The sequence below is a fragment of the Hemicordylus capensis genome, chromosome 3 (genome assembly GCF_027244095.1).
Source record: "Hemicordylus capensis ecotype Gifberg chromosome 3, rHemCap1.1.pri, whole genome shotgun sequence".
Lineage (NCBI taxonomy): Eukaryota > Metazoa > Chordata > Lepidosauria > Squamata > Cordylidae > Hemicordylus > Hemicordylus capensis.
Genome location: NC_069659.1, coordinates 200,643,590 through 200,712,445, shown reverse-complemented (window position 1 = coordinate 200,712,445; position 68,856 = coordinate 200,643,590). Strand labels below are relative to the sequence as shown.

The 68,856-nt window shown below is 50.7% G+C and overlaps 4 protein-coding genes across 4 annotated transcripts; 3 read left to right on the top strand and 1 right to left on the bottom strand.

The window, feature by feature from the left end:
- Positions 1-20,883: 20,883 nt before the first annotated feature.
- LOC128350122 (synaptotagmin-like protein 2) lies at positions 20,884-22,828 on the bottom strand. The gene is made up of 2 exons (XM_053307828.1): positions 22,357-22,828; positions 20,884-21,759 (listed from the first exon to the last, which is right to left on the bottom strand). The coding sequence occupies exons 1-2, from the start codon at positions 22,461-22,463 to the stop codon at positions 21,483-21,485; spliced, it is 384 nt and encodes a 127-aa protein (XP_053163803.1). The 5' UTR covers positions 22,464-22,828; the 3' UTR covers positions 20,884-21,482.
- A 7,989-nt stretch (positions 22,829-30,817) lies between these two features.
- LOC128350120 (synaptotagmin-like protein 2) lies at positions 30,818-35,872 on the top strand. The gene is made up of 3 exons (XM_053307827.1): positions 30,818-31,235; positions 31,833-32,038; positions 35,425-35,872. The coding sequence occupies exons 1-3, from the start codon at positions 31,129-31,131 to the stop codon at positions 35,568-35,570; spliced, it is 459 nt and encodes a 152-aa protein (XP_053163802.1). The 5' UTR covers positions 30,818-31,128; the 3' UTR covers positions 35,571-35,872.
- A 14,706-nt stretch (positions 35,873-50,578) lies between these two features.
- On the top strand, positions 50,579-58,849 carry LOC128350545 (uncharacterized). The gene is made up of 14 exons (XM_053308954.1): positions 50,579-50,874; positions 51,165-51,228; positions 52,838-52,926; positions 53,243-53,306; positions 53,946-54,031; positions 54,358-54,430; positions 54,794-54,879; positions 55,634-55,709; positions 56,340-56,431; positions 56,968-57,040; positions 57,341-57,510; positions 57,884-58,006; positions 58,126-58,246; positions 58,772-58,849. The coding sequence occupies exons 1-14, from the start codon at positions 50,726-50,728 to the stop codon at positions 58,847-58,849; spliced, it is 1,344 nt and encodes a 447-aa protein (XP_053164929.1). The 5' UTR covers positions 50,579-50,725.
- A 5-nt stretch (positions 58,850-58,854) lies between these two features.
- On the top strand, positions 58,855-62,826 carry LOC128350116 (uncharacterized). Its single transcript, XM_053307823.1, has 7 exons — positions 58,855-59,057; positions 59,250-59,399; positions 59,792-59,911; positions 60,013-60,121; positions 60,443-60,505; positions 60,753-60,944; positions 61,239-62,826. The coding sequence occupies exons 1-6, from the start codon at positions 58,971-58,973 to the stop codon at positions 60,935-60,937; spliced, it is 714 nt and encodes a 237-aa protein (XP_053163798.1). The 5' UTR covers positions 58,855-58,970; the 3' UTR covers positions 60,938-60,944; positions 61,239-62,826.
- Positions 62,827-68,856: the final 6,030 nt, after the last annotated feature.

Here is a 68,856-nt window from a genome sequence, read left to right as displayed (position 1 = left end):
AGTGCATAGGAGCTCTAGAATTAAATGCTAATTTCTTGTTGTCATTTCTTGCCATTTTTTTCTGCATTCCTTTCATGGGGAATGGAAACAAATGAGAATGGGACCCCCTGGTATTTATAGTTTGGGAGATGCAATCTCCCCTCACTCCTCAACCATCCCATCCACAAAAGTGACAGGAATGGTGTCCTTACCTCACAAGACCATGCGGTGGCAATGGTCTGCAGGAACCACCCATCGTCCTCAACCGTGAAGACACTGCAGGAAGAAATAAAATGGCATGAGTACCTCGGAAAAGCCTTGCTGGGTCAGACCAAAGATGCATCTAGCCCAGCACTCTGCCTCCAATAGGGGACAGCCGAATGCCTCCAGGAAGCTGTCCCCTGTGACCTTCAAGCTAGTGGACATCACCACCACATCTTCTAGGACTGAATTCTTCTACAAAATGTATGAAGACATCATTTCTGTAGGTCCTGCACCTCTTGCCAGTCAGCTGCACTGGATCCATCCCAGATCCAGGCCGGCTGTGGGACAGAAAATCTTCCCTACACAACATTTCAAGAAGAAACTCTACCTCCTCTGGGAACTGCTGGCAACCGCTTCATCCAGGATCCCGTTCCCACTCTTGACATGCTGGATCCTGGAGCCGTCCGAGAATGACTTCTGTGAAGGAGAGAGGAGAGAGGAATGGGTGCTCTGACGCCCACTTGATCTTTCCAGGGCGTCTGGGAGCCAAACGTCACACCTCCTTCAAAGGGACCTTAACAGATGCGCTTAAAGCAGGAAGTGGCTCCTTTGCACCTCAAAACGGTGCTGGGGACGCTCCCCCACAGAACTGGGCCCCTGCAGTTGCGTTGCTGACTAAAAGAGACACTTCCTGTTCTCATATTGCTTTTCTTGATGATGCATCTAAGCTACTATTTAGAGTCTTGCAATATATATCTATAGCTATCTCATTGAAACTTGATTTTTTAAAATTTTTGTCTTCATATTTTCTTTTCATTCAGCTGATTTATATGTGTGTGTGTGTGTGTTTATTTTAGTCTATTTTTACACTCATTGGTTTTGGTTTCTCTTTCCCCACCACAAAGAGAGTGCATCCTTCCTGAAGTACCGGGTCTGAATGGAAGCTCCAGCGCGTGGGACCTTCCTTAAAAAACAAGGCCCTGCCCTGCCAGAATGTCATGGGTGGCAGAATGGAGGGCAATGCCTTTGGGGAAGAGATGGCTGCCCCTTCGGTCTCCGATAGAGATCGACCGACCTTGAGTGGGAGCCCAGGTACACCACAAGAAGCCAGTCCTAAAACCAATGTCAGCGAATGGGACCTACAAACTGGACACACTTTCATGGCCATTTATTTCATGGGTGCCATTGTGTCAGAGCGAATGGAAACACATAGGAATGGTATCCGTTTCCATTCATTCAAAAAATAAATGCTCAGAGAGGAACCAAACCCCAAAAGCTACTGAAGCCCAGAGATCAGCCTCTCCCCCCCACCCCCCATTCCTGGGGAGTTGGGTGAGATCCTAGGTATTAGACCATTTGGAGTCACAGGATCCCGGATGAGAGTCAGGCCTCTTGCTGTAAGGGACACTATGGTTTCACATTCAGGGGAGGTGCTTTTAGATCAGAGAAGCCTAGCTAGGTTTGCCTCTTTGCTGGGAAGAGCTACTGGCCGTCTGATGCAGCCTCGTCTTTTGAGGGCCCTTCTGATGCTCAACTACATGCTAAGCCAAGCCGGAAAGGGGGTGATGTGGAGCCGAGCAGGGGCAGAGGGGAAGGAGTGCCCAATCTGCCCCAAGGAAGACTTCCCCACTCTAGTTCCCCTCCAGACTGCTCCCTTTCTGGACATGTTTTGTGCTTGGTAGTCCAGAAGAAAATCAAAGTCTGGAACCCTGCGGGGAGGGAGTGATTTGGGGCAGGAGAGCGGAATGAAGAAGCGAGGGGTGGAAGGCAGGTAGAGACACCCCTCTTCCCTCTCAGCACTTCCCATCCCCCAATTTCCCATGCTACTTCCTCCATAGGGAGGGGCGTCCACCTTGGCACGAGTGACTTGTAGTTGAGCCCCGATGGTCACTCATCCCACCCACCCAATTCACGGCTACTACCACTGCAAATTTCGAAGCCTATGGCTTTGCAAGACAAGTTCTCAAAACGTTCCTCCCACCTGCTCAGACTGGGTCTCCCGCACTCCCTCTAGACTCGCTTCAAATGGGGTCTCTCCCACCCCCTCCCAGCCCTGCCATGTACGGACTGGATTTCCATCCCTTACCAGTGACCATTTGCTGGTTTCGGTCACGGAGCGCTGTTCGTTAATCTCCTGTGGCTGGAAGTCACTGAGAGGAGAAAAAAGACAAAAGACACAAGGGAGTGAGTGTGTCGAAGGAACCCCGAGTACCCCGTTTCCAACAACGGACAGCCGGATGCCTCGTGGCACTGCGTGGAGGCAAGAACCCTCCCCCTCCCTGCAAAATTCATGGACTTTGTTTAGTTTAATCTAATTGATATATCGCCAGGGGCGTAACTACTATTAGGCAAGGGGAGGCGGTTGCCTGGGGGCCCCAGAGACTCCTCGCATGACTCCCCATTGCCCCCTGCCCAGCCCCAGGTCCCCTAGGCCACTTGCCCTGCTTGCCCGCCTCTCTCCTGCTTGTCCTCCTGGCCGGCAATCGAGGCACCAGACCAGCTGCCTGCCAAGAGCTGCTTTTCTCCCGGGCGCCTCTCAGCTGACCGGCGGGTGGGCGAGGCTTGCAGGGAGGCCTCCGTGTAGGCCCCAGTGAAGCCTGAACTGGAGTAGACATGGAGGGAGGCCCCAAGCAAGCAAGGAGGCAGGCAGGCAGGCAGGCAGGGTGGCCCCCAGAGCTCTCTGCAGCAGACCCTCCGCCCAGCCCAGCATTTGCCAGGTAGAACCTGAACTCCTTTTTGTGGTCACCGCCACCCCCCCCGCCCATATATAGGGATCTGCTTGCCATAGGGCTTTGATATGGGGGGGGGGGAGACTGAGAAGTCTCTGAATATTTAATTTAAAACAGCTTGGAAATTTTGCTGGCTTTAAAAAGAAGCCCTATAAGTGGCTTGTTTCAGGGCACAAAATTACAAAAACTTCTGGAACAAACAATATTATATTTATTTATTCATTCATTCATTCAAAGAGCTAAAGTGTGCGCCCATGTCTCTGCACCCATGTCTTTCTTGGGCATTCTGGGCATGCGCAGAGTGCATGCTCAGAGCGCCCGAGAAAGATACGGCCGCAGGGACACGGGTGGCCATGTTGTCTCCCAGGTCAAAAGAAGAAAAAGCGGGGAAGGAGAACAAGTGGGAGCCGGGGTGGGCAGAGGCGGCAGCGGCGAGGGAGAGCAAGCGGGAACTGGGATAACAGAGAACAAGCAGGAACCGGGGAGGGCAGAGGCGGCAGTGGCGAGGGAGAGCAAGCGGGAACTGGGATAACAGAGAACAAGTGGGAACCGGGGAGAACTCTTTGCGGCGGCGGAACTCTCCACCTAGCCGCCCACAGCGACGGCGGCACTGTAGGCCCGGCCACCCAGCCGCCTGCGGCACCGGCGGCACTCTCGAAAAGAGAAAGAAAACCGCAAGGAGGGAGAGGGAGATAGAAGAAAGGAAGGAAAAGAAAGAGAGAAAGAGGGAGAGAAAAGGAAGGAATGAGAGAGAGAGAGAGAGAGAGAGAGGAAGGAAGGAAAGGAGGGCGAGAGAGAGGGAGAAGGAAAAAAGGAAACCAAAAATAAGAAAAAAGGTTCTAGTGCCCATTATTTTAACGGGCTAAAAAATACTAGTTCATTCATAAATGCACTGATGCTCAAGCTGTTTTACAACCCAGAAAGTCTGAGTGAGAACTGTGAAGCATGTGTGGTGCTTTTATTTTATTTTATTTTATTTTATTTTATTTTATTTTATTTTATTTTATTTTTCTTGTGTGTGAACTGCTCCCCAAGAACTCGCAGGGACTTCTGGGTCAATCTGGCCAACCTGGGAATGCAGCACCTCCATTCCAGAGGAGATGTGTGTTAAAGGGCTTTAAAAGCCTCCTGTGAAAAACCTCCTGCAATGAAACATTACCGAATTTGTTCAAAATTCTGAGAAAACAGACATAGGCTCACCCTGCATGGTTGAAAGTCTCCTTTGCTAATCTGCAGCGAGGGGCCCATTTTAATAATTAGTGTTTCTAGTGTGTTCTGGGCATTAAATGTAGCACAAATATATAGTTCTCAATGTATATCACTATATATTGTGAAGTGTTTGTGTGTGTGTATTCAGTGAAATGTATTTCCAGGCAGCATACTTATTTTGAAATATCAGACTTAAATCCTTGGGGGCCTGGGGTGTGCGGAGGCCCTGGACTTTGAGGGGGGCCCCATTTTAAAATCTGGTCTCTGGGCCCACTCCAACCTTGCTGCGCCCCTGTATGTCGCCTAGTGTGAAAACCTCTAAAACGTCTCAGCTCCCCTGGTTGGGGCTTGGAGAGTGGCTGCTGGTCAGAGTAGACCACCATGAAGCGAGTAGAGCAATGGTCTGACTCAGCACCACCTGTTCCGAGGGGCTGCCACGACCTCCTCCTCTGCCCCCCAGAGGGGCTTCCACTGCTCCCCACCCCAACTGCTCCCTTTCCCCTGCTGCCACTCAAGGAGGCACCAGGGGATCCAGCCCTGAAGAAGCAGCCAGCCACACCCTGGCTCCAGTCTCCCGCTCTGGGTGGCTGCAGGGCTCACCTGGAATCCAGGCACTGAGAAATGGTGGGCCAGGCACACCAGCCCATGGGGCCTCTCAGCCCCCCAGTCCTGGCAGAGCAGGCTAGGGGACCCTTCCCCATTGGAAACCCTAGAGAGCTCCATGTGCATGAGAGCCCTGCCTCGCCTCCTGTGCCTGAACCCCTGGAGCCTCCCCCAAAGCCCAGCTAGTTCAGACTGATGGGCTTTGGAGACCCCTTGGCCTGCCCTTGCTGTCATTCCTTTCTGTCTGGTGCTTCTTGTGAACAGGGACCTCTTGGGGGGGGGGGCAGCTTATGAAACCCTGGCCGGGGCCATGTTTCTTGAAAGGGTCCCAAGTGGTCTTCAAATCCATGGTGCCATCCATAGAGACTGGGCCCGGATAACCCAGGAGGAGCAGGAGAACGTACCTGAGTGGAGCCATAGGAGTAGCTCCATCAAGGCTGCCCACGCCGCGGAGTAAGGGGCCTCCTTCTCCCTTGTCCTGTCCAGGAGAGAGGAGAGCAGGAGTGAGGATGGGCTGGGCCAGTCTGTTCAGACACACCGGGGTCAGCCCAAAGGGACCAGGAGGGACTCACTTCCGAGATTTCTCACCATGACCCAAACCGCTTTGAGAACTTTGGTGGTCGCCCCCCCCCCCCATTGACCCTGTTTGAGGCAGGGTGGTGAGCCCTCCCGCTGATCCCCTTGCCAGAGGAGGCCACGTTCAGCACTCCCTGGTGGCCCCAAATGGACAACCTTTGGCGTGAGCAGCAGGAGAGACCGCAACGCCCTCCTGTCACCAGTCCGGTCCAGAGGCTCCCAGGGCAGCAGCGGAACCTCCATCCCCATCAGGATCGTCGGAACCCCAGCGCCATGGCAACCAGGTCAAGATACCCAGCCCTGGGATACAGCTCAGCAACGGCCACTTTTTGAATCTAAGCAAGGACTTCTGCGGCTACGCATATTTCCAGACCACTCTCCAACCAAAAGACTCCAAGCGGATGACAGGCACAGAGAAAGGAACCGAGAACACCTGAATGAGATGATGTCCTGTCCCCAAAGGGCTCTCAGTCCAAAAAGAAACCTCAAGCTGATGGCAGCAACACCACGGGAGGGATGCTGTGCTGGGGCTGGAGAGGGCCAGTTGCTCCCCCCCTGCTCAATAGGAGAGTCTCACCACTTGGGAAGGTGCCCCCTCTCTAACTCATCCTGCTCCTGTGACTTCTGAAGGGGGAAGCTGCCTGTCGGGAGCTCGGAGAGGCCAGGAGTCCTTCCCCTGCTCTGTACAGGTGGCTCCATTCTGTGCTTCCTCGCGGGAAGATAGAGGTCCTGGAGGAGGGAGGGGGCTGAGGGAGCTCTGAGCCATCCATGGGGGGCTTGTGCTCCATGAAGACCCAGTGAAGGTGCCCTGGGCCAGTTCATTCATGCCCACATGGGTCAGCCCAAAGGGGCCAAGAGGGACTTCCTAAATGTCTCCACCTTGACCCAGATCTGACCCCTGGGGGTCACCTGCCACCACATGAACCTATTTGGGGCCGGGCGGTGGACACACACTCTGGACTCCTTGCCCGAGGCCATCTTCTGCGCTCCCTTGCGGTCAAAATGGGACGGAAATTTGCCGTGAGCAGCAGGAGAGGCCAGAAAGTCCTCCTGCCAACGGTCGAGTCCAGACAGTTTGAAGGCAGCAGCGGAACCTCCAGCCCCATGGCGACCGGTAAACACTCCCGGCCGAGGACCCCCCCCCCCCCAGCAACTGCCATATTTGGATCTAAACAAGGATGGCGGAACTCCCAGGCCCAGTGGTGGGCACGAGGCACCAACATCTGCAGGGTTGCCAACTCTCTACCTGGTCCTGCTCCTGTGACATCAGCAGACGCCTGACATTCAGTGCTTAAGCTAGTGAATCCGTTTCCCATCCCTTTCGGCTAGGAATGGCTTCACCTGCTCAAACTGGTCAAGCTTTTGCTCCGAGCAGAGGAGCCAGGCTACATCAAGAGGGGGCAATTCCCATCCTCCACATAAGTGCCACTTGGCACATCTTGCCGTTTCTACCTCCCCTCCATCCCCCCTCCACAACGTTTCATTTCTTTTATATCCTAGTTTTAGTTTAACAATATCAAAGAGGCTTACAAACAATGAAACTCGTATTTTCTCATTCTAAGCTACCGAGGAAGAGGCCTTCCAAAACAAGGAGGTCATCATCACCATCGATCCAAAGAGGGAGGGAGGGAGAAGGCCTCTCTGCAGGGGTGTTGCTGGAGACTTAAAGTGTTCCCGAGCCTGACCCCTTTGGAGCATCCAATGCAGGCATACCCGGCAGCTCCCAAGAATGACCAATGTTTTTTTAAAGCCACCTAATGGCCCAGCAAGGAAGCAACCTGCCTAGAGAGCAGGAGGCTGTTGGTTTGAATCCCTGCTGGTGTGTTTCCAGACAATGAGAAACCCCTATATTGGGCAGCAGCTCAGAGAGGTCAGGAGCTCCTTCTCCAGCTCTCTGCAGGTGGCTCCACTCTGTGCTTCCTTGCTGGAAGAGGTCCTGGAGGAGGAGGGGGGGCTGACCCATCGATGAGGGGCCGGTGCTCCATGAAGACCCTGTGAAGATGGGCTGGGCCAATCCCTTCCTGCCCACCATGGTCAGCCCAAAGGGGCCAGGACAGTGTCGCTTCCTAAATGTCTCCACCTTGACCCAAATCCGACACCTGGGGGTCACCTGCCACCACATGAACCTATTGGGGGCCGGGCGGTGGACACTCACTCTGGACTCCTTGCCCGAGGCCATCTTCTGCGCTCCCTTGCGGTCAAAATGGGATGGAAATTTGCCGTGAGCAGCAGGAGAGGCCAGAAAGTCCTCCTGCCAACGGTCGAGTCCAGACAGTTTGAAGGCAGCAGCGGAACCTCCAGCCCCATGGCGACCGGTAAACACTCCTGGCCGGGGACGCCCCCCCCCAGCAACTGCCATATTTGGATCTAAACAAGGATGGCGGAACTCCCAGGCCCAGTGGTGGGCATGAGGCACCCACAGGCAGGGTTGCCAACTCTCTACCTGGTCCTGCTCCTGTGACTTCAGCAGACGCCTGACATGCAGAGCTTAAGCTAGTGAAGCAGTTTCCCATCTCTTTTGGCTAGGAATGGCTTCACCTGCTCAAACTGGTCAAGCTTTTGCTCCGAGCAGAGGAGCCAGGCTACATCAAGAGGGGGCAATTCCCATCCTCCACATAAGTGCCACTTGGCATAACTGGCCCTTCCTATCCTCCCTCCATCTCCCACCCCACCCCCAGTGCAGAATTCTCAGGGCCTAGTGGTGGGCATGGGGCACAAGCACCCAGGGTTGCCAACTCTCTAACCAATCCTGCTCCTGTTCCTTTAGAAGATACCTGGTTACAGAAATTAAATTGCCAAAGCTTTTCCCATGTCTGCATTTCCATGACAGCAAAAGCTTCAGTTGCTTAATTCTTGAATGTCAAGGCATTTTTAAAGGAGCCAGGCCAGTAAAAAAGGTTGGCAACCCTTCAGATTGGGATCCAGACTGAAGTCTGTTCCTGAGCACACATGGCTGGGTGACAACAGGGCCGTGCCTTTCCTCCAAGGGGCAGGAGGAATCTTCCCAACATTTGGACCCCCAGATCTCCAGAGAAGCAAAGGGAGACGTCTCCACCACACAGGTGTTACGGTGCCTGAAGGAGAGGCTGCTAATACATTTGGATCATAGAGTTTCTGAGGAGCAGAAACCCTGGCAGAGCGGGGGGGGGGTGTGTTTGTAAAAGGGGGTCCGGGCCAGGAATCTCCTCCTTTCTGGATCATAGCAGGGCTGCCCTCCGAAGGCCATTGTGGCCAGTAAGCCAGGCGCAGCAGATGGCCAGTCAAGTCTCACGTCCTGCTAGATGTTTCACAGGTCTACTGGCTTGGCGCCATGACGCCTTCAGGCCCCTGGGAGGAAAGAAGCAACAATTGTGTCAGGCACATTTCAGGGCAATCACACTCAGACACGGGCACACACACGGATGGTGCTACTCTGTTGTCATTCTGCGAACCCATTCTTCTATGGCTTGTCACACAACAAGGAGCCTCTGGAACTCACCGATACAGCACACAATAGACCCATCCGTCCCCACAGCAATGGTGCCTCGCAGAGCAATCCGTTCTGTTTCTTTCTTTATTGTTAAATTTCTATACCTCTTTTCATTAAAACCATCGGAAGGTGGGTCACATAAAAGTTAACACAAGACTACAAAAATCACACAATTAAAATATCATTTGTTTGTTTATTATTTTAATTATTTAACATATCCCTATACCACCCAAAACTTGCATCTCTGGGTGGTTTACAATTAAAATAATATAAACATTAAAATCATTAACATTCAAATAATTTAAAACCCAACATTAAAAGTATTAAAACTATACAGCTAATTAAAAGCCTGGGTGAACAAATATGTCTTCAGTGCCTTTTTAAAAGTTGCCAGAGATGGGGAGGCAAGAATATCAGCAAAAAGATAAAAATACAGATCTGATTAAAAGATTTAAAAACAAGCATAATATAACCATCAAAGATGCAAAGCAACAGCAATAGAAACGGAGGCTATTCCCACGATTGCAGAAAATCGGGCTGCGAGCCTGGTGGTTCTTGAGCGGGTCACAGTATTATCAATTTTGTTACTACCCATTTTGCTACCTCAAGACCACCAGTTGCTGCAGCATATGCAGATTTGGAGAGGGGACGCAATGGAGGCACGAAAAATATTTTATGCTAGTATCCATTCTGGATTATATGCATTTTGGATGATATACATGGGGAAGGATCCAGCTAGAGTTAAGCACAATGAAAGCCCGTTGCTTTCAATGGGAGAGCTGAGTCTGTGCATTGAAATATTGGAGCTTACAAGAGTTTAACGTTTGTCCCTGCTAACTTGGCAAAGAGGCACCTTTTTAACGTGGCGATTCTCTTTGATTGAGCAGGGGGAGAGTAATTGGCCCTATCCACCCCCAGCACAGGACCTCCAGTGACTGTTGCTGGTGTCTATCTCATGTAGTTTTTTTAGATTGTGAGCCCTTTGGGGAGTGGGAGCCCTTTGATTTATTTATTATTTCTCTAAGTAAATCGCTTTGGAAGCTTTTGTTGATAAGTAGGATATAAATATTTGTCGTTGTTTATGTTTAACTTTGGCTGGATCAAGCCCATAATTTGTGCATTTTTTGATATATTTTTTCCCATAAATATAGTTTATCTTGATGTCTTCATCAAGGTGGGGAGAGGGCAAACTAGTAAGCTCCCTTGAGTTGGCAAAAAGAGAGAGAGAAAGCTTCCAGCACTGAACAGCAGCCTTCTGTTTTTGCAAAGAGAATGCCTTAAACCTCACATTTTCCGTCATTGTGTTTGTTGGAGACTGGGGCCAAAAGTCTCCTGGGAACAGCTGAGCCATGCAAAACAATAGTAAAAATCAGAGTCATGGTGATGTGTGAAATTTCCTCAGAGTTCTAGGTGGTGGCAGAATGTGGGGTGGGGTAGTAGGGGGAGAGGGAAGGGGGTGGCGCCTGCGGTTTCTGGCTGGAGCAAAGGGATCCCCACACTGGAATGGAACTTGCAGATGTCCCCTCATTCCTGAGACTGAAGTTGTAAAAACAGGGTTCCACTCAGAGAAAGTGAAGACAAGATGATGAGAGAGTCACTTGATTCTTTATTTTTATTTATTTTTATTATTGTTTATTTTTATTATTGTTTATTTTTCTTTTTATTTTTTATTTTAATTGCAAATAATTCTGCAGAATAAGCTGTTGCAGGGATTCTCAGCCTTGAGTCCCCAGATGTTGTTGGACTACAATTCCCATCATCCCCAGCCACGATGGGAGTTTATGGGAGGAGAGTTGGTTTTGTGGCAGAAAGCATGCATTGTTCCCTTTGCCAAGCAGTGCCCACCCTGGTTTGCATTTGAGTGGGAGACTACATGTGAATACTGTAAGATATTCCCCTTAGGGGATGGGGCCGCTCTGAGAAGAGCATCTGCGTCCTTGCATGCAGAAGGTTCCAAGTTCCCTCCTTGGCATCTCCAGGCAGGAGTGAGGGAGACTCCTGCCTGCAACCTTGAAGAAGCCGCTGCCAGTCTGTGTAGACAATAGTGCACTAGATGGACCAATGGTTTGACTCAGTAGAAGGCAGCTGCCTATGTTCCTATGATGGCCAAAGGCTAACATGGCTGGGGATGATGGGCACTGTAGTCCAACAACACCTGGGGACCCAAGGCTGAGCACCCCTGGGAGTCTGTCCCAAAAGGCAAAGCCACATAATAGTTATACATGGAGGGCTCTGCATAAACCAGGTGCTGAATCACTCCCCCAGTCCACACTGAAAGCCGTTTCCCAGCAGATCTAGCAACTGACATGGGCTCTACCGAAATTGCATCCAGCTTGCCAGCCCACTGTGGGAAGCTAGCAGAGGTTTGGAAAGTCGAGCTGAAATTCCTCAAGGAGGTGTGGAGGTTTAGCAGATCCCTAATGTACAGCTTTGCGTGAAAGAAAAGCCACTGGCACATGGGATGTTGGCGTGGGAAGGAAGGGGGCTCGTAGGTCTCCAGCCCTCTGCAGGAGACTGGAACTGAAGGGCCAGGCATGCAAACGGATCACGTGTGCTCAGAATATGAAAGTTGGCCGAAGTGAGTATTCATCTGCATGGCAGTAGTAGGGTGTGGAAGGAAGGGGGTCTCCTGCTGGGACTTCTAGCAGCCAGTCCTAGGTGCTACCCACCTCTTAAATCCTTCCGCCAGCTGGCAGATTGGTCTCCGGCCAGGGAGGGGTGGGTGGGCGGGGGTCCCGGGCATTCTCTCGGCTGCAGTGCTGGGCTGAGCACCATCATCAGCAAATGTCGGCTCATTCAGGGTGACCCCACCACCACCCAGGGAGAAGAACACACACCCATCCTGTTTAAAACCTCTGAGCAGAAGCTGGCTGGTTAGCTCAGTTGTTTAGGGTGTTGGTGCTACTAAAAACACAAAAGGTTTTTAGCAGGCCGAGTTGCGGGGAGAGGGCTGTAGTTCAACGGTAGAGCTTCTGCTTAGCATGCAGCAGGACTGAGCTTCAGCCCCTGGAATCCCCAGGGAGGGAGGGAGGAGCCATTGTGGGACCCTGGGGAGCTTCTGTCAGGTAGTCGGTGCTGAGAGGGAAGGACCAATGGTCTGAGTCCATGTAAGGCAGCTTCCTAGGTAGTATGATTGAGTATTCGCCTTTGGTATCCAGCCACCAGCCCAGCTCTCTCGCTGCATCTTCTGCCTCTGGCCCTTCATCAGCTTGCTGTTCCTCAGCCATGCCTCTGGCCTCATTGTCCGCATCTGATACCCACCCTTGGCTGATCCTCTGCTCTTTGCCTCCTGGCACCCCACGGGACCTCCCCCTCTGGCCTGTCTGGGTGCTCGGCCAAGATGGGGCAAGAACTGTGAACAGGATCCTGTTCAGGATCCAGATGTTGTACTCAACCTCTGGGGAATCTAGCCACACATAAGTCAGGGCTCTGCCTTCTGGGGATTTTGGAGCTCTCTTCAAGGTGGCCAGAGCAAGCTGGTGGAAGATTAGAGAGTCCATGGTCGCCTTTCTCCATGCTTTGGTCGAGTCCACACAGTTGTCTGAATCTAGGTTTAATTCGGGTTATTGTCATGAGTGTGATTGTGTGACTCCACTCCAAGGCAAGCATCTCAGCTTCAGCTCGGGCCATAATTCATCTTGGCATGGGTTCCCGCAATCAACCTAATGTTGGTAACCCACATTAAACCTAGCTTTGGATGCCGGTGTGAATCAGGCCTTTCTTTGTTGCTGCTTGTCCTAGTTCTCTTTCAATTGCTTTTTCTATCAGGGGATTGGAAGGGGAGGAGCCATTGGCTAGCAAAGGAGAGATCAGATAAGCAGCAGTAAAGAATGGATGGGAAAAGGTGATCAGGGGCACGACAATACCCTCCAGCAATCACTGCCTCTCTCCAAGGAAGTTTTCAGATTTATCAATGGGCAAAGCTAGCTTGCATGTGTCTGCTCAGGGGATACAGTTAGCTGCTAAGGAAGAACCTGGATTGATGATTGACTCTGCTAAGGGACATCCTGGGAAGAAGCCTAGAGCCCGATTCAGAAATGTATGCTGTGCAAATGTGCGGATGTCTGTACACGCATACTGGTGTTTGTGTGAATGACTGTACCTGTGTTCATGTTAAACGTGAACCTGGATACGGGCCCTTCAAATGCAGGTTACAGATAGGAAATGCACTTCTGTACCTGTGTTCAGCATAGCTTGTGAATGACTGTACCTGTGTACAGATTTGTACCTGCATACACACTGTACACTGAAACAACCAACCAGCTGGGATAAGTTAGGCATGGGGGCCAGCGAAGCGCCGACAGAGACAGTGTTGTTGACTGCATACTCTCATGTGAGCCTCTGCTCATTTCTGTTGGAAAACACAGCCCCAAATAGGAAGGGTGCACAGGCACAACTCAAATAACCCTCAGGGCTGCTTGTGCGTTTTTCATCCAGGAAGGCCACTCTGCACCTTCAGCTGTGGAAAAGCATTTCTGTTGCATCTTAAGCACACTGGCTGATGTAGCGTAAGGATGTCCCAGCGGGGCAAGAGAACAGCCTAATAGGATTTCCAAACTAACTGCACCGGTGCAGTGGGGAAGCAGAGGGCTGCACAGCCCTCGGGGACATATGTTCAGGTGGCACTGTGCAGTTGCCTGTGGCTGGGTTTTTAAAAAACCGCTTTCAGTTTAAACCATGGTTTGAGTTCAAACTTGGATTGCTTCTCCTCCACTTATGGATATAACCATGATCAGCCAAATTGGGTGTGATGTCATTTTGCTTTCTAGAAAGAGAAGCATTGTTAGCCAGTGAAAAGAGCTTCAGCCATGAGCACAATCGAGCAGCCATCACTTGCATGGTTTCCATGATCCTGATACCTGGAGAATGCGAAGTGAGTCTGTCATTGATGGCTGTAAGCTGAAAAATAAGGGACAAATGGCACCCCATGAGGGACAGACTATTTGGGGCTAAAATAAATGCAGTCCCTGCTAATAAGGGGCGGTTTATTTTATTTATTTTTACATGTATATTCTGCCCTTCCTCTGAGAAGCCCAGATCAGTGTACAAGGTTTATGTTTGTTTGTTTGTTTGTTTGTTTAACATTTTTTATACTGCCCAAAACTTGAGTCTCCGGGCGGTTTACAATTAAAGTTGCCCTGAGGTTACGTCACCCTGTTGGTAACCTTAACTGAGGGCATCCTGGGGAAAGGGAGTGTCAAAAAGTACTGCTTCCCCACTGCAGTGGGCATTTTTTAGGCAAGTTGCACTGGACTGCTCTTTCACTGCACCAATACTTCCTTGCTCTGAATATCAGCCAGGATCCTTCCCTTCATCATCATTTCCTTCACCTTTTATTTTCCAGAATTCAGAAGATGATTGACTGGGGCAAACCTTCTTGGAAACTGCCATTCACCGAGTCAGGCCATTGGTCCATCTAGCTAAGATTTGTCTACATTCTACACTGACTGGCCGCAACTCTCCAAGAATTTCAGGCAGCAGTCTTTTTCTGGAGATGCTACCAGGGCTTGAACCTGGAACCTTCTTCACGCAAGCATGCAGATGCTCTTCCACGGAGCTATGGGGCCATCCCTTAAGAAGAATATCTTCCAGCATTCACTTGCAATTGCCCATCCAAATGCAAACCAAGGTGACTCCTGCTTAGAAAAGGGACAATTCTTTTGGATGGGATTGGGGACCCCAAAACACCACTTTATGTATGTATGTATGTATGTATGTATTTATTACATTTTATATCCCGCTCTTCCTCATGACAATTGTAATAAAATAAACTATAAACATATTTACACAATTTCTTCCCTGCTCTCTGGGCATCTACCCAATGTCACATAAAATCTAAGGTATAGATGATGGAGCTCTACCGTCTGAAGATGTGTCTGGCTGATCCAGTCTGCATGTTGCAGACCATTAATACAGGTTTGCAGTGGAGAAAAAAAAATAGCAACGTGTTTCAGAATGAAGAACTGAGAAGGACAAACAAAATCTTTTGGTTTATTAGGTATAAGTTAAACATCAAGACATGTTTTCATAGGTGTAAGGCACAAGGCCCTACAGCATTAAGAAATATTTTTCCTGCTTCCCAGTGAAATGCATAAAAGTCATATAGCCAGGTTGTGAAGCGTAGAGAACAAGGACAGTATCTTCACACTTGTCAAAAGCCTTCCAGGCCTGTTCATGACATTGACCAGTACCTATTTTGCGGGTTTATAAAGTGTTTTCAACTGTTAAAGTAAAAGAGAGATGGTATTGCCACGTATTTGCCTGATCATCCTGCAAAGAGATTGAAGGACAGCGTCATCTGCTACTGTGATTACTATTAACCACAGTATTAAATATTAATTAATATCCTATAAAGCACTCTCTCTTAAATTAGAGTTCATTGAAACGCAGATTATGAAATGAACAGAATAAAGTGCCAAATATTTGCCCCTGATGAAGGTAAGGGACATCTTGGTTATATGAACATACCCGTTACAAAGAGAGTTATTTGCATAGGTTTGCCTTAACAGGAACGGCAAGGAAGGAAGGGAAATCTGAGTAATGACGTTTAATGCGTCCACTAAAGAGCACAGCTCTGTCAAATAAATAAAGCCTTTGGATGCCAGAGGAGAGACCACAACTCAGTGAGAGAGAACATGCCTGGCTTGTCAAAGATCCATTCTTTGCAGACATCATATAGAGAGGAGAGCTGGTCTTGTGGTAGCAAACATGATGCCCCCTTAGCTAAGCAGGGTCTGAATGGGAGACCACATGTGAGCACTGTGAGATATTCCCTTCAAAGGATGCAGCTGCTAAGAGCATCTAGGTTCCAAGTTCCCTCCCTGGCTTCTCCAAGGTAGGGCTGAGAGAGACTCCTGCCTGCAACCTTGGAGAAGCCGCTGCCAGTCTGGGTAGACAATACTGAGCTAGAGAGACCAATGGTTGGACTTAGTATATGGCAGCTTCCTATGTTCCTATGACTGAATATACAGTTTCAAGTAGGTGGGTGGGGGTGGGAAAGGCCCCCACCTGAAGACCACTGCAGCCAGTTAGGATATAGTGAGGTAGGGTTTATCAGCCTTGGGTCCCCAGCTGTTGGGACTACAACTCCCATCATCCCCAGCCACCATGGTGGTGACAATTGCAGTCCAACCACATATGGGGATTACAATGGCATCGGCTGAGAACTCTTACAGCAGAGGAAGGCTTAATTCTTCTGTGGCCTGTCACCCGGCCCCCTTACTAGATTCTCTGTGGTCTAAACTTACGAAGCAAGAACACAGGCATTCAGGATTTTGCAGCAGTTAAGGTGTAAGTTGCCCGTATTAAATTCTTGAGGGGTAGCCATGTGAAGTCTGTTACAGTACCCCAACATTAAATGATTTCAACCTTGGACCTTCTCCAATCTTGTACCAGTCAGACAGACTGGTGGATTTATTGCAACAAATGTTTTTGTGGACAAGAGGCTCTTTCACCAGGGACCCCAATAGATCTGTTTGTCTTTAAAATCCCACAGGGATCCCTCTTGGGGTATGCCCCTTCCCCTTTAAGAATGTAGGAAGTACCTTGTTGGATTAGACTGTATTCAACACTTGTTTCCAGGGGTCAGCACACAAAAGGTCAGAAATGGGATTGTGGTCCGATAGCAGACTGAAGTGCTTCCTGGAGACTCGCTAATGAAATATTTTTCATTATATCAAACCATTAAAATCTTCAGCATTCTGAGCCCGATTCAAACATTATGCTGTACATGTGTTTGTGTGAATGACTGTACTGTCCCTTTGTTCCTTTCAAAAGTGAACCTGGATACAGGCCCTTCAAATGCCTGGTATAGAGAGGTACTTCTGTACCTGTGTTCAGCATAACATGTGAATGAGTGTACCTGTGTACAGATCTGTACCTGTATACATTGTGCACCTGTACAAGTGTTGAACATAACATGTGGATGGGAGATGAATGCCAGCTCCTGGAGAACTCTCAGTCGATCCTGGAGAGCTGGTAACCCAGGCATATCCTAGTACAGATTTTTCATGTTTCATTTGCATCATGGTTTGCTTCAACTTTGTTGTGATACTGTGTGTACTGGTGGCTGTACTAGCCAAAGTTTTGTCATAACTTCCTCTATGGGGAGGCACAAACGAAACAGCATCATGGACACTGTAATAAAATAAACTATAAACATATTTACACCATTTCTTCCCTGCTCTCTGGGTACAAACCCAAAGTCGAATAAAATCTAAGGTCTAGATGATGGAGAGGTGACGAGCAGCAGGTCTTTCAGCTAGCTGGGATGTAAAATCCGCTCAGTCCTCTCTTGGGATGAGTAATAATACCTTGTCCTTTCGAAGTGCATTGCACAGGCAATCCTGAGGTCAGCCAGCTTTGCATTGGCCCTCTTCTCTGTGTAAACGGTTCTCCGTTCCTCTGTGGGCTGCTGCCAGCTGTTCATTTCAGCTTCCTTTTTCCAGCCAGAGAGCGCCAAGGTAGGGACGCTTCAATCCATTCATTCGCCGTGGTCATCATTTCCTGCCAAAATGAGCCTCCTCTTGTGTGGAGTCCATCCAGTCAACGGCAATCCCATAGCTGGAGCCTTTGAAAGAAACAAGAAACAAGTGAGCCTCGGGGAGGAGGAGAGCTGGTCTTGGGGTAGAGAACGTGAATGGTCCCCTTTGCTAAGCAGGGTCTGCCCAGGTTTGTATTTGGATGGCTGTCTACATGTGAGTACTGTCAGATATTCCCTTTGGGGGATGGGGCGGTAGTTCAGTGGAAGTAGGGCTGGAGAGACATCTGCTTGAAACCTTGGAGAGCTGCTGCCAGTCAGTGTAGACCAGGGATTCTCAACGTTGGGTCCCCAGAAGTTATTGGACTTAAACTTCCATAATCCTCAGCCCCAGCGGCCTTTGGTTGGGATAATGGGAGTTGAAGTCCCATAACATCTGGGGACCCAACGTTGAGAATCCCTGGTGTAGACAATACTCAGACAGACAGACCAAGGGTCCTATGTCCGCTAGGCTGACACCATGCATTTGATCAGGAGGACTCGAGGGAGTGTGCTAAAATGAATGACAGGGAATGCCCACTGTAATACCCTGGTTCCTTCCAAATGGCCATAGGAATGCATGGCATTTCCAAATGGCCATTCGGTGCATTTCATGGCCATTAGGAAGAAACCAGTGCATTTCAGTGGGCATTCAATGCCATTCATTTTAGAATGCCCACCGTAGGACTTGCATACAGAAGGTCCTCGGTTCAATCCCTGGCAGCATCTCCAGGTAGGGCTAGAAAGATTCCAGCCTGAAACTTTGGAGAGACGCTGCTAGTCAGTGTAGAGCAGGGATTCTCAGCATTGGGTCTTCAGATGATATTGGACTTCAGCTCCCATAATCCCCAGCCAAAGGCCGCTGGGGCTGGGGATTATGGGAGTTGAAGTCCAATAATATATGGGGACCCAACATTGAGAATCCCTAGTGTAGACAGTACTAAGCTAGATGGACCCAGGGTTTGACTCAGTATGAGGCAGCTTCCTATATTCCTACGAACTGCTGTATCAGCGGCTATGAAAAGGGGCAACCTATGATCGTGCTCCTTTTTTGAGAGGTCATAATCTCTGCTGCAAGCAGTCACGTTCATGGTAGGACTGTGTGTATCATAGGAACATAGGAAGCTGCCTCAGGCTGGGTCAGACCATTGGTCCATCTAGTTCAGTCTTGTCTACACAGACTGGCAGCGGCTTCTCCAGGACTGCAGGCCAGAGTTTCTCTCCGCCCTGTCTTGGAGTTGCCAGGGAGAGAACTTGGAACCTTATGCATGCAAGTAAAAAGATGCTCTTCCACTGAGTTATGGAACCTGCTGCATGCAAGTGTGCAGGTGCTCTTCCCAGAGCGGCCCCATCCCCTGAGGGGAATATCTTACAGTGCTCACACATGTAGACTCCCATTCAGTGCAAACTAGGGTGGACTCTGTTTAGCAAAGGCGGCAATTCATACTCGTTACCACAAGACCAGCTCTCCTCCCTTAATGGTGTTTCTTGTCAAACACAGAAGAAAAGCACCATTGACTGTCTAAAATGGAAATACCCTATGGAAGATGACTCTGAATTTAAGACGATCCCCTTAAAAAGTAGAGGTTACATTCAAGTTATACCTACATTGACTCAAAAATAACAGGACTCTGAATAGAAGATGACCTCCTGATTTCTAAGATCAAAATACTTGGAATAAACCTAGTCTTGTATTCAGGTAAATACAGTATAGTCACAGCGGTTAGATCTAGCTGTTTTTCTTGAGCGACCTGAGGTTTGCCAGCCCTGCCCTCCAGGATCCACTACTGAAAGTAATCCTGGAGGTTCTTCTGGCCTGGTGTGGTGACAGATATTGCATTACAAAAATGGGAGCAGGGGGAACCTTGCAGGAAGAGCTCCAGTCAGGGTTGGCAACCCTGTTACTCAAGGCCACTCATTTAACCCACAGGCTCTTCCAGGCTCAACGACACTGGTCTCGGAAGCAGGGATGGCCGACTTGAGACTCTCCAGATGTTGGTGGACTACAACTCCCATTGTCCCCAGCTGCAGCACATATATATCACAGCAGTTCTCAGAGCAGTTTACATAGCAAAAGGGATGAGGAAATGGCTCTCTGCTCCAAAAGAGCTCATGGTCTAAAACAAGCTGAGAGAGAGGGGTGGGTGACGCGGAGAGATCCTAGCAAGAGCCACTGGGAAGGCTGCTATACTTTGTGTGCTGAACAGGGCCAGCTACTCTCCTCCTGCTGAATGGAAGAGAGCCGCCATTTTGGAAAAGTGTCGTTTGGCTCAGTCAGCAGGAGCCCCTTGAAGGAGGGCGGCCTTTGCCTGCGGAGGCTGCTCATTCATTATTCGCTGAGCAGCTGCTGTCCTCTCTGTTTTTCCACAGAAAAGTTCCCAAAGGAATTTCTATAGCAACAGCAAGGAGAAAAGATGGTTCCCTGCCCCAAAGAGGCTCCCAATCTAAGGGAGGGAGACACAAGGGAGACCCCCAGCAACTGGGAGGGATGCTATTCTAGGCTGAATAGGGCCAGCTGCTCTCCCCGGCCGCCATTTTGAAAAGGCGCTTCTTGGCCCAGCAGAGGCCCCTTAACGAGGCCGACCTTTGCCTGAGGGGGCCGCTCATTCATTATTCACTGAGCAGCTGTCCCCTCTGCTTTTCCACCGGAAAAGTCCCCAAAGCAGTTTCCAAGGCAACAGGAGTGAGAAGATGGTTCTCTGCCCCAAGGGGCTCACCGTCTAAAAAGAAAGACAAAGGAGAGCCCAAGCAACAGCCACCTAGGCTGGGCTGGACAGGGACAGCACCTCTAAATGGAAGAGAGCCGCCATTTTGAGAAGGTGCCCCCTAGCCTGGTCAGCAGGTACTTAACGAGGCCGACCTTTGCCTGAGGGGGGCTGCTCATTTATTATTTATGGAGCAGCTGTCCCCTCTGCCGTTCCACAGAAAAGGTTCCCAAAGGGGCTTCCACAGCAAAAGGCATGAGTAGATGGTTCTCTGCCTCCAAGGGGCTTGCAGGCGAAAAAGAAACACCAACGAGACGCCAGCAACAGCCACTGGGAAGGACACTGGGCTGGGCTGAATAGGGACAGTTGCTCCCCCTCTTGTGGGATACGAGAGAGCCGCCATTTTGAGAAGGTGCCCTTCGGCCCAGTCAGCAGGGGCCCCTTCAGCAAGGCCGGTCTTTGCCCCACTTCTTATTTATCCCCCTCACTTGTCTACCCTGCTTCTCGAGCAGAAAAATTCCCCAAACAGCTTTCATAGCAAAAGCAAGGAGAAGATGGTTCCCTGCCCCACAGAGACACAAGAGAGACGCCAGCCAACAGCCACTGTAGGGACAGTGTACTGGTCTGAAGAGGGACAGTTGCTCTCCCCCTGCTAAATGCAAGAGAACTAGACCACTTTCTAAGAGGTGCCTCTTTCCTCAGTTAGCATGACTGCTGCATTTCACCATCATCTTAAGCGACAAATTGAAACAAACTCTTGCACAAATATATCAATAGGATCATATAGTCAAGAATGACAGGGAATGCCCACTAAGATGCACTGGTTAGAAACATAGGAAGCTGCCATATACTGAATCAGACCGTTGGTCTACCTAGTTCAGTATTGTCTTCACAGACTGGCAGTGGCTTCTCCGAGGTTGCAGGCGGGAATCTCTCTCAGCCCTGTCTTGGAGATGCTAGTGAGGGAACTTGGAACCTTCTGCTCTTCCCAGAGCAGCTCCATCCCCTGAGGGGAATCTCTGACAGTGCTCACACTTCTAGTCTCCCATTCATATGCAACCAGGGCAGACCCTGCTTAGCTAAGGGGACAAGTCATGCTTGCAGCCACAAGACCAGCTCTCCTCTCCTCTCCATTGGCCATTCAGAAATTCCATGCAGTCCCCTTGCCATTTGGAAAGAACCAGTGCATTTTAGTGGGCATTCGCTGTCATTCATTTTAGGATGTCCTGACCCGAGTCCAGTGTACAACTTGCATGCTGATGGCTTCAGGTTCAACCCCTGAAATCATCCGGGCTATGTTAGTCATGACTACATCCTACTAAAATTAATGGGAAATTAATGGGAAATGAACGGTACTCATTGATTTCAATGGTGCAGAGGCCTGGCTTGCTGTGAATTCTAATTTCCGCCCAGCCACGCTTCTGAAGAGAAGCCCTTTCCATTTTGATTTGCGGTCCAAAACATGCCCTTTGGATGTCTGCTCTCCCTGTTTATATTTTCTGGGCAAGGAGAACATGTTTCATGTCGAAACTGGAATGAGGCGAAAGGGCCTCGTTATTACCTGTCCCAAGTCCCAGCTGGATCCCTCCCAGAAAGTGATTGGTCAGTTTCTCATGATCCCAGACGGTCAGCTCGACACAGGCATCCTTCAGATCTTCTGTATGAAAGCCGTCGTACACGATGGTGTGGTTAAACACCGGGTTGGAGTCCCTCTGGACAATGCGGGTCTTCTGGTAGCTCTTTTTACTGGTGTCTGGAAGAACGTAGCTTGCAAGGGAGAAAGAGCATTTGACATCAGGCAGAATGGCGACAGAGAAATGTCATCTTCCACTTATTTTTTCCAGTCATTCAGCTAAGCAAACAGAATTCAAGCCCTCCGGAGCCTAGCTATTACTATTTATTATTACTTTAATATCCACGATGGAACTTGGATCCCAAGCCAAGAGAGCGGAGTTCATAGTGGCAACATTTAACACACTTAAGAGGCCTGCTGGGATAAAAAAAATATCAAGAGATGATTGGAAAACGAGCAGGGAAGGCACCACCAAGTGAACCTCAAGTGGCAGGGAGTTCTACAGAGTGGGGGATCCGAAAAAGCTCTGTCCTGCATCGCCACCAACTGAGCATCAGACAGAGGTGAGAAACAAAAAGAGGGCTTCCCTCATGGATCTTATATGGTGGGTGGAGTCATGTTCAGATATGTTGGCTCTAAACTGCTTAGGGTTTAAAGTGGTAGGGACACCTCTGAGCATTTCTTTGTCAGCGAAGGTATGTGTGATGAATGAGCACCATGGAAGCATATGGTTGTGCTTGCTTGGGTCCGTGTGGGTATGAAATCCACCCCCCGCCCCATGACACACCTACCATTTCACAAAGGAGCCCACTCCGGAGGGACGTAACTGGGGCAGATCTTTGGTGTCCTTGACCCAGATATGGACCTCCCCAGACGGAGGGGTCTTTCGACCTGCCATGAAGGATCAAGAGACATAGTTGGTTGGTTGCCAAGAAGTATGGTAGCTTCCTTCATCCAAAAGTCTTAATAAAACAGATCCCAATGGACAGTAAAATGTGCTATAGTGGATAAACTGGGGCAGGTAGATTCCTGTTCACATCCCTGCTCATTAGCGGGGCTCACTGGTGACCCAGTTGCTCTCACTCAATCTCGCCTACCTTGCAAGGTTGTTGTGAGCATAAAATAGGAGGGAGACTGTGTGTACTGCCCTGTGCAAGGAAAACATGACATTGATAACAAGTGAAACCATTCTTTACTTTATAATATGGGGTGGGGCCATAGATCAGTGGCAGAGCATCTGCTCCGTATGGAGAAGGCTGCAGGTTAAATATTTGGCAGCATCTCCAAGAAGGGCTGGGAAAGACTCCTGCCTTGGAGAAGCCGCAGCCAGTCAGTGTAGACAATACTGAGCAGTAGTATAGGGGCATACCTGCTGTCAAAAACCATGTGCTTTTGTTTACAAACAAAAGCACGTGGCTGGAGGATGACGTCACAGTGACGTCACGGGGGGCGGGGGCTTGCAGCTGTCAAAATGCGCTTACGTCACCGGAAATACGTCATCGGGCTTTAGGAGACCCCCACGTGACCGGGAAGGGCCAGAAGTGGGGGACGCCCTTACCCCCGGAAGTCTGGCACCCACCCTACCACGCCTACCCCAGAATATGTCCAGACATGTCCGAAGGGGTGCATGTGACCCCTCTACGAGCACGCCTAGCCACCCTGGACCAATAGGAACAGGTTTCAGGCTCCGGAGAGGTCCGAGTGAGCGGGTGTGATAATGGTCGGGTGGCCATTTTGTGCAACTTTATTAGGCGAAAAGGCCCAGAGGAGACCCCACGTGGCAGGGAAGGGTCAGAAGTAGGGGTATGCCCTCACCCCGGAAGTCTGGCACCCACCCTACCACCCCTACCCCAGAATATGTCCAGACATGTCCGAAGGTGGACATGTGACCCATCTACGAACACGCCTAGCCACCCTGGACCAATAGGAACAGGTTTCAGGGTCCGGAAAGGCCCGGGTGCGCAGGCATGATAATGGTCGGACGGCCATTTTGTGTAACTTTATTGGGTGAAACGGAGTCAAGTGAGCCCTCTACGAACACGCCTGGCCATCCTGATTCAGTACGAATACACCGTTTCTCTCTGAGCCACTTTGTTTTTGCAGACCCACGGTTTGAGCGATCATGGGTTCCCCAGAGAGATCCTTGGAGGATATTGTACAAGAAACAATTGTAAATCCCTAGCCTGAGAAAGCATTCTATTAGTACAAGTTCTGATGATGAGAAGTTTCCACCAAAGTCCCCTAATTTCCTTTCTTCTGACAAATACAAACATGCACACATTTTTTAAAAGCAAGACATCTCTCTCTCTCACACACACACAGACACACACACAACATTTCTGGGATATATATCCTTTGGTTGCAAAGCTAAGCACACAAGGGTTACCTGGGAGTAAGCCCTCATGGGTTCATTAAGGCCTTGAGTTAGAAACTGTATAGAATGGTTGCAATCTGGACTGCTATGATTTAAATCACTTCACAGAACTTAGTTTTAATGATTTAAATCTCAATTTAAAACACCATTTCCTAGTAAAAGTAAAATTCTTGTTGTCTAATATAATCTTAGTACGTATTGAGAGATGTAATACGTATTCAGGGATCATAATGCTGTTTCATTCGGGCAACCAGACCTTGCATTTCTTTGTTGCACTCTTTGCATTTTTGCACACATGCCTGACTTACCCACATGTACAGAAACTTGATTAAAATACTCCCAAGTGAGGTCTCTTTTAAGCGTGCAACCCTGATAGGTGTTTCCCTTCTAAAATGGAGGATACAGCTGGAAAAGGTTTCCTCCATGTTCCTGTTGCTTGCCCAGATCTATTCCAACCTCCCCTGATCTCCTAGGCCTTCTTTGGTTGCAAAGCTAAGCACACAAGGGTTACCTGGGAGTAAGCCCTCATGGGTTCATTAAGGCTTTGAGTTAGAAACTGTATAGAATGGTTGCAATCTGGACTGCTATGATTTAAATCACTTCACAGAACTTAGTTTTAATGATTTAAATCTCAATTTAAAACACCATTTCCTAGTAAAAGTAAAATTCTTGTTGTCTAATATAATCTTAGTACGTATTGAGAGATGTAATACGTATTCAGGGATCATAATGCTGTTTCATTCGGGCAACCAGACCTTGCATTTCTTTGTTGCACTCTTTGCATTTTTGCACACATGCCTGACTTACCCACATGTACAGAAACTTGATTAAAATACTCCCAAGTGAGGTCTCTTTTAAGCGTGCAACCCTGATAGGTGTTTCCCTTCTAAAATGGAGGATACACTTGGAAAAGGTTTCCTCCGTGTTCCTGTTGCTTGCCCAGATCTATTCCAACCTCCCCAGATCTCCTAGGCCTTCTTTATCCCGATTCAGACACTGTTCTGTGGAGGTGTACACAAGTTGGTGTGAATTACTGTACCTGGGTTCATTTTAAAATTCAAACAGGGATACAGGCCCTTCAAGTGCATGGTACAGATAGGAAGTATAATGCTGTACCTGTGTAACATATGAATGACTGTACGTGTGCACAGATTTGTACCTGTGCATACACTCATTGTACAATTGTTGAACATAATGTGTGAATGGACCAACAAGTTCACAGAATATAATTAGGAGTTATTATTAATACTCTTGTTCATGATATCTTTGACCTATGTTCTTTAAATAAATAAATAGGTTTAAGGGGAAAAAATCCAATTTAAATTTTAAAATCTGATTAAAAAAAATAAATCATTGTTTTCTATCAACCCCAGCTGCAATTCTATGCAACATTTACTTTATCAGTTTTGAAAAATTAAGGCATATAGATCACAGCCCTGAGAGAGAATTTATGCTGAAGATCTCTCCTTTCAATACTACTACAGTCACCAAAGTTTAAAAAAACAACAAAATAACCTGCCAACAGCAAAACACACACACACACACACACAAACCCTTAGAATAATTAAGGACTATAGAGAGAGGTGCAGCTACTTAAATATTTTGGACTTGCCTGGTTTCTAAGCTATACCTGTTAGGTTGGCTCATAAATAGAAGGCAAGAATGTCAGATTTCTTAAAAATTAAAAACAAATATTTCTGTTTTAAAGACCCATTTCAGACAGGGTAGGTTTGAAATGATCCAAGGTGTAATTTCAGTTAAAATATCATTATTATTTTTTAAACCACCCTCTCGAGAGGAGAGCTGAGGAAGCTCGCAACAGGCTTTTCTAGATTTCTGAGTGTTACTAAGATTTGCTAGTGAAATTTTAGAAGATGAGGAAAAGGAAACGAAAAGAGAAAAGCTCCCAGCAAAAGCTGGACCCCCACCATAGCCACACAAACTGCAGATCCTGGAGTAGTAAAGTTGAGAGACAGAGGAGTGCATATGTTACTGAATTCAAAATGATGCCTGCAACTTATAATTAGGTGGGTAACAGGCCATCTGCAGGTGGATGGTGACCACCCCCCCCCCCGCATCCCTGGAACCGTTATAAAAGGGTGACAGGTAACTTTACATTACCCTCACCTGTAAAGCTAGCAAGAACACAGGTTGGGGTCTTTACTACCCAATTAGCAAGGCCCCCGGGATCTTCCTGGGGACTGGGGCCGGTTGGGATACGCTGTCCCACATAGCGGGTGTGTATGTGTGTACTGTTAAAACAGATAACCCCCCGCCCCCGAACAGGGGTGGGTGTTCTTCAGAAATGCCTGCTGCTTCTTCAGAAGAGAACTGTTGGGAACCCGCTGCAGGTCCAACATCGAACGCCAAGCCTCCTCGAGAAGCTCCGCTGTGGGTAGCCCGCTCTTTGGGGGTGGCATTCGGGCCAACATCAGAAGCCTCACTTAGAGAGGACCCATTCTGGGTTTCACACTGTTCAGTAAAAGCATTCTGAGGACCGGGGCCACTAGGTGACTCCTCGGATGGTTCAAATTCATCTGAAGAATCAGAAGCATTCCTATGCCCTCCTGGCTGGCTGCTAAATGTGTTCCCTCTGCTTTTGGGCCCCTATGCGTGTGCATGTCCCCACCCCACCCCTCCCCTCCCAATGTGTGGTGGCACAGGAATACATGTACTCATTTTTTGTTAATTTCTGAAACTTGAAGGCCTCAGACAGATCATTATAGAGTTTCAGGACTGTCTTCTGGTAATCTTCTGTCTTCTGGCTTGTTAAAAAATCTGCACAGCAACATTGTTAAGGACATAAAGAAAACTAGCCATCACCCACAGCCATTCATCAAGGTCTTTCCCACACACCATGAGCTTTGGTGAAGCGTCAGCATTGCCTGGCTCCTCATCAGCCAGTTCTAAAAAACAAGAACATGATAAAGTTAGAAAACTATACGACAGCCCGCCCCACAAGGTGGTTGTAATTTATTTATTAAGATGTGTATACCCCCACCCCTGCACTACTCCCCCCGACAAGGTGGTTGTAATTTATTTTATTAAGTTATGTACAGTATACCCCCACCCCTGCACTACTCCCCCCGACAAGGTGGTTGTAATTTATTTTATTAAGATATGTACAGTATACCCCCACCCCTGCACTACTCCCCCCGACAAGGTGGTTGTAATTTATTTTATTAAGATATGTACAGTATACCCCCACCCCGACAGTACTCTACTGCTCGGGGTGTATCAGAGGCTCTTATTTCAACAGGGAGCATTTCAACAGGGAGCAAGTCCAGGGACTGCATCGGAGAAGCCCCAAACAGCCGCCAGAAGAGTGGGCGGAAGCCGCAGGCAAACAAGAACATTAATAAAACAGCTACAATGTAAAATAAGTCTCATAAAGTTAAACAAATTAAACTAAACAAGTTAAAAGACCAGACTAAAACCACAATTTTTAAAGTTTCAAATTGAAAGTCAACTATCAAAACTACACCCTCTTTAAAAGTATGCATTTTTAAAGGGTTGCTAAAAACACCAAGTTTTTTAAAAAAATTCTGAATGTTTTAAAACTAGTGCCCCCCAGGTGAGACACGAACACACAACCATGGGTTGTGTTTTTGTACAAATACCCTATGCTATCCATTGCGCGTGTGGAAAAATTCTATTTATTAATAACTTTCTAAAAGTCATCTTAAAAACCTTGGGTTTTCAAACATTGGTGGAACACACATTTTAGAAATCTATGTTCTACACACGGCTTTTAAAACTAGAACCTGTTCACTTGGATGCAGAGCTAGAGGCCTTGTAAAAATACTTAAGAACCAGGCAAAAGAACAAGCTAGCTCTTGAACACAGGGCAGTCAGAGTTATTATATGTCTTTTCTGACACCACACTCACTGGAGAAAGTAATGAATGAGTAACACAAAGGGCAAAGTTTCATGTAAAGTTACACATACAACATAAAGAACACAAATGAATACAGAGTTGTAAAGTATAAAGAATATGATATTCTACATAGAGTGTCAGACACAGTAGTGTATGTACTTGAGAAGGCACATTTCCATATCATAGTTTAGGGTTGTCCAAGACCATGGGTAGATTGTGCTCACATCTGAAAAAACAAAGTAACAATTTCAATGTGGTTGCTAAATGCTCAGTGTAAAGTAGTAATTTTCCATTAAAATAAACCCGTTATTTCCTCAAGGTGCGGATAACTATCACTTACTGTAAGCCCCCCCCCCGCCCAAGGGAGCGCTGTGCAGGTATGGCTGAGCATACCTAATAGTCACAGAACATCACCCTAAAACTCTGCTCCTCCAGAATAGGAAGCTATAGTACAGCCATGTGGCAGGCGGACCAACACATGGCTTTTTTTCTGCAAATGGCTGTTTCTACAGAGAAACAATATGTAGCAGGCTACTCTGCTCCACTCTGTGGAGTTCTCTCTTTTGCCCTAAAGAATTAGTCACTCCTTCAAACCAAAACATTCATCATAAAACTTTTGTGGACCAGAATCTGCAGCATCACAGGCATCTGATGTATGGGATTGCTGATCCACAACAGCTCATGCTGAAACTAGAAGATAAAACATGGCCTCACAGCAGTTTGGGGGAAACATTTGAAACCCACATGCCTAAAATTCAAACTGGCAAAATCAAAAATTATTTATTTATTAAATTTCTATACCACCTTTCATTAAAATAATCTCAAGATAGTTCACCCAAAAAGTTAAAACAAGACTACAAAAATTACACAATTAAAATATTAACTAGAATATAAAAATACTGATCTGATTAAAAAAGAAAAACAAGCACAATATAACCGTAAAAGATACAGAGCATCAGCAATGGAAACAAGCATGTAAAAGCCTGGGTAAAAAAAAAACCCTGCAGGCCTGAAATTGAAACGGGGGAGGGAATAAATCCAACACAGGGTTGGGGAAGCTCTCTTTACCTGAGACCCAGACTTTATATCCCAACACTTTCAAATATACAGGTTCCGTTTTTAACCTTGTCTAATTAGCTGTGTGCAAACTACCACCCCACTCAATCCCCCAAAACCTGAATATGCTATTTATTGCTAAATACATATGCTATTTTATTGGTGAAGGTGATTAGAACTGCCTGGAAAAGGGGCAGGGGTTGGGGGCAAAGAGAATTCATGGTGGATTAAAGCAAAATTAAACACACACACACACACAGACAACAACATCTATAGAAATAGATGAAGACTACACTAAGTCTGAGATATTAAAAGCAGCAATAAGACTAAAAAAATGCACTGAGCTTTACAGTTAAGGTTGCAATCCTATACAGACTTACTAGGGAGAAAATCTATTGATACTGATGCTACTTACTTCTAAGCAGGCATGCATAGAATGATTTTGCATTATAAAGCCAAATAAATAAATAAATAAATAAATAAATCCTTAAGGATGCAGACTGCAAAAGTGACAATTTTAAATTAACACAGGGGCTTATTATTATTTTTACTGAGAATAGGAGATTTGCTACTTACTGCATGGTGGAATTTCAGGAGAGAGAAAGCTTTCTGTGGGCCACATGCTTTCAGCCACCTGGCCCACGCCTATGCAAACTTGGTGGGATGGCCCTTGATGGAACAATGGGCTTATCGGGTGTGGTGTTTCAAGAGAGAGAGAGAACTTGGTGGGATGGCTCTTGATGGGACAACATGATGGGGTTATCTGGTGGTGAACTCATCTCCCTTCAGGGACCCTCATTCTTCAGATAAAGAGCCTTGAATTTTAATTTATTCCTTCAAATAAATTTCCTTGAATTTTAAAAGTCTCCGTTTTGCACTTTGAGTGTGGTGAATGGGGAGATGTTAAACTGAGGGGCGAGGGGAGAGACCATGTGTGAATCATTTGCTGTAGTGTGTATCATCTGCTGCAAATTGGGATGCTTTTTAAAAAATAAAAGCTGGTTTTTAAAGGGAGGGGTGGGGTGGGGGTAGATCATCCAAAATTAGTACAATGGGATAACTTGTGCAGTTCCTATAAAACCCCTACAATGATGGGATTTCCAATCTAGGATCCTCTAGTCTTTATGAAATTTGTTGTCATGTTCTGCATACAGACTAGAGGATCCTAGATTTGCATCCCAATTTGCAGCAAAGGTAATATCAGTTAGAAAAATTCCACACACTACAACCTTTCCGGACCCTGAAACCTGTTCCTATTGGTCCAGGGTGGCTAGGCGTGTTCGTAGATGGGTCACATGTCCACCTTCGGACATGTCTAGACATATTCTGGGGTAGGGGTGGTAGGGTGGGTGCCAGACTTCCGGGGTGAGGGCGTACCCCTACTTCTGACCCTTCCCTGCCACGTGGGGTCTCCTCTGGGCCTTTTCGCCTAATAAAGTTGCACAAAATGGCCGCCCGACCATTATCACACCCGCTCACTCGGACCTCTCCGGAGCCTGAAACCTGTTCCTATTGGTCCAGGGTGGCTAGGCGTGCTCGTAGAGGGGTCACATGCACCCCTTCGGACATGTCTGGACATATTCTGGGGTAGGCGTGGTAGGGTGGGTGCCAGACTTCCGGGGGTAAGGGCGTCCCCCACTTCTGGCCCTTCCCGGTCACGTGGGGGTCTCCTCAAGCCCTTCCGATGACGTATTTCCGGTGACGTAAGCGCATTTTGACAGCTGCAAGCCCCCGCCCCCCGTGACGTCACTGTGACGTCATCCTCCAGCCACGTGCTTTTGTTTGTTTTGCCCCTATACTACTGCTCAGTATTGTCTACACTGACTGGCTGCGGCTTCTCCAAGGCAGGAGTCTTTCCCAGCCCTTCTTGGAGATGCTGCCAAATATTTAAACTGCAGCCTTCTCCATACGGAGCAGATGCTCTGCCACTGATCTATGGCCCCACCCCATATTATAAAGTAAAGAATGGTTTCACTTGTTATCAATGTCATGTTTTCCTTGCACAGGGCAGTACACACAGTCTCCCTCCTATTTTATGCTCACAACAACCTTGCAAGGTAGGCGAGATTGAGTGAGAGCAACTGGGTCACCAGTGAGCCCCGCTAATGAGCAGGGATGTGAACAGGAATCTACCTGCCCCAGTTTATCCACTATAGCACATTTTACTGTCCATTGGGATCTGTTTTATTAAGACTTTTGGATGAAGGAAGCTAACATACTTCTTGGTAACCAACCAACTATGTCTCTTGATCCTTCATGGCAGGTCAAAAGACCCCTCCGTCTGGGGAGGTCCATATCTGGGTCAAGGACACCAAAGATCTGCCCCAGTTACGTCCCTCCGGAGTGGGCTCCTTTGTGAAATGGTAGGTGTGTCATGGGGCGGGGGGTGGATTTCATACCCACACGGACCCAAGCAAGCACAACCATATGCTTCCATGGTGCTCATTCATCACACATACCTTCGCTGACAAAGAAATGCTCAGAGGTGTCCCTACCACTTTAAACCCTAAGCAGTTTAGAGCCAACATATCTGAACATGACTCCACCTACCATATAAGATCCATGAGGGAAGCCCTCTTTTTGTTTCTCACCTCTGTCTGATGCTCAGTTGGTGGCGATGCAGGACAGAGCTTTTTCGGATCCCCCACTCTGTAGAACTCCCTGCCACTTGAGGTTCACTTGGTGGTGCCTTCCCTGCTCGTTTTCCAATCATCTCTTGATATTTTTTTTATCCCAGCAGGCCTCTTAAGTGTGTTAAATGTTGCCACTATGAACTCCGCTCTCTTGGCTTGGGATCCAAGTTCCATCGTGGATATTAAAGTAATAATAAATAGTAATAGCTAGGCACCGGAGGGCTTGAATTCTGTTTGCTTAGCTGAATGACTGGAAAAAATAAGTGGAAGATGACATTTCTCTGTCGCCATTCTGCCTGATGTCAAATGCTCTTTCTCCCTTGCAAGCTACGTTCTTCCAGACACCAGTAAAAAGAGCTACCAGAAGACCCGCATTGTCCAGAGGGACTCCAACCCGGTGTTTAACCACACCATCGTGTACGACGGCTTTCATACAGAAGATCTGAAGGATGCCTGTGTCGAGCTGACCGTCTGGGATCATGAGAAACTGACCAATCACTTTCTGGGAGGGATCCGGCTGGGACTTGGGACAGGTAATAACGAGGCCCTTTCGCCTCATTCCAGTTTCGACATGAAACATGTTCTCCTTGACCAGAAAATATAAACAGGGAGAGCAGACATCCAAAGGGCATGTTTTGGACCGCAAATCAAAATGGAAAGGGCTTCTCTTCAGAAGCGTGGCTGGGCGGAAATTAGAATTCACAGCAAGCCAGGCCTCTGCACCATTGAAATCAATGAGTACCGTTCATTTCCCATTAATTTCCCATTAATTTTAGTAGGATGTAGTCATGACTAACATAGCCCGGATGATTTCAGGGGTTGAACCTGAAGCCATCAGCATGCAAGTTGTACACTGGACTCGGGTCAGGACATCCTAAAATGAATGACAGCGAATGCCCACTAAAATGCACTGGTTCTTTCCAAATGGCAAGGGGACTGCATGGAATTTCTGAATGGCCAATGGAGAGGAGAGGAGAGCTGGTCTTGTGGCTGTAAGCATGACTTGTCCCCTTAGCTAAGCAGGGTCTGCCCTGGTTGCATATGAATGGGAGACTAGAAGTGTGAGCACTGTCAGAGATTCCCCTCAGGGGATGGAGCTGCTCTGGGAAGAGCAGAAGGTTCCAAGTTCCCTCACTAGCATCTCCAAGACAGGGCTGAGAGAGATTCCCGCCTGCAACCTCGGAGAAGCCACTGCCAGTCTGTGAAGACAATACTGAACTAGGTAGACCAACGGTCTGATTCAGTATATGGCAGCTTCCTATGTTTCTAACCAGTGCATCTTAGTGGGCATTCCCTGTCATTCTTGACTATATGATCCTATTGATATATTTGTGCAAGAGTTTGTTTCAATTTGTCGCTTAAGATGATGGTGAAATGCAGCAGTCATGCTAACTGAGGAAAGAGGCACCTCTTAGAAAGTGGTCTAGTTCTCTTGCATTTAGCAGGGGGAGAGCAACTGTCCCTCTTCAGACCAGTACACTGTCCCTACAGTGGCTGTTGGCTGGCGTCTCTCTTGTGTCTCTGTGGGGCAGGGAACCATCTTCTCCTTGCTTTTGCTATGAAAGCTGTTTGGGGAATTTTTCTGCTCGAGAAGCAGGGTAGACAAGTGAGGGGGATAAATAAGAAGTGGGGCAAAGACCAGCCTTGCTGAAGGGGCCCCTGCTGACTGGGCCGAAGGGCACCTTCTCAAAATGGCGGCTCTCTCGTATCCCACAAGAGGGGGAGCAACTGTCCCTATTCAGCCCAGCCCAGTGTCCTTCCCAGTGGCTGTTGCTGGCGTCTCGTTGGTGTTTCTTTTTCGCCTGCAAGCCCCTTGGAGGCAGAGAACCATCTACTCATGCCTTTTGCTGTGGAAGCCCCTTTGGGAACCTTTTCTGTGGAACGGCAGAGGGGAAAGCTGCTCCATAAATAATAAATGAGCAGCCCCCCTCAGGCAAAGGTCGGCCTCGTTAAGTACCTGCTGACCAGGCTAGGGGGCACCTTCTCAAAATGGCAGCTCTCTTCCATTTAGAGGTGCTGTCCCTGTCCAGCCCAGCCTAGGTGGCTGTTGCTTGGGCTCTCCTTTGTCTTTCTTTTTAGACGGTGAGCCCCTTGGGGCAGAGAACCATCTTCTCACTCCTGTTGCCTTGGAAACTGCTTTGGGGACTTTTCCGGTGGAAAAGCAGAGGGGACAGCTGCTCAGTGAATAATGAATGAGCGGCCCCCTCAGGCAAAGGTCGGCCTCGTTAAGGGGCCTCTGCTGGGCCAAGAAGCGCCTTTTCAAAATGGCGGCCGGGGAGAGCAGCTGGCCCTATTCAGCCTAGAATAGCATCCCTCCCAGTTGCTGGGGGTCTCCCTTGTGTCTCCCTCCCTTAGATTGGGAGCCTCTTTGGGGCAGGGAACCATCTTTTCTCCTTGCTGTTGCTATAGAAATTCCTTTGGGAACTTTTCTGTGGAAAAACAGAGAGGACAGCAGCTGCTCAGCGAATAATGAATGAGCAGCCCCCGCAGGCAAAGGCCGCCCTCCTTCAAGGGGCTCCTGCTGACTGAGCCAAACGACACTTTTCCAAAATGGCGGCTCTCTTCCATTCAGCAGGAGGAGAGTAGCTGGCCCTGTTCAGCACACAAAGTATAGCAGCCTTCCCAGTGGCTCTTGCTAGGATCTCTCCGCGTCACCCACCCCTCTCTCTCAGGTTGTTTTAGACCATGAGCTCTTTTGGAGCAGAGAGCCATTTCCTCATCCCTTTTGCTATGTAAACTGCTCTGAGAACTGCTGTGATATATATGTGCTGCAGCTGGGGACAATGGGAGTTGTAGTCCACCAACATCTGGAGAGTCTCAAGTCGGCCATCCCTGCTTCCGAGACCAGTGTCGTTGAGCCTGGAAGAGCCTGTGGGTTAAATGAGTGGCCTTGAGTAACAGGGTTGCCAACCCTGACTGGAGCTCTTCCTGCAAGGTTCCCCCTGCTCCCATTTTTGTAATGCAATATCTGTCACCACACCAGGCCAGAAGAACCTCCAGGATTACTTTCAGTAGTGGATCCTGGAGGGCAGGGCTGGCAAACCTCAGGTCGCTCAAGAAAAACAGCTAGATCTAACCGCTGTGACTATACTGTATTTACCTGAATACAAGACTAGGTTTATTCCAAGTATTTTGATCTTAGAAATCAGGAGGTCATCTTCTATTCAGAGTCCTGTTATTTTTGAGTCAATGTAGGTATAACTTGAATGTAACCTCTACTTTTTAAGGGGATCGTCTTAAATTCAGAGTCATCTTCCATAGGGTATTTCCATTTTAGACAGTCAATGGTGCTTTTCTTCTGTGTTTGACAAGAAACACCATTAAGGGAGGAGAGCTGGTCTTGTGGTAACGAGTATGAATTGCCGCCTTTGCTAAACAGAGTCCACCCTAGTTTGCACTGAATGGGAGTCTACATGTGTGAGCACTGTAAGATATTCCCCTCAGGGGATGGGGCCGCTCTGGGAAGAGCACCTGCACACTTGCATGCAGCAGGTTCCATAACTCAGTGGAAGAGCATCTTTTTACTTGCATGCATAAGGTTCCAAGTTCTCTCCCTGGCAACTCCAAGACAGGGCGGAGAGAAACTCTGGCCTGCAGTCCTGGAGAAGCCGCTGCCAGTCTGTGTAGACAAGACTGAACTAGATGGACCAATGGTCTGACCCAGCCTGAGGCAGCTTCCTATGTTCCTATGATACACACAGTCCTACCATGAACGTGACTGCTTTCAGCAGAGATTATGACCTCTCAAAAAAGGAGCACGATCATAGGTTGCCCCTTTTCATAGCCGCTGACATGTAGACAGCCATCCAAATACAAACCTGGGCAGACCCTGTTTAGCAAAGGGGACCATTCACGTTCTCTACCCCAAGACCAGCTCTCCTCCTCCCCGAGGCTCACTTGTTTCTTGTTTCTTTCAAAGGCTCCAGCTATGGGATTGCCGTTGACTGGATGGACTCCACACAAGAGGAGGTCGCATTTTGGCAGGAAATGATGACCACGGCGAATGAATGGATTGAAGCGTCCCTGCCTTTGCGCTCTCTGGCTGGAAAAAGGAAGCTGAAATGAACAGCTGGCAGCAGCCCACAGAGGAACGGAGAACCGTTTACACAGAGAAGAGGGCCAATGCAAAGCTGGCTGACCTCAGGATTGCCTGTGCAATGCACTTCGAAAGGACAAGGTATTATTACTCATCCCAAGAGAGGACTGAGCGGATTTTACATCCCAGCTAGCTGAAAGACCTGCTGCTCGTCACCTCTCCATCATCTAGACCTTAGATTTTATTCGACTTTGGGTTTGTACCCAGAGAGCAGGGAAGAAATGGTGTAAATATGTTTATAGTTTATTTTATTACAGTGTCCATGATGCTGTTTCGTTTGTGCCTCCCCATAGAGGAAGTTATGACAAAACTTTGGCTAGTACAGCCACCAGTACACACAGTATCACAACAAAGTTGAAGCAAACCATGATGCAAATGAAACATGAAAAATCTGTACTAGGATATGCCTGGGTTACCAGCTCTCCAGGATCGACTGAGGGTTCTCCAGGAGCTGGCATTCATCTCCCATCCACATGTTATGTTCAACACTTGTACAGGTGCACAATGTATACAGGTACAGATCTGTACACAGGTACACTCATTCACATGTTATGCTGAACACAGGTACAGAAGTACCTCTCTATACCAGGCATTTGAAGGGCCTGTATCCAGGTTCACTTTTGAAAGGAACAAAGGGACAGTACAGTCATTCACACAAACACATGTACAGCATAATGTTTGAATCGGGCTCAGAATGCTGAAGATTTTAATGGTTTGATATAATGAAAAATATTTCATTAGCGAGTCTCCAGGAAGCACTTCAGTCTGCTATCGGACCACAATCCCATTTCTGACCGTTTGTGTGCTGACCCCTGGAAACAAGTGTTGAATACAGTCTAATCCAACAAGGTACTTCCTACATTCTTAAAGGGGAAGGGGCATACCCCAAGAGGGATCCCTGTGGGATTTTAAAGACAAACAGATCTATTGGGGTCCCTGGTGAAAGAGCCTCTTGTCCACAAAAACATTTGTTGCAATAAATTCACCAGTCTGTCTGACTGGTACAAGATTGGAGAAGGTCCAAGGTTGAAATCATTTAATGTTGGGGTACTGTAACAGACTTCACATGGCTACCCCTCAAGAATTTAATACGGGCAACTTACACCTTAACTGCTGCAAAATCCTGAATGCCTGTGTTCTTGCTTCGTAAGTTTAGACCACAGAGAATCTAGTAAGGGGGCCGGGTGACAGGCCACAGAAGAATTAAGCCTTCCTCTGCTGTAAGAGTTCTCAGCCGATGCCATTGTAATCCCCATATGTGGTTGGACTGCAATTGTCACCACCATGGTGGCTGGGGATGATGGGAGTTGTAGTCCCAACAGCTGGGGACCCAAGGCTGATAAACCCTACCTGACTATATCCTAACTGGCTGCAGTGGTCTTCAAGTGGGGGCCTTTCCCACCCCCACCCACCTACTTGAAACTGTATATTCAGTCATAGGAACATAGGAAGCTGCCATATACTAAGTCCAACCATTGGTCTCTCTAGCTCAGTATTGTCTACCCAGACTGGCAGCGGCTTCTCCAAGGTTGCAGGCAGGAGTCTCTCTCAGCCCTACCTTGGAGAAGCCAGGGAGGGAACTTGGAACCTAGATGCTCTTAGCAGCTGCATCCTTTGAAGGGAATATCTCACAGTGCTCACATGTGGTCTCCCATTCAGACCCTGCTTAGCTAAGGGGGCATCATGTTTGCTACCACAAGACCAGCTCTCCTCTCTATATGATGTCTGCAAAGAATGGATCTTTGACAAGCCAGGCATGTTCTCTCTCACTGAGTTGTGGTCTCTCCTCTGGCATCCAAAGGCTTTATTTATTTGACAGAGCTGTGCTCTTTAGTGGACGCATTAAACGTCATTACTCAGATTTCCCTTCCTTCCTTGCCGTTCCTGTTAAGGCAAACCTATGCAAATAACTCTCTTTGTAACGGGTATGTTCATATAACCAAGATGTCCCTTACCTTCATCAGGGGCAAATATTTGGCACTTTATTCTGTTCATTTCATAATCTGCGTTTCAATGAACTCTAATTTAAGAGAGAGTGCTTTATAGGATATTAATTAATATTTAATACTGTGGTTAATAGTAATCACAGTAGCAGATGACGCTGTCCTTCAATCTCTTTGCAGGATGATCAGGCAAATACGTGGCAATACCATCTCTCTTTTACTTTAACAGTTGAAAACACTTTATAAACCCGCAAAATAGGTACTGGTCAATGTCATGAACAGGCCTGGAAGGCTTTTGACAAGTGTGAAGATACTGTCCTTGTTCTCTACGCTTCACAACCTGGCTATATGACTTTTATGCATTTCACTGGGAAGCAGGAAAAATGTTTCTTAATGCTGTAGGGCCTTGTGCCTTACACCTATGAAAACATGTCTTGATGTTTAACTTATACATAATAAACCAAAAGATTTTGTTTGTCCTTCTCAGTTCTTCATTCTGAAACACTTTGCTATTTTTTTTTCTCCACTGCAAACCTGTATTAATGGTCTGCAACATGCAGACTGGATCAGCCAGACACATCTTCAGACGGTAGAGCTCCATCATCTATACCTTAGATTTTATGTGACATTGGGTAGATGCCCAGAGAGCAGGGAAGAAATTGTGTAAATATGTTTATAGTTTATTTTATTACAATTGTCATGAGGAAGAGCGGGATATAAAAGGTAATACATACATACATACATACATACATAAAGTGGTGTTTTGGGGTCCCCAACCCCATCCAAAAGAATTGTCCCTTTTCTAAGCAGGAGTCACCTTGGTTTGCATTTGGATGGGCAATTGCAAGTGAATGCTGGAAGATATTCTTCTTAAGGGATGGCCCCATAGCTCCATGGAAGAGCATCTGCATGCTTGCGTGAAGAAGGTTCCAGGTTCAAGCCCTGGTAGCATCTCCAGAAAAAGACTGCTGCCTGAAATTCTTGGAGAGTTGCGGCCAGTCAGTGTAGAATGTAGACAAATCTTAGCTAGATGGACCAATGGCCTGACTCGGTGAATGGCAGTTTCCAAGAAGGTTTGCCCCAGTCAATCATCTTCTGAATTCTGGAAAATAAAAGGTGAAGGAAATGATGATGAAGGGAAGGATCCTGGCTGATATTCAGAGCAAGGAAGTATTGGTGCAGTGAAAGAGCAGTCCAGTGCAACTTGCCTAAAAAATGCCCACTGCAGTGGGGAAGCAGTACTTTTTGACACTCCCTTTCCCCAGGATGCCCTCAGTTAAGGTTACCAACAGGGTGACGTAACCTCAGGGCAACTTTAATTGTAAACCGCCCGGAGACTCAAGTTTTGGGCAGTATAAAAAATGTTAAACAAACAAACAAACAAACATAAACCTTGTACACTGATCTGGGCTTCTCAGAGGAAGGGCAGAATATACATGTAAAAATAAATAAAATAAACCGCCCCTTATTAGCAGGGACTGCATTTATTTTAGCCCCAAATAGTCTGTCCCTCATGGGGTGCCATTTGTCCCTTATTTTTCAGCTTACAGCCATCAATGACGGACTCAGTTCGCATTCTCCAGGTATCAGGATCATGGAAACCATGCAAGTGATGACTGCTCGATTGTGCTCATGGCTGAAGCTCTTTTCACTGGCTAACAATGCTTCTCTTTCTAGAAAGCAAAATGACATCACACCCAATTTGGCTGATCATGGTTATATCCATAAGTGGAGGAGAAGCAATCCAAGTTGGAACTCAAACCATGGTTTAAATTGAAAGCGGTTTTTTAAAAACCCAGCCACAGGCAACTGCACAGTGCCACCTGAACATATGTCCCCGAGGGCTGTGCAGCCCTCTGCTTCCCCACTGCACCGGTGCAGTTAGTTTGGAAATCCTATTAGGCTGTTCTCTTGCCCCGCTGGGACATCCTTGCGCTACATCAGCCAGTGTGCTTAAGATGCAACAGAAATGCTTTTCCACAGCTGAAGGTGCAGAGTGGCCTTCCTGGATGAAAAACGCACAAGCAGCCCTGAGGGTTATTTGAGTTGTGCCTGTGCACCCTTCCTATTTGGGGCTGTGTTTTCCAACAGAAATGAGCAGAGGCTCACATGAGAGTATGCAGTCAACAACACTGTCTCTGTCGGCGCTTCGCTGGCCCCCATGCCTAACTTATCCCAGCTGGTTGGTTGTTTCAGTGTACAGTGTGTATGCAGGTACAAATCTGTACACAGGTACAGTCATTCACAAGCTATGCTGAACACAGGTACAGAAGTGCATTTCCTATCTGTAACCTGCATTTGAAAGGCCCGTATCCAGGTTCACTTTTAACATGAACACAGGTACAGTCATTCACACAAACACCAGTATGCGTGTACAGACATCCGCATATTTGCACAGCATAAATTTCTGAATCGGGCGGGCTCTAGGCTTCTTCCCAGGATGTCCCTTAGCAGAGTCAATCATCAATCCAGGTTCTTCCTTAGCAGCTAACTGTATCCCCTGAGCAGACACATGCAAGCTAGCTTTGCCCATTGATAAATCTGAAAACTTCCTTGGAGAGATGCAGTGATTGCTGGAGGGTATTGTCGTGCCCCTGATCACCTTTTCCCATCCATTCTTTACTGCTGCTTATCTGATCTCTCCTTTGCTAGCCAATGGCTCCTCCCCTTCCAATCCCCTGATAGAAAAAGCAATTGAAAGAGAACTAGGACAAGCAGCAACAAAGAAAGGCCTGATTCACACCGGCATCCAAAGCTAGGTTTAATGTGGGTTACCAACATTAGGTTGATTGCGGGAACCCATGCCAAGATGAATTATGGCCCGAGCTGAAGCTGAGATGCTTGCCTTGGAGTGGAGTCACACAATCACACTCATGACAATAACCCGAATTAAACCTAGATTCAGACAACTGTGTGGACTCGACCAAAGCATGGAGAAAGGCGACCATAGACTCTCTAATCTTCCACCAGCTTGCTCTGGCCACCTCGAAGAGAGCTCCAAAATCCCCAGAAGGCAGAGCCCTGACTTATGTGTGGCTAGATTCCCCAGAGGTTGAGTACAACATCTGGATCCTGAACAGGATCCTGTTCACAGTTCTTAACCCATCTTGGCCGAGCACCCAGACAGGCCAGAGGGGGAGGTCCCGTGGGGTGCCAGGAGGCAAAGAGCAGAGGATCAGCCAAGGGTGGGTATCAGATGCGGACAATGAGGCCAGAGGCATGGCTGAGGAACAGCAAGCTGATGAAGGGCCAGAGGCAGAAGATGCAGCGAGAGAGCTGGGCTGGTGGCTGGATACCAAAGGCGAATACTCAATCATACTACCTAGGAAGCTGCCTTACATGGACTCAGACCATTGGTCCTTCCCTCTCAGCACCGACTACCTGACAGAAGCTCCCCAGGGTCCCACAATGGCTCCTCCCTCCCTCCCTCCCTGGGGATTCCAGGGGCTGAAGCTCAGTCCTGCTGCATGCTAAGCAGAAGCTCTACCGTTGAACTACAGCCCTCTCCCCGCAACTCGGCCTGCTAAAAACCTTTTGTGTTTTTAGTAGCACCAACACCCTAAACAACTGAGCTAACCAGCCAGCTTCTGCTCAGAGGTTTTAAACAGGATGGGTGTGTGTTCTTCTCCCTGGGTGGTGGTGGGGTCACCCTGAATGAGCCGACATTTGCTGATGATGGTGCTCAGCCCAGCACTGCAGCCGAGAGAATGCCCGGGACCCCCGCCCACCCACCCCTCCCTGGCCGGAGACCAATCTGCCAGCTGGCGGAAGGATTTAAGAGGTGGGTAGCACCTAGGACTGGCTGCTAGAAGTCCCAGCAGGAGACCCCCTTCCTTCCACACCCTACTACTGCCATGCAGATGAATACTCACTTCGGCCAACTTTCATATTCTGAGCACACGTGATCCGTTTGCATGCCTGGCCCTTCAGTTCCAGTCTCCTGCAGAGGGCTGGAGACCTCCGAGCCCCCTTCCTTCCCACGCCAACATCCCATGTGCCAGTGGCTTTTCTTTCACGCAAAGCTGTACATTAGGGATCTGCTAAACCTCCACACCTCCTTGAGGAATTTCAGCTCGACTTTCCAAACCTCTGCTAGCTTCCCACAGTGGGCTGGCAAGCTGGATGCAGTTTCGGTAGAGCCCATGTCAGTTGCTAGATCTGCTGGGAAACGGCTTTCCGTGTGGACTGGGGGAGTGATTCAGCACCTGGTTTATGCAGAGCCCTCCATGTATAACTATTATGTGGCTTTGCCTTTTGGGACAGACTCCCAGGGGTGCTCAGCCTTGGGTCCCCAGGTGTTGTTGGACTACAGTGCCCATCATCCCCAGCCATGTTAGCCTTTGGCCATCATAGGAACATAGGCAGCTGCCTTCTACTGAGTCAAACCATTGGTCCATCTAGTGCACTATTGTCTACACAGACTGGCAGCGGCTTCTTCAAGGTTGCAGGCAGGAGTCTCCCTCACTCCTGCCTGGAGATGCCAAGGAGGGAACTTGGAACCTTCTGCATGCAAGGACGCAGATGCTCTTCTCAGAGCGGCCCCATCCCCTAAGGGGAATATCTTACAGTATTCACATGTAGTCTCCCACTCAAATGCAAACCAGGGTGGGCACTGCTTGGCAAAGGGAACAATGCATGCTTTCTGCCACAAAACCAGCTCTCCTCCCATAAACTCCCATCGTGGCTGGGGATGATGGGAATTGTAGTCCAACAACATCTGGGGACTCAAGGCTGAGAATCCCTGCAACAGCTTATTCTGCAGAATTATTTGCAATTAAAATAAAAAATAAAAATAAAAATAAACAATAATAAAAATAAACAATAATAAAAATAAATAAAAATAAAGAATCAAGTGACTCTCTCATCATCTTGTCTTCACTTTCTCTGAGTGGAACCCTGTTTTTACAACTTCAGTCTCAGGAATGAGGGGACATCTGCAAGTTCCATTCCAGTGTGGGGATCCCTTTGCTCCAGCCAGAAACCGCAGGCGCCACCCCCTTCCCTCTCCCCCCACTACCCCACCCCACATTCTGCGACCACCTAGAACTCTGAGGAAATTTCACACATCACCATGACTCTGATTTTTACTATTGTTTTGCATGGCTCAGCTGTTCCAAGGAGACTTTTGGCCCCAGTCTCCAACAAACACAATGACGGAAAATGTGAGGTTTAAGGCATTCTCTTTGCAAAAACAGAAGGCTGCTGTTCAGTGCTGGAAGCTTTCTCTCTCTCTCTTTTTGCCAACTCAAGGGAGCTTACTAGTTTGCCCTCTCCCCACCTTGATGAAGACATCAAGATAAACTATATTTATGGGTAAAAATATATCAAAAATGCACAAATTATGGGCTTGATCCAGCCAAAGTTAAACATAAACAACGACAAATATTTATATCCTACTTATCAACAAAAGCTTCCAAAGCGATTTACTTAGAGAAATAATAAATAAATCAAAGGGCTCCCACTCCCCAAAGGGCTCACAATCTAAAAAAACAACATGAGATAGACACCAGCAACAGTCACTGGAGGTCCTGTGCTGGGGGTGGATAGGGCCAGTTACTCTCCCCCTGCTCAATCAAAGAGAATCGCCATGTTTAAAAGGTGCCTCTTTGCCAAGTTAGCAGGGACAAACGTTAAACTCTTGTAAGCTCCAATATTTCAATGCACAGACTCAGCTCTCCCATTGAAAGCAACGGGCTTTCATTGTGCTTAACTCTAGCTGGATCCTTCCCCATGTATATCATCCAAAATGCATATAATCCAGAATGGATACTAGCATAAAATATTTTTCGTGCCTCCATTGCGTCCCCTCTCCAAATCTACATATGCTGCAGCAACTGGTGGTCTTGAGGTAGCAAAATGGGTAGTAACAAAATTGATAATACTGTGACCCGCTCAAGAACCACCAGGCTCGCAGCCCGATTTTCTGCAATCGTGGGAATAGCCTCCGTTTCTATTGCTGTTGCTTTGCATCTTTGATGGTTATATTATGCTTGTTTTAAAATCTTTTAATCAGATCTGTATTTTTATCTTTTTGCTGATATTCTTGCCTCCCCATCTCTGGCAACTTTTAAAAAGGCACTGAAGACATATTTGTTCACCCAGGCTTTTAATTAGCTGTATAGTTTTAATACTTTTAATGCTGGGTTTTAAATTATTTGAATGTTAATGATTTTAATGTTTATATTATTTTAATTGTAAACCACCCAGAGATGCAAGTTTTGGGTGGTATAGGGATATGTTAAATAATTCAAATAATAAACAAACAAATGATATTTTAATTGTGTGATTTTTGTAGTCTTGTGTTAACTTTTATGTGACCCACCTTCCGATGGTTTTAATGAAAAGAGGTATAGAAATGTAACAATAAAGAAAGAAACAGAACGGATTGCTCTGCGAGGCACCATTGCTGTGGGGACGGATGGGTCTATTGTGTGCTGTATCGGTGAGTTCCAGAGGCTCCTTGTTGTGTGACAAGCCATAGAAGAATGGGTTGGCAGAATGACAACAGAGTAGCACCATCCGTGTGTGTGCCCGTGTCTGAGTGTGATTGCCCTGAAATGTGCCTGACACAATTGTTGCTTCTTTCCTTCCAGGGGCCTGAAGGCGTCATGGCGCCAAGCCAGTAGACCTGTGAAACATCTAGCAGGACGTGAGACTTGACTGGCCATCTGCTGCGCCTGGCTTACTGGCCACAATGGCCTTCGGAGGGCAGCCCTGCTATGATCCAGAAAGGAGGAGATTCCTGGCCCGGACCCCCTTTTACAAACACCCCCCCCCCGCTCTGCCAGGGTTTCTGCTCCTCAGAAACTCTATGATCCAAATGTATTAGCAGCCTCTCCTTCAGGCACCGTAACACCTGTGTGGTGGAGACGTCTCCCTTTGCTTCTCTGGAGATCTGGGGGTCCAAATGTTGGGAAGATTCCTCCTGCCCCTTGGAGGAAAGGCACGGCCCTGTTGTCACCCAGCCATGTGTGCTCAGGAACAGACTTCAGTCTGGATCCCAATCTGAAGGGTTGCCAACCTTTTTTACTGGCCTGGCTCCTTTAAAAATGCCTTGACATTCAAGAATTAAGCAACTGAAGCTTTTGCTGTCATGGAAATGCAGACATGGGAAAAGCTTTGGCAATTTAATTTCTGTAACCAGGTATCTTCTAAAGGAACAGGAGCAGGATTGGTTAGAGAGTTGGCAACCCTGGGTGCTTGTGCCCCATGCCCACCACTAGGCCCTGAGAATTCTGCACTGGGGGTGGGGTGGGAGATGGAGGGAGGATAGGAAGGGCCAGTGCTGCCAAGTGGCACTTATGTGGAGGATGGGAATTGCCCCCTCTTGATGTAGCCTGGCTCCTCTGCTCGGAGCAAAAGCTTGACCAGTTTGAGCAGGTGAAGCCATTCCTAGCCAAAAGAGATGGGAAACTGCTTCACTAGCTTAAGCTCTGCATGTCAGGCGTCTGCTGAAGTCACAGGAGCAGGACCAGGTAGAGAGTTGGCAACCCTGCCTGTGGGTGCCTCATGCCCACCACTGGGCCTGGGAGTTCCGCCATCCTTGTTTAGATCCAAATATGGCAGTTGCTGGGGGGGGGGCGTCCCCGGCCAGGAGTGTTTACCGGTCGCCATGGGGCTGGAGGTTCCGCTGCTGCCTTCAAACTGTCTGGACTCGACCGTTGGCAGGAGGACTTTCTGGCCTCTCCTGCTGCTCACGGCAAATTTCCGTCCAATTTTGACCGCAAGGGAGCGCAGAAGATGGCCTCGGGCAAGGAGTCCAGAGTGAGTGTCCACCGCCCGGCCCCAAATAGGTTCATGTGGTGGCAGGTGACCCCCAGGTGTCGGATTTGGGTCAAGGTGGAGACATTTAGGAAGCGACACTGTCCTAGCCCCTTTGGGCTGACCATGGTGGGCAGGAAGGGATTGGCCCAGCCCATCTTCACAGGGTCTTCATGGAGCACCGGCCCCTCATCGATGGGTCAGCCCCCCCTCCTCCTCCAGGACCTCTTCCAGCAAGGAAGCACAGAGTGGAGCCACCTGCAGAGAGCTGGAGAAGGAGCTCCAGACCTCTCTGAGCTGCTGCCCAATATAGGGGTTTCTCATTGTCTGGAAACACACCAGCAGGGATTCAAACCAACAGCCTCCTGCTCTCTAGGCAGGTTGCTTCCTTGCTGGGCCATTAGGTGGCTTTAAAAAAACATTGGTCATTCTTGGGAGCTGCCGGGTATGCCTGCATTGGATGCTCCAAAGGGGTCAGGCTCGGGAACACTTTAAGTCTCCAGCAACACCCCTGCAGAGAGGCCTTCTCCCTCCCTCCCTCTTTGGATCGATGGTGATGATGACCTCCTTGTTTTGGAAGGCCCCTTCCTCGGTAGCTTAGAATGAGAAAATACGAGTTTCATTGTTTGTAAGCCTCTTTGATATTGTTAAACTAAAACTAGGATATAAAAGAAATGAAACGTTGTGGAGGGGGATGGAGGGGAGGTAGAAACGGCAAGATGTGCCAAGTGGCACTTATGTGGAGGATGGGAATTGCCCCCTCTTGATGTAGCCTGGCTCCTCTGCTCGGAGCAAAAGCTTGACCAGTTTGAGCAGGTGAAGCCATTCCTAGCCGAAAGGGATGGGAAACGGATTCACTAGCTTAAGCACTGAATGTCAGGCGTCTGCTGATGTCACAGGAGCAGGACCAGATAGAGAGTTGGCAACCCTGCAGATGTTGGTGCCTCGTGCCCACCACTGGGCCTGGGAGTTCCGCCATCCTTGTTTAGATCCAAATATGGCAGTTGCTGGGGGGGGGGGTCCTCGGCCGGGAGTGTTTACCGGTCGCCATGGGGCTGGAGGTTCCGCTGCTGCCTTCAAACTGTCTGGACTCGACCGTTGGCAGGAGGACTTTCTGGCCTCTCCTGCTGCTCACGGCAAATTTCCGTCCCATTTTGACCGCAAGGGAGCGCAGAAGATGGCCTCGGGCAAGGAGTCCAGAGTGAGTGTCCACCGCCCGGCCCCAAATAGGTTCATGTGGTGGCAGGTGACCCCCAGGGGTCAGATCTGGGTCAAGGTGGAGACATTTAGGAAGTCCCTCTTGGCCCCTTTGGGCTGACCCATGTGGGCATGAATGAACTGGCCCAGGGCACCTTCACTGGGTCTTCATGGAGCACAAGCCCCCCATGGATGGCTCAGAGCTCCCTCAGCCCCCTCCCTCCTCCAGGACCTCTATCTTCCCGCGAGGAAGCACAGAATGGAGCCACCTGTACAGAGCAGGGGAAGGACTCCTGGCCTCTCCGAGCTCCCGGCAGGCAGCTTCCCCCTTCAGAAGTCACAGGAGCAGGATGAGTTAGAGAGGGGGCACCTTCCCAAGTGGTGAGACTCTCCTATTGAGCAGGGGGGGAGCAACTGGCCCTCTCCAGCCCCAGCACAGCATCCCTCCCGTGGTGTTGCTGCCATCGGCTTGAGGTTTCTTTTTGGACTGAGAGCCCTTTGGGGACAGGACATCATCTCATTCAGGTGTTCTCGGTTCCTTTCTCTGTGCCTGTCATCCGCTTGGAGTCTTTTGGTTGGAGAGTGGTCTGGAAATATGCGTAGCCGCAGAAGTCCTTGCTTAGATTCAAAAAGTGGCCGTTGCTGAGCTGTATCCCAGGGCTGGGTATCTTGACCTGGTTGCCATGGCGCTGGGGTTCCGACGATCCTGATGGGGATGGAGGTTCCGCTGCTGCCCTGGGAGCCTCTGGACCGGACTGGTGACAGGAGGGCGTTGCGGTCTCTCCTGCTGCTCACGCCAAAGGTTGTCCATTTGGGGCCACCAGGGAGTGCTGAACGTGGCCTCCTCTGGCAAGGGGATCAGCGGGAGGGCTCACCACCCTGCCTCAAACAGGGTCAATGGGTGGGGGGGGGGCGACCACCAAAGTTCTCAAAGCGGTTTGGGTCATGGTGAGAAATCTCGGAAGTGAGTCCCTCCTGGTCCCTTTGGGCTGACCCCGGTGTGTCTGAACAGACTGGCCCAGCCCATCCTCACTCCTGCTCTCCTCTCTCCTGGACAGGACAAGGGAGAAGGAGGCCCCTTACTCCGCGGCGTGGGCAGCCTTGATGGGGCTACTCCTGTGGCTCCACTCAGGTACGTTCTCCTGCTCCTCCTGGGTTATCCGGGCCCAGTTTCGATGGATGGCACCATGGATTTGAAGACCACTTGGGACCCTTTCAAGAAACATGGCCCCGGCCAGGGTTTCATAAGCTGCCCCCCCCCAAAGAGGTCCCTGTTCACAAGAAGCACCAGACAGAAAGGAATGACAGCAAGGGCAGGCCAAGGGGTCTCCAAAGCCCATCAGTCTGAACTACCTGGGCTTTGGGGGAGGCTCCAGGGGTTCAGGCACAGGAGGCGAGGCAGGGCTCTCATGCACATGGAGCTCTCTAGGGTTTCCAATGGGGAAGGGTCCCCTAGCCTGCTCTGCCAGGACTGGGGGGCTGAGAGGCCCCATGGGCTGGTGTGCCTGGCCCACCATTTCTCAGTGCCTAGATTCCAGGTGAGCCCTGCAGCCACCCAGAGCAGGAGACTGGAGCCAGGGTGTGGCTGGCTGCTTCTTCAGGGCTGGATCCCCTGGTGCCTTCTTGAGTGGCAGCAGGGGAAAGGGAGCAGTTGGGGTGGGGAGCAGTGGAAGCCCCTCTGGGGGGCAGAGGAGGAGGTCGTGGCAGCCCCTCGGAACAGGTGGTGCTGAGTCAGACCATTGCTCTACTAGCTTCATGGTGGTCTACTCTGACCAGCAGCCACTCTCCAAGCCCCAACCAGGGGAGCTGAGACGTTTTAGAGGTTTTCACACTAGGCGACATACAGGGGCGCAGCAAGGTTGGAGTGGGCCCAGAGACCAGATTTTAAAATGGGGCCCCCCTCAAAGTCCAGGGCCTCCGCACACCCCAGGCCCCCAAGGATTTAAGTCTGATATTTCAAAATAAGTATGCTGCCTGGAAATACATTTCACTGAATACACACACACAAACACTTCACAATATATAGTGATATACATTGAGAACTATATATTTGTGCTACATTTAATGCCCAGAACACACTAGAAACACTAATGATTAAAATGGGACCCTTGCTGCAGATTAGCAAAGGAGACTTTCAACCATGCAGGGTGAGCCTATGTCTGTTTTCTCAGAATTTTGAACAAATTCGGTAATGTTTGATTGCAGGAGGTTTTTCACAGGAGGCTTTTAAAGCCCTTTAACACACATCTCCTCTGGAATGGAGGTGCTGCATTCCCAGGTTGGCCAGATTGACCCAGAAGTCCCTGCGAGTTCTTGGGGAGCAGTTCACACACAAGAAAAATAAAATAAAATAAAATAAAAGCACCACACATGCTTCACAGTTCTCACTCAGACTTTCTGGGTTGTAAAACAACTTGAGCATCAGTGCATTTATGAATGAACTAGTATTTTTTAGCCCGTTAAAATAATGGGCACTAGAACCTTTTTTCTTATTTTTGGTTTCCTTTTTTCCTTCTCCCGCTCTCTCGCCCTCCTTTCCTTCCTCTCTCTCTCTCTCTCTCATTCCTTCCTTTTCTCTCCCTCTTTCTCTCTTTCTTTTCCTTCCTTTCTTCTATCTCCCTCTCCCTCCTTGCTGTTTTCTTTCTCTTTTCGAGAGTGCCGCTGGTGCCGCGGGTGGCTGGGTGGCCGGGCCTACAGTGCCGCCGTCGCTGTGGGCGGCTAGGTGGAGAATTCCGCCGCCGCCGCCGCAAAGAGTTCTCCCCGGTTCCCGCTTGTTCTCTGTTATCCCGGTTCCCGCTTGCTCTCCCTCGCCACTGCCGCCTCTGCCCTCCCCGGTTACTGCTTGTTCTCTGTCATCCCGGTTCCCGCTTGCTCTCCCTCGCCGCTGCCGCCTCTGCCCTCCCCGGTTCCTGCTTGTTCTCTGTCATCCCGGTTCCCGCTTGCTCTCCCTCGCCGCTGCCGCCTCTGCCCTCCCCGGTTACTGCTTGTTCTCTGTTATCCCGGTTCCCGCTTGCTCTCCCTCGCCGCTGCCGCCTCTGCCCTCCCCGGTTCCTGCTTGTTCTCTGTCATCCCGGTTCCCGCTTGCTCTCCCTCGCCGCTGCCGCCTCTGCCCTCCCCGGTTACTGCTTGTTCTCTGTCATCCCGGTTCCCGCTTGCTCTCCCTCGCCGCTGCCGCCTCTGCCCTCCCCGGTTACTGCTTGTTCTCTGTTATCCCGGTTCCCGCTTGCTCTCCCTCGCCGCTGCCGCCTCTGCCCTCCCCGGTTCCTGCTTGTTCTCTGTCATCCCGGTTCCCGCTTGCTCTCCCTCGCCGCTGCCGCCTCTGCCCTCCCCGGTTACTGCTTGTTCTCTGTTATCCCGGTTCCCGCTTGCTCTCCCTCGCCGCTGCCGCCTCTGCCCTCCCCGGTTACTGCTTGTTCTCTGTCATCCCGGTTCCCGCTTGCTCTCCCTCGCCGCTGCCGCCTCTGCCCTCCCCGGTTACTGCTTGTTCTCTGTCATCCCGGTTCCCGCTTGCTCTCCCTCGCCGCTGCCGCCTCTGCCCTCCCCGGTTACTGCTTGTTCTCTGTTATCCCGGTTCCCGCTTGCTCTCCCTCGCCGCTGCCGCCTCTGCCCTCCCCGGTTCCTGCTTGTTCTCTGTCATCCCGGTTCCCGCTTGCTCTCCCTCGCCGCTGCCTCCTCTGCCCACCCCGGCTCCCACTTGTTCTCCTTCCCCGCTTCTTCTTCTTTTGACCTGGGAGACAACATGGCCACCCGTGTCCCGGCGGCCGTATCTTTCTCGGGCGCTCTGAGCATGCACTCTGCGCATGCCCAGAATGCCCAAGAAAGACATGGGCGCAGAGACATGGGCGCACACTTTAGCTCTTTGAATGAATGAATGAATAAATAAATATAATATAGTTTGTTCCAGAAGTTTTTAAAATTTTCTGCCATGAAACAAGCCACTTATAGGGCTTTTTTTTAAAGCCAGCAAAATTTCCAAGCTGTTTTAAATTAAATATTCAGAGACTTCTCAGTCTCTCCCCCCCCCCCATATCAAAGCCCTATGGCAAGCAGATCCCTATATATGGGCGGGGGGGGGGGGGTGGCGGTGACCACAAAAAGGAGTTCAGGTTCTACCTGGCAAATGCTGGGCTGGGCGGAGGGTCTGCTGCAGAGAGCTCTGGGGGCCACCCTGCCTGCCTGCCTGCCTGTCTGCCTGCCTCCTTGCTTGCTTGGGGCCTCCCTCCATGTCTACTCCAGTTCAGGCTTCACTGGGGCCTACACGGAGGCCTCCCTGCAAGCCCCGCCCGGGAGAAAAGCAGCTCTTGGCAGGCAGCTGGTCTGGTGCCTCGATTGCCGGCCAGGAGGACAAGCAGGAGAGAGGCGGGCAAGCAGGGCAAGTGGCCGAGGGGACCTGGGGCTGGGCAGGGGGCAATGGGGAGTCATGCGAGGAGTCTCTGGGGCCCCCAGGCAACCGCCTCCCCTTGCCTAATAGTAGTTACGCCCCTGGCGATATATCAATTAGATTAAACTAAACAAAGTCCATGAATGTTGCAGGGAGGGGGAGGGTTCTTGCCTCCACGCCCTGCCACGAGGCATCCGGCTGTCCGTTGTTGGAAACGGGGTACTCGGGGTTCCTTCGACACACTCACTCCCTTGTGTCTTTTGTCTTTTTTCTCCTCTCAGTGACTTCCAGCCACAGGAGATTAACGAACAGCGCTCCGTGACCGAAACTAGCAAATGGTCACTGGTAAGGGATGGAAATCCAGTCCGTACATGGCAGGGCTGGGAGGGGGTGGGAGAGACCCCATTTGAAGCGAGTCTAGAGGGAGTGCGGGAGACCCAGTCTGAGCAGGTGGGAGGAACGTTTTGAGAACTTGTCTTGCAAAGCCATAGGCTTCAAAATTTGCAGTGGTAGTAGCCGTGAATTGGGTGGGTGGGATGAGTGACCATCGGGGCTCAACTACAAGTCACTCGTGCCAAGGTGGACGCCCCTCCCTATGGAGGAAGTAGCATGGGAAATTGGGGGATGGGAAGTGCTGAGAGGGAAGAGGGGTGTCTCTACCTGCCTTCCACCCCTCGCTTCTTCATTCCGCTCTCCTGCCCCAAATCACTCCCTCCCCGCAGGGTTCCAGACTTTGATTTTCTTCTGGACTACCAAGCACAAAACATGTCCAGAAAGGGAGCAGTCTGGAGGGGAACTAGAGTGGGGAAGTCTTCCTTGGGGCAGATTGGGCACTCCTTCCCCTCTGCCCCTGCTCGGCTCCACATCACCCCCTTTCCGGCTTGGCTTAGCATGTAGTTGAGCATCAGAAGGGCCCTCAAAAGACGAGGCTGCATCAGACGGCCAGTAGCTCTTCCCAGCAAAGAGACAAACCTAGCTAGGCTTCTCTGATCTAAAAGCACCTCCCCTGAATGTGAAACCATAGTGTCCCTTACAGCAAGAGGCCTGACTCTCATCCGGGATCCTGTGACTCCAAATGGTCTAATACCTAGGATCTCACCCAACTCCCCAGGAATGGGGGGTGGGGGGGGGAGGCTGATCTCTGGGCTTCAGTAGATTTTGGGGTTTGGTTCCTCTCTGAGCATTTATTTTTTGAATGAATGGAAACGGATACCATTCCTATGTGTTTCCATTCGCTCTGACACAATGGCACCCATGAAATAAATGGCCATGAAAGTGTGTCCAGTTTGTAGGTCCCATTCGCTGACATTGGTTTTAGGACTGGCTTCTTGTGGTGTACCTGGGCTCCCACTCAAGGCCGGTCGATCGCTATCGGAGACCGAAGGGGCAGCCATCTCTTCCCCAAAGGCATTGCCCTCCATTCTGCCACCCATGACATTCTGGCAGGGCAGGGCCTTGTTTTTTAAGGAAGGTCCCACGCGCTGGAGCTTCCATTCAGACCCGGTACTTCAGGAAGGATGCACTCTCTTTGTGGTGGGGAAAGAGAAACCAAAACCAATGAGTGTAAAAATAGACTAAAATAAACACACACACACACACATATAAATCAGCTGAATGAAAAGAAAATATGAAGACAAAAATTTTAAAAAATCAAGTTTCAATGAGATAGCTATAGATATATATTGCAAGACTCTAAATAGTAGCTTAGATGCATCATCAAGAAAAGCAATATGAGAACAGGAAGTGTCTCTTTTAGTCAGCAACGCAACTGCAGGGGCCCAGTTCTGTGGGGGAGCGTCCCCAGCACCGTTTTGAGGTGCAAAGGAGCCACTTCCTGCTTTAAGCGCATCTGTTAAGGTCCCTTTGAAGGAGGTGTGACGTTTGGCTCCCAGACGCCCTGGAAAGATCAAGTGGGCGTCAGAGCACCCATTCCTCTCTCCTCTCTCCTTCACAGAAGTCATTCTCGGACGGCTCCAGGATCCAGCATGTCAAGAGTGGGAACGGGATCCTGGATGAAGCGGTTGCCAGCAGTTCCCAGAGGAGGTAGAGTTTCTTCTTGAAATGTTGTGTAGGGAAGATTTTCTGTCCCACAGCCGGCCTGGATCTGGGATGGATCCAGTGCAGCTGACTGGCAAGAGGTGCAGGACCTACAGAAATGATGTCTTCATACATTTTGTAGAAGAATTCAGTCCTAGAAGATGTGGTGGTGATGTCCACTAGCTTGAAGGTCACAGGGGACAGCTTCCTGGAGGCATTCGGCTGTCCCCTATTGGAGGCAGAGTGCTGGGCTAGATGCATCTTTGGTCTGACCCAGCAAGGCTTTTCCGAGGTACTCATGCCATTTTATTTCTTCCTGCAGTGTCTTCACGGTTGAGGACGATGGGTGGTTCCTGCAGACCATTGCCACCGCATGGTCTTGTGAGGTAAGGACACCATTCCTGTCACTTTTGTGGATGGGATGGTTGAGGAGTGAGGGGAGATTGCATCTCCCAAACTATAAATACCAGGGGGTCCCATTCGCATTTGTTTCCATTCCCCATGAAAGGAATGCAGAAAAAAATGGCAAGAAATGACAACAAGAAATTAGCATTTAATTCTAGAGCTCCTATGCACTGACCTTTCTGTTAAGGACTGCTTTCTTTGGGTAAAGAAAGAGATCTCAGAGACCTACCTGACATGCTGTCTTCGGACCAGAGCTCCAGAGTGCAGCCAACTGATTCCAATGTCCATTTTGAAGGCTGGCGGCTATTTTGAAGGATGGTCGCCAATTGTTGACCACAGCAAAACTCATATCACAGTGGAGGTTCATTGTTGGGCAAACCATGAAAGAAAATGGCCACAAGCATGTGGTGGCTGTGCCCTGGCACTCCCAATAACAGTTAATGTTAGAGCACATTGTTTATTTTTTTTAATAAGACTTTTTAATTTAAAAATCAAAATAATCTAAAGAAATAAACATGAATTCAAAGAAAATGAAGGGAGAAAACCTAAACCCCAAGGCCCTAGGGAGATCAGAGTGAGCACAACTTCACGCATTGCTCTCCTTTTTCTCTCATTTGCAGGGTGCCGACATCGAAGAGGCCGAGATCCCAGAGGTCAACACAAGGGATCAGGAGCTGGACGTGGAGAGTTTCATCAGTTCCCAGAGGTACTAGCTGGAGGGGCAGATCCAGAGCTCATGGAAGCAGAAGACTTTCCTTAAGAGCCCATCCTGGGGCTGGGGGAGGTGGTTAGTTTAGCAAGAAGCCAGGGGTGGGCAGAAGCTCTGAGCATCTTGGAGAGTTGTTTGTCTCCTCCTCTTTCCACAAGGGGACAGGGGTCTCCATGCCCAGCCTGTGGGCTTCCTGCAGGCATCTGGCTGTCCACTCCTGGAAACAGGGTGCTGGGCTGCATGTCTCATTCTTCTCATCAAGCAGAGCTCTTTCTAAGCACTGCTCTTCTGATCTCACATGTCTTCTTTCTTTCTTTTCTTAGCGTCCAGAGGCCAAGCACCGTACAGAGGAGGCTGCACAACGCTGCTGCTGACGAAGAGCCATCCCTTGGAGAGGTCAGAAAGCATCAACATCCAGTCCCTCCCTTGGAAGGACTGAGGGTTGGGCTTGTGGGTCCCCCGTGTTGCCCAGGAGTAGAGAGAATGTGGAATGGCTCCAGTTTGAGAAGCTGCAGGGTGGGTGGCCACCTTCTGACAAGAGTTTGCTTAAACCTCCGAAATGGCCATGCTGTGGTGCAGAATTGGCCTCCCCTGTAGCTCTTCTGGGACATCAAAGGTCCACTTCCGGCCCACTTCCTGTATCCAGCTCACCTGGCGATGACCGCTGGGAGGTGCCCGGCTGGCCTTTTCCCTGCTGAAGCCTGGAAAGCTCAACGCGAGGGCCAGAGCAGCCATTTCTCCCTCCTCTCTCCTTCACAGAGTTCTTCCTTCCCGGGGGCCGAGACTCCGCAAGCCAGCGTGGAGGACGAGGGGTCGGAAGGGGACAGTGACACCAGTTCCCCCAGGTACCTTTCTCAGCTGAAGGGCAGCTCCTGGGATCATAGAGGCAGATCACCTTCCCTGGGAGCCTGGGGTGGGGCGTCGCTATAATTGAGCGAAAGGGTCCAAAGAACACGGGCCCCCAGCTCCCAAGGGCCCTCCAGCTCCATCCCTCCCTATTTCCTTCATTATCTCCCTCACTCCGGGGGGCCGCCAGAGAGAGGGATGAACACGGGCCCCCTCTCCCCCAGCTACGCCCCTGAGCGTCTCAGTTTAGCCAAAAGAAGCCTGCAGGGTGAGATGAGCGTTTCTGAAAGGCCTGAGCACCTTGGAGGGGTATTTCCCTAACCCCCCTCACTGCACGAGGACAGGAGCTCAACACAAGGAGTAGACTGGCATTGGGTGCAGCACAGAGCCCAGAAAATGCATTTTCTCCCTCTCGCCCCACACACCACACATTGAAAGCTATGGAATTCACAACCCCAGGATGGGCTAATGGCCACTAGGTCCAGCAAATGATTAGACACGTTCATGGAGGAGAAGCCAATTGAAGACTATTACCCATGATAGCCAAGGAACTTCAGAATCTGCAGGGGGGGGGTGTTTGTGTGTGAATAAACACATTTTGATGCCACATATAACCAGGTCTCAAGTGGTTCACAACCAACTAAATAGGCATCTGGCTGTCCACTGTTGGGCTACACGTGTCTTTCACCTGACCCACAGGGCTCTTGGCATGCATGGATGTTCTTATGCCCCGTCTCTCCTTTCTTCTCTCAGAGTCCCAAAGCCAAATAAGTGGCTAATCAAGAGGCTGCTGAACACTGAAGTGGTGGAAGACTCGTCCTCGGCAGAGGTCAGGAATGCTCATCCATTTTTTCAGGTGGATGGGCTCTGGGTTGTGTGTGTGTGTGTGTGTCCCCTGTTCCCCGATAGGAGACAGAACCTGGAACAGTTCCAGTTCTAGATGCCGCAGGGTGGGAGGGATTTGGATGAGTGGGGTGGGAAGAAAATGCAGGGCTCCCGTTGAGGCACTGGGAAGGGGTTGGAAATGCGGTGGAAGGCTCTTCTGGGTGGAGATGCCAAATGCCTTTGTTCTAAGAGGCACATCTGGTTTTAGAGCATGGCTGCACAACCTTGGGCCTCCTGCAGATGTTGGCCTACAACTCCCATAATCCCCGACTACGGGCCACTGTGGCTGGGGATGATGGGAGTTGTAGTCCAACCATGTCTGGAGGGCCGAAGTTGTGCAGCCCTGTTTTAGAGGGTCATCCATTCATTGGAACCCTCAGTGCCCCTTACAGCACGATGGATGACCCCAAACTACCTGTTCCTCTGGAAAGTGTGGTCAAGCCCTACTAAGCAAGAACAGGGTGCTGCCTGGACTCAACGCTAAGTCCCTTGGGCTTAGTTCCTCCTCTCAGAAGCCTCACAAGGTCAATGCAAGCCCTGGAACAATCCCATTTCTCTTCTCTCTCCTCCCCAGTGCTCCTCTACGGACGAGGACGACACCATGTATGAGGTGAGCAGCATCGAGGACGAGGTGTGGGACTCTCCACCGGCCCCCGGTTCGGCCAGGTAGGTACCCTCCTCTCAGCTGAAGGGCCTTAGGAGCCAGTAGGGAGCGGGGGGGGGGGCTTTTAGCGTAGCCAGCAGAAGGCTGCAGGGGACAGGGGCAGCTCCCCCATGTCTGAGCCCCACAGAGGGATGTTTCCTCCTCCTTGCCCTCTGAGGACTCTGGAGGGGGAGTTCAACCAAGGAAGCCGATTGGCAGCAGGTGCGAGACAGACACCAGCAAGTCTATTGCTGGCTGTTAGCAGAGGGAGCTCCGAGCCCCCCATGCTGTTGGCATGACCGGGTGTTGGGGAGAAGGAGCAGGGGAGGGCTCCTGTCTCGATGCCCTCTCTGAACACTTCCCAGGGCTTCTCAGTGGGGCACGAAAGGCTGGACTTGGGAGATCTCTGGCCTGGTGAAGTTCCCCTGCCAGCCACCTCCCAAGGGAGGCGAGATCCTTGCTCAGCATCTCTTTGGGTGCTCGTGTTCTTCTCCAGCTGGCTGCCATCTCCAACAGGACAGACCTTTGAGCAGCTTTTCTCTCTCCTCTCCTCTCTCAGGAACATCGGCGGTGGCGAAGAAGGAAGAGGACAGCTGGCCCCAGACTGGTTCTCCTCGGTCCATCTGGGAGAGGTAAGGGGCGGAAACCAAGGGTGACTTCCCTCCACCCCTCCGCCCTTCCTTTCCTGCACTACGCAGCATGGCGGCTTGGATGGCAGCCACTGTTTACACGGGAGGCGGGGACTTGCCCTTCCCCCTTGGGGATGTCTTTCCCTTGCAGTGGACCTCATGCTCCCTGAGCCAGAGGCAGCACCCTCCAGGCCCAGATGTGCGTGCAGACACCCATGGCACTGGCCTGGCCCCGGGGATTCTCCTGACCCATAACTGTCCCTCGGACTGTGTGCTGAGGCCCGGCCCTCCCCTTCTCCTCAGGGGAGAGCAACAAAGAAGATCGGGGACGTCATCCGGTGCGTGGAGTATGCCAGTGAGGTGGAGGAGAGGTTCCCTGAACTCCTGGTGGGCCTGGTGAACAAGATCCTCACCGGCCTGCAGAACACCACCGAGGGAGTGGGGAACCGGGAGAGCCAAGACCTGCCTCCTGAGTAAGTCATGGCGCTGGGGAAAGCGAGGCCAGCAAGTCCTCCTTCCAGCACTCTGGGAGGACAGGCTAGGGCCATTTGTCCCATGTCCCACTCTGATGGGTGAGGAGCATTTCTGGCCTGTTGGGGTGACTCTGGCACGGTGGTCCCCTCCCTCAGCTACACAGAGGAGACCCCAGAATTTGCAGCCCTCTTGGATCTGCAGAGAGCCTTAAAATGTGTCTGCAGTGTTAAAAAACCAGCTGTGGGGAAAGTCACTTCACCCCTGTGGTCTCCCTCCCATGGTCCAAGACAGTCCCTCCACCCCTGACACTACGCCACCCCGCAAGGAGACACACACTTTGGGGACAGCCACCTCCTCTTCTCTTCTCTGCAGGGAGACCTCGCAGATTGTCCGGACCCTGCTGGAGAGGGTGGCACAGGTGACCCCAGAGAAGACCTGCTGGGAATCCCTGTGCTCTCCGCAGAGCTGCCTCCAGGGTGTGGCCCTCTTGGTGAGGTAAGTAGGAGTGAAGAGGAGATTTCTCAGGAGGCCTGGGGGCTGGGGTGGTTTGGGTCAGGTCTGCTCTTTCCGGGCCTTCCGCCCAGGACTCAGCAGGGTCCTTTGGTGTGTTGCAGGGCTCTCCTACAGACACCATCCTCCACAGTGGCCAGGCTGAAGGCATACCTGGCTTCCCTCTTCAGCCTGGACAAAGATCCAGAACAGCATTCCCTCGCAGAGGTGGCCTTCTTTGTGGAGGTGAGCAGCGAGTTCCTCGGCGTGGGCTTCCCTGAGAGGAGGGTCTGGCCCCAGGGGCTGATGGATGTTTTCCTCCTTTCCCTCTTTTAGCTGCTCCTGAAAGACAAAGACTTCGCCGCCTTGGAGAAGACTTGGACGCTCCTGGTAGCGTGGCTAGTCCACCCCAGCCAGAACATCCGCTACCTGAGCGAAAGGGGACTTCTCCAAATCTATGGAAAGCTGAAGGCGGTGAGTGACCCAGACCCACGACCCCGGGAGCATCTCTGGGCATGGAAACTCCTCTCTTTGGGGAGCCCTGCCTGAGGCTGGTGCTCCTAGGCATCCCCAGGTGTGATGGGGAGATTTCTCCAGTTGGGTGGATTGAGCCTGTGGAACCCTTGCCACAGGACGAAGGAGAAATCCTGAAGGGAAGGCACAGAAATGCATCTCTCCGTGGGAGCCCTGATTCCCCACGTGCTCCAATGCCGCCTTCTCCCCCCTCTTTGTGCCTCCGGCATGGCTTGAGTGATCTCCTCCCCAAGGCAGTGGATGGAGGCCAAGCGGCATCAGCCCCCCGAGAGGCCTGTGGTCTGTTTAGCAGGGGGTGGACTAGCATGGGTTTGAAAGAACTCCAAGGATCCACCTTTTTTCACCCTAGGCAAAGAAACCCCAGGATTTTAGTGCCGGGATCCTGGGAGGGCTCAGGACCTCCAGTCTGGAAGCCACTTTGGGGGTCCTGGCCTTCATGGAGCGGCTGAGGCACTGCCCATCGGAACATCAGGCCACCGTGAATGCTGCCCTGGCTGCCCTGTGCCGCCCTCTCTTCCACCACGTGAGTACTTGCACGCCAGCCCTCCGCCCCGGCTCTATGAGGGCCGGCCAACCTGTAGATTCCGACCGGCTTGGAGAAGGGAAACCGGACACCCCCTTGAGACCTCTTGCAAGAGACCCATGCAAGCTCTTCTTCATGGTGATGGAGGTGAGGAATTCCTCCCTGCCAACGACAACCCCTGTTTTTTTGTAGGAGGAGGCTAAGATCCGAAGGGCAGCCATGAAGACCCATCTGGATCTCCTGCAGCACCGCCACCACCATCATGAGGGTACAGAAGAGAACATCACGACCCTCATCGCGGTGCTGATGCATGTGGAGGATGAGGACCTGGAGGTAGCACAGGTGAGAGCCCACTTTTTCCTGCCTCCTCTACAAAGGTGTTTAGGCTTCCCCAAGTCCAGCCACCCAGTGGCAGACCTCAGAGCTAGCCTCACGGGGTGGTGAATCATCCAGCTGTCCCGCTGTGGCTTGGCCCATCCAGGCCTCTCTGAAACCTTTCAGGGAATGGACCTCTCCACCCCCTTCTACTTTCTCTTCCCAGAGTTCATCCAGGGCCCTTCTTTCCTGGGATGGGGAAAAGCTTCCCCTCTTGAATCTGGCTGTCCTCGGCTGTGCTTCAGCCAACGAGAGGCCACCAAAGTCCAAAATCTCCCCTACTCCTTGAAGCCCCCTAAGAGGTTTCTTGGAATGCCTTGGGAGGCTTTCCCACTCCCATTCCGGTCTTTCATTGGCAGGCTGCAAAGGACAATCTGAGCCTCCTGGCGGAAGCCCTCCTCTGGCACCTGGAGGGCAGGCTGCTGGCGCGGGACTCTTACAGCCTGCAGGAGCTGCTCCACAAGATCGCCAAGCGTCTGGTAAGGGCAGCCCCTCCCTGTCCGTCCCTCGGCTCAAATGGCTCAAGGACCTTTGGGCGATGCTTTGCTCACTCGGGATTTGTCTTTGCTCTTGATCCCAGATTCGGCAGCTCGGCACAGAGGACGCCGTGGAGATGGAGACCACCAAGATCCTGGGCTTCTTCCGCAGCGAGCAGCCTTCAGTGAGGAGAACAGCTGCCCTGCTGATCGGTAAGGGAAACAAGACCTTTGGGTCTCCCTTCGTGGGTCGTCTTGGTGGGCAAAGGTTCACTCTCCTTGAGTGCACTTCCAGAAGGGTGGGGGGGCAGGAGCTGTTCCCTCCCCAGGAGGACTGGCCCAGTGAGCGTTAGCTAGGAGTCTTGACTTCATTTCCTCCCAAGGTGACATAAGAGTCCCTGGAGGAATGGCTCAATCTGTCAGTCCCAGAGGGAGCAGAGAGGGGAGGACTTCCTCTCCTGAATGATGGGAAGTGAGCTGTCCATGCGCAGGGTCCTGAACTGTGGTCCCATTTCCTTCCACCCTTGTTTTTAGGTCACCTGGTCCACAAAAAGGGCAGCATCCTCACTGAAGGGAACATAGAGACCTTCCATGCTGGTAAGTGCAGGTTTCTGGGTGGGAAGGGGCAGTTTCTGTGAGGGGAGAGGCCTAGGTTTAGGGACCACAGACCCTCAAATGGAAGGTCCCGGTTGCATCCTCAGGGATGCCCAGCAGTAGGGTTTCCCAGAGTGAAGGGGAGAAAGAGTCAGGACTTGCTCCCTCTTGGTGTGGAAATGGTGGGGCTTGGCGAAGGGTGGGGTGATCTCTTCATGCCATTGCTGAAGTTTCTCCTTCATCCTTCCAGCGCTGGAGAGCTTGCTTGGCGACCATGACCCCGAGGTCGGGAGAGTTGCCTGCAAGACGGAGAAGATCGTGAAGAAGGCTTTTTCCCTCCACTCCCGGCACGGGTTGCGGGCTGCCGTTCGGCGCTTGTGGGCAGGCTGTAAGAAGAAGAGACACCCGCCAGAGTACGGTGATCTCTCCACCTGACCGACTGGTGAGCAGACCAAGGCAGGGCTTAACTTGAAGGGGCCCCGATGGTTAGGGAGGGGGCTGGGGCTGCAGGCAGGGCGGGCAGGAATCTGGGCAGCCCTCCCTTGTGTTGGAATGCCATCTTCGGCCCTTGTGGCCAGTTGTACAAGTAGCCCAAGGGAAAGAGGAAAGATCTCTCTTCCCTCTGGGAAATGAGGACACGGATATTCTGCCAGGAGTCCCTGGTGCTGGGTGGTGTCATGGGGGAGAGTGTGAGAAGACCCCCAATCTCTGAACCAATGTCCTTCTCTCTTTCCAGGAACAACAGCCCCGTGCTCTCCCCTGGAAGATCAGCAGCTGAAGGGAGACTGAAGAAACACCATGCAGCGCAGTGGATCCGGACCAGCCAGAAGACCTCCTCCAACCCCGTGGATAGAAAGAGCTGTCCACAAGACGGCAGCAGGGAAGTGCAGTTCTGTCTGAGGAGTGAGGGGGAAGCAGGCTCCACTCCCCTGGCCCAAGGAAGCCCCGCCTCCGGGGTGCAGAAGCCCCTCCCCTTGCCTCTGCTGCAGGCGGTGGGAGGAGGCTACAGGACCACCCTGCCCCCAAGTGGCCCTTGGGAACCATTCTTGGGCTCTCCTTGGGTCCGGGGAGGCTGTGTGGCCCCAGCAGGAGGGCAAGGTCACCGCCTCCCTCCATTTCCACCAGCTGGCCGGGGAGCGCCCCCTCCTCCTTCCACCTTTCTCCCCTTCCCCAGCGGCCTGGCTTCCCCTGGCAGGGGAAGCACCATCCAGGCATCCGCCCCCTCCCCTGCCGAGGGTGTGCTCCTCCCCCCCTCCCCTCCCGCAGCCACGCCTCCCTCCCCCCTCCGCTCCCTCCTCCCCCCTCCCAAACCGGGGCAGCAGCAGAGGAGCCCGGGAGACTCGGGGGGGCCCCTGCAGCCCCAGTCGCGCCCCGGTGCTGCCCGGTGGCAGGCCAGAGAACCCTCCTCTCCCTCCCGCTCCCTGCTGTGTAGCACGTGATGAGGCGTCCAGCGGCAGGCCTCTCCTCCCAGGCCTCCCCAAGTCTGGGGCGCATCCCCTCCCCTCCCCTCCCTGTTACACCAAAGGGGCTCCTCCTTCTCCACCCCAGAGGCGAGGGGGCAAGGGAGGCATCAGCCACCAGGTCTGCCGAGGAGGCCGAGGGAGGGTGCTTGGGCCAGGCTGGACGATGGCTCGACCTCCCGCTTCCTCACTCACCCCTGCTCCCTTCCATCTGCTCTGGGCAAGCGAGGAGCCCCTCTTGCTCCAGCGGGCAGGGGGGAGTGAGCAGAAGATCCTCTTCGGAGCGGGGCGGGAGGTGTGGCCATGACACCGTCCCTTGCTGCACAGTGGGGAGCTGAGGTCAAGCAGAATTCTCTGGCTTGCCCCCCCCCCGTCAACCCCCACCCCCCTGCCCGATCCCCGCTTGCTGGGCTGCCGGAGCGGAAAGGGAGGAGGAGCAGGGCAACCCCACTGACGCTGCTCTGTGCTTCTTGCAGGCATGTGCTGCTGCTGGGCGGCTGGAGGAGTCAGTCGATCCGCCCCAGAAGAGGAGACCAAGTGAACGTGCCTGCAAGGAGCGGGGGGGTGGGGTGGGAGGCTGGCTGGGACTCCCCCCAATTTTGTTTGCCCTCCCATTCCCTTTGTGACCCTGGGCTTCCTTTCTTCCCTCCCTCCCTCCCCCTCCCTCCCAGGGGCAGAATGGGCTTTGCTGGTCGCCCTGTTGGGGGCCGAGTAGGAATTTTTGGCTTTCCAACAGATTGGCCGAGATGGAAAGCTTTTTTTGCCTACTCCATTCTGCCCTGTTTTGTTTCCTTTAGTTAGAAAGTTAAGTGACGACTTGTGACCTAATTGAGTATCTTAATAAAGTTGCCGCTTTTGTTAGCATCCCGCCGTTTCTTCCTCTTTCCTTCTCGTCTCCCTTGGAGTCTTTGTGCCAGATCTGGTCAGGGCCCGACGGGGGGCACTGAGAGGGCGCCAAAATGTGTGTGGGGAGGGCGCCAGATCTGGAGAAGAATCGGTGGTGAAGGGTGAGAGTTGGGGCGCACGGGTAGGGCACCCCGGGAATCTGCCCTGTTCGCCTGTGGGCCAGCCCGAGCCTGTGTCTGGTCCGTGATGGTGCTCGGTCGACATCCTTGTTGCTTCTTCTATGATGCTGCTGATCTCAGCCTTTTATTTCACTGGAGAGGGCGCTAGAGAGAGAGATCCTCAGCCCCCCCCCCCAGTGCCCCCCCATCAGAGCTGCCCCGGCCCCATAGGCCAAAGGCCATCAATATCAGAGCTAGCGAGAGTGCCCCAGTCCCCCCCCCAGAAGAATCCCACCCAAATTCGAGCTGCAGCCTCCACCATGAGGTCTAGAAACTTCTTTTTTTGAAGAGGAAAACAGAAAGCTGGAACTCTCACCATTCTGCTCAAGCAGTCAGATGTCATTTCTTGTACTTGCACATAAACCCTCTTCAGACAATACGTTGTATGGGTGTACAGATGGCAGTACGCGTATATGTGTTTGTGTGAATGACTGTACCTGTGTTCATTCTGAAAGTAACGCTGGGTCCAGGCCTCTCAAATGCATGATTCGGATCGGAAGCATACTGCTGAACCTGTGAGCAAGGCTTCCCCTGGGGCGACCCGGGGCTGGGGGCGAATCAGCGTGTGCGAGGCCTCCTTCACACTTCAGTATAATTCACATTACATGTTCACACACACATATAACTTCTTTATTTGACACATTTGCGTCCCTCTCTTACCCTCTTGTCAGCCGTGTCCTAATGGCCGGACAGGGCTATCGTCTCACCCACACGATTCCCAGAATTCTGGGGAACCGTTTTACGATCACGAAAACCTTTCCTCCGAAACAGTCGGATCATTTTTCATGGTTCGTGGCTCCCGACTGGCAGCCCAGTTAATTCCCATTTTCTGAGATTGTGGACCTCTGGCCAGCCACGTTGGCTTGGAAGATGGGGCGCTCCTTCCCGTCTGGGCTCGGCCGTGCGGGAGGGGCAGTGCTTGCTTACCTCCTCTCCGGTGCTCTCGGGGGAGCCTGCAGTGCTGGGCAGGGCCGGAGTTGGCGCTGGAGGCAGGGGCTGCGGTGGTGTTCCTTGCCCGGGTCTGGTGGGCAGCGGCAGACCTGGCCTCGGCTGAGACTCCTGGATGCAAGAAGAGGAAGTGAGGCGTGCGGAGGGTGCCTGCTGCATCCTGGCCCTCCAAAAGGCGAGGTGCGACTTACGAATAAGAATCCAGTGAATATTTATTGACCACTTGTCAACAAGAATTTCTGCAGGCGATTCACATAGATATACACTATATCTATGCCCACTGCCCGTGAGCCTGAATTACTCGCGAGGCAAGGTGACCCCTTTATGGCCGGAAGAGGTGCCTCTGCCTTCATCTTGGGATGGGGAGCTCCCTGCTCCTCTTCTGTCTCCCACCCTGGCCTGCAACTCTGCCTGGCCCTCCAAACAGCACATTCGCCTTCATGGGTCCCTGGGAGAGACTGGACAGGATTCTGCCCTTTGCCAGGGATGGAAGCTGGGAGCTGCTGCAGAGAAGGTACCCAGTCTACCACTGAGCAATGGGCTTTCCTGGCCTGGGGCGGGGGGACCTCTGGCCGGCCATGTTTGCTTGGAAGATGGGGCGCTCCTTCCCGTCTGGGCTTGGCCGTGCGGGAGGGGCAGTGCTTGCTTACCTCCTCTCCGGTGCTCTCGGGGGAGCCTGCAGTGCTGGGCGGGGCCGGAGTTGGCGCTGGAGGCAGGGGCTGCCGTGGTGTTCCTGGCCCGGGTCTGGTGGGCAGATGAGTCTCCAGGATTCCAGGACAGGGAGAAAGGTGTGAGGAGGGTGCCTGCTACATCCTGGCCCTCCAAAAGGCGAGGCACGACTTACGAATAAGAATTCAGTGCATATTTATTGACTGCTTTTCAATAAAAGGTTCCTCAGGCAGTTTACATAGATAGAAATAAAACGGGCCCCTGTCCCCAAAGGGCTCACAGTCTAAAAAAGAAATATAAGATAGACCCCAGCAACTGCCACTAGAGCGATGCTGTGCCGTTGGGGATGGACAGGGCCAGTTGCTCTCCCCCTGCATCTGGCATATGATGTGACCAAGAGAGCGGGCAGGAGAAAACGCTCTGCAGCACCCTCCCGTTTCCGCCTGAAGTCCAGCTGATCCCAGGGGATGGCCACGTTGGCTTGGGGAAGGAGAAGCTGCTTGCAGGCTGCCCAGTCTCGGCTCACCAGTGTTGGAGGGGCAGAGCTTCCCACTGGACTGGGGGGGGGCTCCAATCTCCACCTGCCCCCTCGCAACTGCAGCAGCACTGAGGCCAAGACCCTCCTCCTCTCAGCCCGAGACAACCCACAAAGGGCTGAGCTCAGAGGGAAGCGTGTCCCAGAGAACTGGGTTCTCCGTGTGGGGCCCACATGCTTCTGATTTCCTCACCTCATCCAGCTTCCGGAGGGACCTTAATCTCTGGAAGCGGCCCTCCTTCCTGTATTTGTCCAGGATGCTTTGTTGCTGCAAAGCCTTTCCCTTTGGACCCTGGTGGGGAAAAAGAGCCATTCACCAGCCAAGGCCGAATGAGGTGTCTGCATGAAATTCATCACAATCTAAGCTAAACAGCACCCTCCGTTTTCAGTGTGATATCCATCTGACCCCTCCACCTGCCAGACGTGTGTTCTCCGGACCCTGGTGGAACAAACTGCAATTCCCCAGCTAAGGCATGAATGATTGGCTACTTGCTGTGAAGGATTCTTCCTGCTGCTAGATATGATGTGATGATTTAGGACAGAAAGAATGACCCACCTTGAATCCACTCTCATTCCGATCCAAGAATCTACTCTGAGAAGAACAGCTCTGATACAACAAACCCCTGTGCCCCATGGGTTTTGGGTTTAGGGATGGTTGGAACCCTATGTGCACTACACCACCACTCGCTCGAAGCAACCCTGGTGCACCCCAAGTGGAGTTATGGGGCTGCTGAAATTCCCCATTATTCCCGATGGAGAGGAAGCTTAAAGATGAGCAAACTTCAGAAATTCTTTTAAAAATCACCCCTTTCACCAAATTCTTTGAAATCTGGGTGGTAGGAGGCACCCATTGGGACACTACCACCTGACCCACTCTTCTGCCCCCTCTGACACTGTCAAGAGTCAGCGCCCACCTCCCACGGGTTCCTCCCCATCTCCTCTGATCTAGTTTCTGATTTAGTACTGTCAAAAGGGCCCCCGCTTGGGAAAGTGTCAAGATCACTGCTCTGAGGTCTCGATCCCTTCTCGGACTCTGGAGGCATTTCCTCCGACTTGGTTCATATGCTGTGCTGGGTGGCCGGACCCTGTCAGTGTCTGTCCCCACCTCCCACAGGTTCCTTTCCCTCTTCTCTGATCTAGTTTCTGATCCATACATGATTGGGGCTTGGGAGGGCGCACAGATGCAGAGAGGGACTGGGAGCTTGTCCCACCCAGCTGATGGCCAAGAGAGCAGCTAGCGTGCCCTCGGTTGAAGCTCTGCTGGTCCTTCCTCCTCTTCTGTTAGGAGTAGGACGGGTTTCCCAAACAATACCTGAATGTCTTCTGTGACTGGCAGCGACCCAGGATCACCGTCTCTGTCAGATGTCCCCAGTCCTGGCATGCTCCAAGGCTCTTGGTTTGGCTGCAGAAAGATTCAGCACAGGCTTGGTATCCAGAGGGCTGGAAATGCATTTTCTCTGGTGGTGGCTGACATCCAGAGCAGCAGCAGAGCGCTGCTGGAAGGATGCAGCACACGCGTGAAAATATGGCACTAGCCAGAAACCCTAACTAGCTAGCCAGAGACCTAAGGCTGCAGAGGTCTTGTCAACATTGCTTAAGCAACAACTAACCTGCTCTGGTGTCCCCTCCCAGTTCGACTGTCCCTGTCCGGGGCTATCCAAGGTCCTGATCTTCTTCTCAAAACCTTCTTCCCCCTTAGAGCTGCCTGCGACAGTGTTCATCAGTGCTCCATCAACCCTATGCACCTTTAAAGCCCTAAGCCTGTCAAATTGTGGATTGGGCCTGTGTGCAGCTTCAGCCCAAGCCAAATACCTTGCACAGTGCCCCTTGCACCATGTGGGGATGACCATTCCCAAGGTGCAGTGCTGCCATCTGTGCACCTTGAGGGTGGGGGCTCCCTTCAGGCAGAAGGAGCCCTCCTGAGCCAAAGCACCACCTCGGAAGGCCTGCAGAGAGTGCTGGGAAGTGCAATCCCTCCCAGAGAGCTCTCCAGAGAGGGCTCCAGCCCTCTGAAAGGGCCCTCCCAGCACTGAGAAAAGAGTAAAACTATGCAGAGGTCAGCACAGGTGGAAACGGCTCTCATGCCATTTCAGCCCAATAGACCCCCATTGGAAAAGAATCAAGATTATGGCTCCTCTGAGGTCAGGATTCCTTCTGGAACCCGGAAGACTTTCCCTCCTACTTGGGTAATCTGCTGGGTAGGAGGACAAGGTCTGAGTTGGCACCCGCCTCCCATGGGTTCCTCTCCCTCTTCTCTGATCTAGTTTTTGATTTTTTCAGGACTGGGGCTTGGGAGGGCGCACCGCTCTGGAGACTGGCTGGCAGCTTGTCCTACCCAGTCAATGGCCATGAGAACAGCTCTTTAGTGTGCTTTCTGGTGAAGCTCTGCTGGTCCTGCCTATCTTCTGTTCATAATTACTAGCATTTTCCAGACATCACCTGCATGGCTTCCATCACCTTCATGGTTTCCATAATTCTCTTATGGAAGTTTCCTGGCCCATAGAATCTCGCCGTAGGGTTTTTTGCAAGGAATTCCTATGGCAAGAAGGTTAACAACGTGCCCATTAGTGGCCCACTCAAACCTTCATTTCCTACCTTCATGTCCACTTCTAAAAGCAAGCCAGAAAAGAACACAGACCCACTTCTCCTACTTGGGTTATTTGCTCGGTAGACCATATGCTGGGTAGGATGAGCTAAGACTGAGGAGTAGCTCAGCCTGAAATGTCTAATGGTCTCTGTCTGTCAGGGTCTGCACCTGCCTCCCACACAGGGGCATGACTACCATTAGGCAAGGGGAGACAGTCGTCTCGGGGCCCCACTGCTATTGAGGGGACCCTCAGAGGCACGTCACATGACCCCCTGCCCGCCCGTGTTGCACCCCCTATGAATTAGGTTGACTCTCTTGGATATCGGCAGTAGCAGAGAGTAAAAAAACCTAGATTCAAAGTGAACTAGATCTTCACCGTATTCATAATGGGGATGTGAGTGTGAGTGCACTATATCTTGTGAAGTGTGTTTGTGTGTGTATATCAGCAAAGGACCCATTTTGAAATCTTGTCTCTGGGCCCACTCCAACCTTGCTATGCCCCTGCTCCCACGGATTCCTTTCCCTCTGCATTGATGGAGTTTTTGATCCAACATTACCTGTGTGGCTTCCAGCGCTTCCAGGATCCTACAGGCCGAACTGCGGAGCTCCCTTAGTCCCTCCGTGGCCACACTCTGTCTCCACTTCTAAAAGGAATCCAGAAAACAACACAGACCCAACCCTGAAATCTCAGCTACTTCAAGAGTGAGGAGTACCTCAGCCTGAACAGACTTCTGTGGAGGGGGAATAATTGGACCACCTGAAGCTAGAGGGACCCTGCCAGATGCAGCAGTGACTCTCTCTGTAGCATCCTTCTGCTGCTCTTCTTTCCGTGCCCTGGAAGAGTCGTGATGCCCAGCAGTGGGAGGAGGAAGAGGGGCAAGGGGAGCAGAGATCACTACCCAGGAACTGTCGACTCCCAGCTAGGAAGTCCTCTCAGCTCAGACGGCCCCACTTCACCCAAACCCTGTGCACAAGTGGATCCAGCACTCCCTCCATGGACCAAGGACGCAGTACACCCCGTGGGCTCCTACCCCCCATATCTCCTCCATAGGGAGCGTAAGACGTACCTGGACAGATTCTGGCCGACACGT

What these genes read in the sequence shown, in the direction of transcription:
- LOC128350116 (XM_053307823.1), top strand. Translation starts at nt 58,971, where the DNA reads ATGGAGCGGCTGAGGCACTGCCCATCGGAACATCAGGCCACCGTGAAT. An exon ending in GCCGCCCTCTCTTCCACCAC is followed by an intron (nt 59,058 to 59,249) that starts GTGAGTACTTGC and finishes GTTTTTTTGTAG; the next exon opens with GAGGAGGCTAAGATCCGAAG. An exon ending in CATAGAGACCTTCCATGCTG is followed by an intron (nt 60,506 to 60,752) that starts GTAAGTGCAGGT and finishes TCATCCTTCCAG; the next exon opens with CGCTGGAGAGCTTGCTTGGC.
- LOC128350120 (XM_053307827.1), top strand. Translation starts at nt 31,129, where the DNA reads ATGGCAGGTCAAAAGACCCCTCCGTCTGGGGAGGTCCATATCTGGGTC. An exon ending in GTGGGCTCCTTTGTGAAATG is followed by an intron (nt 31,236 to 31,832) that starts GTAGGTGTGTCA and finishes CTCCCTTGCAAG; the next exon opens with CTACGTTCTTCCAGACACCA. An exon ending in CCGGCTGGGACTTGGGACAG is followed by an intron (nt 32,039 to 35,424) that starts GTAATAACGAGG and finishes TTTCTTTCAAAG; the next exon opens with GCTCCAGCTATGGGATTGCC.
- LOC128350122 (XM_053307828.1), bottom strand. Translation starts at nt 22,463, where the DNA reads ATGGCAGGTCGAAAGACCCCTCCGTCTGGGGAGGTCCATATCTGGGTC. An exon ending in GTGGGCTCCTTTGTGAAATG is followed by an intron (nt 21,760 to 22,356) that starts GTAGGTGTGTCA and finishes CTCCCTTGCAAG; the next exon opens with CTACGTTCTTCCAGACACCA.
- LOC128350545 (XM_053308954.1), top strand. Translation starts at nt 50,726, where the DNA reads ATGTCTACTCCAGTTCAGGCTTCACTGGGGCCTACACGGAGGCCTCCC. An exon ending in GCCAGCAGTTCCCAGAGGAG is followed by an intron (nt 52,927 to 53,242) that starts GTAGAGTTTCTT and finishes TTCTTCCTGCAG; the next exon opens with TGTCTTCACGGTTGAGGACG. An exon ending in AGCCAAGACCTGCCTCCTGA is followed by an intron (nt 57,511 to 57,883) that starts GTAAGTCATGGC and finishes TCTTCTCTGCAG; the next exon opens with GGAGACCTCGCAGATTGTCC.